Source organism: Triticum aestivum, chromosome 7D, assembly GCF_018294505.1.
Source record: "Triticum aestivum cultivar Chinese Spring chromosome 7D, IWGSC CS RefSeq v2.1, whole genome shotgun sequence".
Lineage (NCBI taxonomy): Eukaryota > Viridiplantae > Streptophyta > Magnoliopsida > Poales > Poaceae > Triticum > Triticum aestivum.
In genome coordinates, this window is record NC_057814.1 from 210224651 (window position 1) to 210296739 (window position 72089).

Sequence of the window (72089 nt, forward strand, 5' to 3'; positions counted from 1 at the left end):
TCAACAATGCTCTGTCCAGCTAGGCTACATGGCCGGCGGGTAGGGCCAAATCTCCCTAACTGCTCCTCCCTCTGGCGCCGCCCCTCATTCTCATGGTCTCCAGCAGCTGCTCCACTGTGGTCCGTCCAACGCACTACTCCAGCAATCGCCGCACAAGTACGAACGATGCCACACTGCGGCAGAAGGCACCTCATTCCCCTCCCCTCCTCCCAGGCCGTGGCCTTGAGGTGTTGTTGAAGGATGAGCTCATCCAACAAGGTGAGGATCTCCTCTATTTGTTTTTCCAAATTTTCATTCTGATCCGCTATATGATGAATTGATATGAGCTTCTTCTGTTGCTACTATATGATGCATTGCTATGAGCTGCTCCTGCTGCTGCTATATGATGAATTGCTATGAGCTGCTGCTGCTGTATTATGAATTGCTATGAGCTGTTGCTGCTTCTATATGATGAGTTGCTATAAGCTGCTCCTTCTGCAACTATATGATGAATTGCTATGAGCTGCTCCTGCTGCTGGTATATGATGAATTGCTATGAGCTGCTGCTGGTATATGATGTATTGCACACTGCTGCTGCTGCTGTATGATGAGTTGCTATGAGCTGCTGCTATTGCTATATGATGCTTTCAGGTGGTGCTGCTATATGATAATAACCAGCCACTTGGACCATCGAATTTCGATAAATAATTGTTCTTCATTTAAATTTGGGTCATGCGTTCTTCGTTTAAGTTAGGCAATGGGATCTCTATGGAAGACATTGACCAAAGTAGATTGTGCCAAGTAGATGGTATCTTTGCATTTGCATTTTGAACAAATAGTGATGGTCTATTTTCCTATCATATTAATTACTGCACTGGGTTCAATTTGTGATGTTTGCAAGTCAAATTAATGTTCATATGGGCAGCAAAATGACAAAATATAATGCAATCTAGACTTTTCACTGATCATAGCAAAGATAAGCTGAAAAGGAAGGCAATGAAAAGAACTGGTTGGCTTATTACCTGGAGCTTATATTCACAAGTGCTTATTTTGTTAGGATTGATGAGGACATGTACCTAGGGTAGGGTCACAGGCCTAACCTAAATACCGTCCCCAAGGACATCACTCTAAAGCTAGAAGCATTCGAGGGGTACCATCACCCACTCGACCAGAAACATTTCCACTCGGAGGAATCAAGATCACTCGACCGTAACAAGAAACACTCGACGGACAGAAGACCTAAAGTCACTCTACACAGCAACGGTCGAGCATTAACTCCTAGACTCAATAGCCATTTATAACACTTTATTATGGACGTTACAAGTAACGCCCCCCTCTTGATGTACCTTAAATCCCTTGTAACGTGGGCTGGCCGGGGTCCTGGCGCACTCTATATAAGCCACCCCCTCCATATGCACAAGGGTTCGCACTCCCTGTAACACACACGCATATAATCCAGTCGACTGCCTCCGGGCTTCGAGACGTAGGGCTGTTACTTCCTCCGAGAAGGGCCTGAACTCGTAAAACTCGTGCGTACAGCTTCTCCATAGCTAGGATCTTGCCTCTACATCCCTACCCCCAATTCTACTGTCAGACTTAGAACCACGACAGTTGGCGCCCACCGTGGGGCAGGTGTCTTAGCGACTTGTTGGAGAAGTTGCAATTTTTCCGATCCCCATCAGGATGGTTTCAGGCGAAGGATTGGCCGAGGGCCACGAGATCCGTCTCGGCACGCTCGTGTTCGTCGCCGATGACTCCGCTTGGCTCCAAGAAGCTCCGCTCGACGTCGAGGCGCTCCCCATCCGTGGGGCAACGCACTTTCGCGCGTGCGTCTGCGGCGTCCTCCTGCGGCAGCCGTCGACCCAGTATCGGTCGGCTCTAGTGGCGTCTTCACTCCCTGCTGCCCGCCGGCACAAGCGTTCCAGTCGGTCGAGGCTCCAGCGGTGGGTGAGGCACGTGGTGGCTCGCCAGTCGGCCACCCCCAAGTCGTGGCAATCGAGACCGACGAAACTCTCTACGGCCTGTTCGACTGGCTCCGTTGAGACCGCATCTGAGTGCGACAGCAGTGACCCCGCGGCGGAAGTCCTAATGGTCAACGGACCGCGCAGTCCTCCTGGCTTCCCCCGCGACGACGGTGGTGATGGCGGAGGCGATCCGTCGTGTGTCCACGAGGAGTACCGCCCCGAGCCCCTCTCTTCGCAGCAGAGGGAAGAGCTTCACCGCCGTAACATGGATGCTGTTCACACTCCTATCGTTGGAGAAACCCCCGAGGCCCGGGCCTTGGAGGAGGTGCGCCTGGCCAACTTGGCTGAGCGCACTCGACTAGAGAATCTCCAGCACGCACTCGACGAGCGTGCTCGGCAGCGAGTTCCTGAATCCAGTCGACGACAACTTTTTCCGACTCCAACCCAGGTATATCGAACTCCGATCCAGAATCTCACAGCTGCTGCCCGAATAGCAGAGTCGATTCAGCCTTCCCAGTCGGACGCTGGTAGGGGTTTGATGCAGATCCGGGCTTTGCTCCGGGCGGCGGGGGAGCAGAACACAGCAGTGTCACAGTCTCGGAATAGGATTCATAGTAGATCCATAATGGCAGACACAGTTCAGTCGGCTCACAGCGCAAGATCACCTCCAAGGCGTGAGGGACGTGGAGATCGACAGGATCAGTACAGAAACTGTGAGCAGTATGATCATCGTCGAGTACCCACGCCTCCCCCAGGGAGTGGGTCATACACGCCTCGGCAGCACGATGACAGGCACCCTCACAGTGGTGGGCGAAGGATTCCAGTCGACCCCTGGGAGCCGGGCTTTGACGTGAGATCCATTCTTGTGCAAGGTCTGGTTGACAGGAACAGAGCACACAGAGATGGCCACGATAGAGATTACCCGACCGGCAGCAGGGTGCATGTTTCAGGTCCCGAGTGTTTCAGCAGAGCCATCGGAGCAGCAGTGATTCCTCCCAACTTCAGGTTGGCGACTGGAGTCAGCAAGTTCACTGGTGAGTCCAAGCCTGACACTTGGCTTGAGGACTACCGAGTGGCTGTGCAGATTGGTGGTGGCAATGATGAAGTGGCCATGAAGCACCTTCCTCTAATGTTAGAGGGATCGACCAGAGCATGGTTGAATCAGTTAGCACCTGGCAGTATTTATAGCTGGGAAGAGCTTGCCCGAGTGTTTGTCAGGACATTTGAAGGTACATGCAAACGGCCAGCAGGGCTAACAGAGCTACAGTCTTTTGTGCAGAAGTCGAATGAAACTTTGAGAGATTATATCCAGAGATGGATCACGTTGCACCACACGGTGGAAAATGTGTCTGATCACCAAGTAGTTTGTGCCTTCAAGGAAGGCGTCAAGTATCGAGAATTGAATCTGAAGTTCGGTCAGACCAGAGATATGTCTCTGAGTCGAATGATGGAAATTGCCACCAAGTATGCTAATGGTGAAGAGGAGGATCGGCTACGGAGTGGCAAACACAAAACAGTCGTCCACGAAACCGGGGGAGGGAACACCAGTCGGAAGCAGAAGCGTAAAGCCGAGCCAGCTGCTCCCGGAGAAGCCTTAGCCGTGACTCAAGGAAAGTTCAAGTGGAAGCCGAAAGGGCCATGGAACCCCAAGAAAGTAAAAGATCAAGATGGAAATGATGTGTTGGATTTACCATGCCACATTCACACCAAAAAGGATGAGGAGGGTAATCTCATTTATCCGAAACATACCACTCGACAATGTCGGCTCCTAATCCAGCAGTTCCGAGAGAAACAGCCCAAAGAAAAGTAGAAAGAATCGGACAAAGTTGAGGATAAGGAAGAGGACGATGATGCTTAACCCCACGTCGTGAATTCCACTCTGATGATTTTTGCTGATGTTGAGAGCAAGAGTCGACTGAAAGTCATCAACAGAGAAGTGAACATGGTCGCTCCGGCGACGCCCAGTTATTTGAAGTGGTCCCAGACTGCCATTACATTCGACCAGTCTGATCACCCGACTCACATAGCCACCCCTGGGAGGCAAGCGTTGGTGGTCGACCTAGTCGTTGAAGGCACTCGGTTGACTAAGGTTCTGATGGATGGTGGCAGTGGCCTGAATATACTGTATGAGGAGACCTTGAAAGGAATGGGCATTCCAATGTCCAGACTCAATGAAAGCAATATGAGTTTCCATGGGGTTATTCCTGGCAAGAAGGCTGAGTCACTCGGCCAGATCGCCCTCGATGTGGTTTTCGGTGATTCAAAGAATTACCGCAAAGAAAAGTTGATGTTTGAAGTCATCGATTTCCAGAGTGCTTATCATGCTATTCTGGGCAGGCCAGCTTATGCACGTTTCATGGCTCGACCATGTTACATTTACCTCAAATTGAAGATGCCTGGTCCTAAAGGAGTGATCACTATCATTGGCAATCGGAAGAAGGCAGAAGAGTGCTTCCAGAAGGGCTCAAAGATCGCCGATGCGCAAATGGCAGTAGTGGAATTGCAGGAGTATCAAAAAAATTCAGATCCGAGTGATTTGTTGCGAGCTAAGAATCCTACCACAGATTCAGCATTTCAGTCGTCTGGTGAAACGAAACCGATTCATATTCACCCGACCGATCCCAATGCTGCTCCGACTCACATTTCGACAACACTCGACTCCAAATAGGAAGAAGCGCTCATCCAGTTCCTCCGTGAGATCTGGGACATCTTTGCATGGAAACCTTCTGACATGCCGGGTGTTCCCAGGGGGTTGGCTGAGCACCGTTTGCGAGTCGACCCAAAAGTGAAACCAGTCAAAGAACATCTTCGACGGTCCGCCGTACAGAAGAGAAAAGCAATCGGTGAAGAAGTGGCTCGGCTCCTAGCAGCTGAGTTTATCCGAGAGATTTACCACTCTGAGTGGCTAGCCAATGTTGTCATGGTCCCCAAGAAGGACGACTTACTTCGCATGTGCATTGACTTCAAGCGTATCAATCGGGCCTGCCCGAAAGATCACTTTCCTCTCCCCCGCATCGATCAAATAGTCGACTCGACTGCAGGGTGTGAGGGCTTGTCCTTTTTGGACGCTTATTCCGGGTATCATCAGATCCGACTGTATGGACCCGATGAGATAAAAACAGCTTTCATCACTCCATTTGGGTGCTTCTGTTATGTCACCATGCCATTCGGCCTGAAGAATGCTGGAGCCACATTCATGAGGATGATTCAGAAGTGTTTACTCGCTCAAATCAGTCAGAATGTGGAAGCATACATGGATGACATTGTGGTCAAGTCACATAAAGGTTCCGACCTGTTGGCTGACCTTGCTGAAACTTTTGCCCACCTCAGAAGGTATGATATCAAGCTTAATCCATCAAAGTGCACATTCGGAGTTCCGGGCAGAAAATTACTCGGTTTCCTCATTTCCGAACGGGGGATCGACGCCAACCCAGAGAAAGTTGGTGCCATTCTATGAATGAAACGCCCTGTGCGTGTGCACGATGTCCAGAAGCTTACACGTTGTTTGGCCGCCTTGAGTCGATTCATTTCTCGCCTCGGTGAAAAGGCATTGCCTCTTTACCGACTGATGAAGAAGTCTAATAAGTTCGAGTGGACTCCTGAAGCTGATGCAGCATTTGCAGAGCTCAAAGCCCTACTTTCCACCCAGCCGGTGCTTGCTGCCCCAATCAGCAAAGAGCCTTTACTGCTTTACATTGCAGCCACTGGACAAGTCGTCAGTACAGTACTTATGGTCGAGCGGGAAGAAGAAGGAAAAGCCTATAAAGTTCAGCGCCCAGTATATTATGTTTCTGAAGTTTTGACTCCATCAAAGCAAAGATATCCACATTATCAGAAGCTTGTTTATGGGATTTATATGAGCACGAAGAAGGTTGCACATTATTTCTCTGACCACTCCATTACAGTCATCAACGACGCTCCATTATCAGAGATTCTGAACAACAGAGATGCAACTGGTCGAGTGGCAAAGTGGGCGATTGAACTCCTTCCCTTGGATATTAAGTTTGAGGCAAAGAAAGCTATCAAGTCCCAAGCAATAGCAGATTTCCTCGCCGAGTGGATCGAACAGCAACTGCCGACTCAAGTCCACTCGGAGCACTGGACCATGTTCTTTGATGGTTCCAAGATGCTGAATGGTTCTAGTGCCGGGGTGGTACTGGTATCCCCCCGAGGAGACAAGCTCAGATATGTTCTCCAGATTCACTTTGATTCCTCCAATAACGAAGCGGAATATGAAGCACTCTTATATGGGTTACGTATGGCCATCTCACTCGGCGTCCATCGCCTCATGGTCTACGGCGACTCAGATTTGGTAGTCAATCAAGTGATGAAGGAGTGGGACGTCAGAAGTCCAGCTATGACTGGTTACTGCAATGCGGTGAGGAAGTTGGAAAAGAAGTTTGAGGGGTTAGAGCTCCATCATATACCCCGACTGAAAAATCAAGCAGCCGATGATTTGCCAAAGATAGGTTCCAAGAGGGAAGCCATTCCCAGCAACGTGTTTCTGGAACACATTCATACACCTTCAGTTCAAGAAGATCCTTTCACTGAAGAGCCCCCGCAGCCTAAGAGTGCCACAGATCCGACTGAAGTAGAAGTCCCAACCGTGGTCGACCTGATCATGGAGGTTTTGGTCATCACTCCCGACTGGACAGTGCCATACATTGCGTATATCCTTAGGAAGGAACTCCCAGAGGATGAAGAAGAGGCTCGACAGATCGTCCGTCGATCCAAAGCCTTTACTGCGATAAGATGACAGCTGTTCAGGGAAAGCGTAACTAGAGTCAGCCAGAAATGCATAACACCAGAAGAAGGTCGAGTGATCCTCAACGACATCCACTCGGGGACCTGTAGTCACCATGCGTCCTCTCGGACCATTGTGGCCAAAGCATACCGAGCTGGATTTTATTGGCCACGAGCAAATGAAATGGCGAAAGATATAGTTGACAAATGTGAAGGCTGCCAGTTTTACTCCAATATGTCCCACAAGCCTGCGTCAGCCCTGAAGACTATTCCACTCGTCTGGCCCTTTGCTGTTTGGGGATTGGATATGGTTGGACCCCTAAGGACTGGTAGGAGCGGCTTCACTCATGTGCTTGTAGCAGTCGACAAGTTTACCAAATGGATTGAAGCCAAGTCTATGAAGAATCTTGAAGCCAGTACTGCCGTCAGCTTCATCAGAGAATTGACATTCAGATATGGAGTACCGCACAGCATCATCACTGACAACGGGTCGAACTTCGATTCCGATGAGTTCAGAGCCTTCTATGCTTCCCAAGGCACATGAGTCGACTATGCTTCAGTCGCCCACCCCCAGTCGAATGGACAAGCAGAAAGAGCAAATGGCTTGATTCTCAAAGGACTGAAACCCCGACTGATGCGTGATCTCAAGCACGCAGCAGGCGCCTGGGTCGATGAACTTCCATCAGTTCTTTGGGGATTGAGGACAACTCCCAATCGGTCGACTGGCCGAACTCCATTCTTCTTGGTTTATGGAGCTGAAGCTGTTCTACCGAGTGACTTGCTTCACAATGCACCCCGAGTCGAGCTCTTCTCTAAAGATGAAGCAGAACAGGCCCGGCAGGACGCAGTCGATCTCCTAGAGGAGGAAAGAGAAATGGCCTTAATCCGGTCGACCATTTATCAGCAAGACTTGCGTCGATTCCACGCCAGAAATGTGAGGGGCCAAGCCTTTGAAGAGGGAGACTTGGTTCTTTGAGTGGATCAGCAGAAACCACACAAGCTCGCCCCTGCTTGCGAAGGTCCCTTCATTGTCACCAGAGTTCTCCACAATGGAGCATACCATCTTTACAATGTCGAGCACAAGAGAGACGAGCCACGGGCTTGGAACGCGGAGCTGCTCTGCCCCTTTTATACTTAAGTACTCATTCGGATGAGATGTAATAAGAAATACCTTTGTAGTTTGTTTATCAAAGACAAGAGCTTTACAGTCTTCCTAAATGGTTGTTGTTGCTTTTGTTTGCGTCTGAAATCCCCCAGTGGGTGACTTTGCCGCGAATCCGTTTCACCTAAAGTTTGAAAAATCCTACCGAGTGATGAGCAAGCCTCTCACTCGGGGGCTTAGCCGTGAATCCGTTTCGCCTAAGTTTGAAAAAACCTACCGAGTGATGAGCAAGCCTCTCACTCGGGGGCTTAGCCGCGAATCCGTTTTGCCTAAGTTTGAAAAATCCTACCGAGTGGTGAGCAACCCTCCAACTCGGGGGCTTAGCTGCAGTCCAGTACTCGCCTAAGTTTGAAAAATCCTATCGAGTGGTGAGCAACCCTCCCACTCGGGGGCTTAGCTGCAGTCCAGTACTCGCCTAAGTTTGAAAAATCCTACCGAGTGGTGAGCAACCCTCCCACTCGGGGGCTTACCTGCAGTCCAGTACTCGCCTAAGTTTGAAAAATCCTACCGAGTGGTGAGCAACCCTCTCACTCGGGGGCTTAGCTGCAGTCCAGTACTCGCCTAAGTTTGAAAAATCCTACCGAGTGGTGAGCAACCCTCCCACTCGGGGGCTTAGCTGCAGTCCAGTACTCGCCTAAGTTTGAAAAATCCTACCGAGTGGTGAGCAACCCTCCCATTCGGGGGCTTAGCTGCAGTCGAGTACTCGCCTAAGTTTGAAAAATCCTACCGAGTGGTGAGCAACCCTCTCACTCGGGGGCTTAGCTGCAGTCCAGTACTCGCCTAAGTTTGAAAAATCCTACTGAGTGGTGAGCAACCCTATCACTCGGGGGCTTAGCTGCAGTCCAGTACTCGCCTAAGTTTGAAAAATCCTACCGAGTGATGAGCAAGCCTCTCACTCGGGGGCTTAGCTGCAGTCCAGTACTCGCCTAAGTTTGAAAAATCCTACCGAGTGGTGAGCAACCCTCCCACTCGGGGGCTTAGCTGCAGTCCAGTACTCGCCTAAGTTTGAAAAATCCTACCGAGTGGTGAGCAACCCTCCCACTCGGGGGCTTAGCTGCAGTCCAGTGCTCGCCTAAGTTTGAAAAATCCTACCGATTGGTGAGCAACCCTCCCACTCGGGGGCTTAGCTGCAGTCCAGTACTCGCCTAAGTTTGAAAAATCCTACCGAGTGGTGAGCAACCCTCCCACTCGGGGGCTTAGCTGCAGTCTAGTACTCGCCTAAGTTCGAAGTCCATCCCCATTCGCAAGGACGACGAGGTGCAGGTCGGCTGCAACCTTCTCCTTCAGAGCTCCGCCACAAGTACAACGTGTGCTCCATCCCTATCCGCAAGGACGACGAGGTGCAGGTCGACTGCAACCTTCTCCTTCGGAGCTGCGCCATAAGTACAACGTGCGCTCCACCCTTATCCACAAGGATGATGAGGTGCGGGTCGACTGGAGCATCAACCTCAGAGCTGCATCTCAAGCACAAAGATTGTTCCGTGTGAAGAACAAATTCCACTCGAAGAAAAATACAAGCATATTCAGAGATAAATCAAGTTCAGATAAATCCTAAAGTTCAAGACCACGGATCAAAGTACTCGGGCATTCAGCCCAAAGGAGTTTAACGGTTACAAAATCACTTGGCATTCCGAGGCAAATTTAAGGCAGAGCATAAAAGTTTGTTCACTCCGCAGGAGGAGGGCTGGCAGGCTCGACGAATTCGTCCAGGTTGATCCCGTCAGCAATCCGAGTGGCGGCAGCAATGAAAGTCTCCATGAAGGACTGAAAGTCATGCCTCTTGGTGTTAGCAACTTTAATCGCCGCCAGCTTCTCTTCCCGAGCTTCTCGACAGTGGACGCGAACCAGAGATAGAGCCACATCAGTGCCGCACCGGGCAGAAGACTTCTTCCATTCTTGACTTCGACTAGGAGCTTCATTGAGCCGAGCCATCATAGACTCGAGGTCATTCTGAAGTGTTGCCATGGGCCAGAGAGCTGTGTCAATCCGCGACATCGCGACTTTCAGTCGGGCGAGATAATCGACAACACCAGTGATGCGGGATTCCAGTCGGAGCACGTTCATGGCAGCTTCATCCTTCACTGGAGAGTTGATGGGGTCCAAGCTTGGTTCAATTCGCCCGATCTCTTCCTCGAAGTCCCGGCAAAACTCTGCATACACAATTCAAGGGTAAGCCAATGATCATATGTCGAGTCGACAAGAACAAACCAGTCGGATCAAAGGAAACACCTTCAAGCATGACGAACAACTTCTTAGCAAGGCTTCCCAGATAATTCTCCAGATTGTTCCTCCTGCGGGCAATACCTTCCATCTTCTCGTTCAGATTTTCTTTGTCCTTCTTCAGGCGAGTCGCTTCCTTATTGGCTTCGTCAAGGGCAGTTTTCAGCCTGGAGTTTTCTTCCTCCAATTTGCCAACTGAAGCCAACTTCTGTTCAGCGAGCGCAGTTTTCTCATCAGCTTTATTCTGCGTGGCCACCAGATCTTTATCCTTTTTCGCCAGAGCTTGGTTCAGTTTCTCTGAAAGAAATAATATTGGATTCAGAAAAAGCAGAATGAAATCCGGTTCAGGGAAAACTCAGTCGACAGGTCTTCCTTACCAGCGGCGTCATCCTTGGCTTTCTGCAGTTCTGTCTTGGTCAACTCCGGATTGAGGTTGAGCTGAATCTGCAGCTTCTCCAGGTCAGAAAACGAGCTCCAAGATCACAAGGTTTCTGCAACCAAAGAACAGGTCAGTGGACTGGTGAAAAGATTGGTTATTTCGGAGAGGTAAAAGGATAAAGCCAACAAATTCTAAGACTATTGCTGAATCAAACATCCAACAGTAGTCTCGGGGACTACACCCAGTGGGTGCGCTTAGCGTGCCCCCACTAGTTCAGTTTACACTCGACATGGCCCGACCAGACCGAGTGAAGAAATTCAAATTCTGATGCTCAGACCATAGCCGACTGCCCGCAGTCAATTATGGTCTCAGGGACTACACCCAGTGGGTGCACTCAGCGTGCCCCCACTGGTCAAAAGATCTACATCCAGTGGGTGCACTCAGTGTGCCCCCACTGGTTCAAAGTTCCACCCGACATGGCCCGACCAGACCGAGTGAAGAAATTCGAATTCTGATGCTCACACCATAGTCGACTGCCCGCAGTCAATTATGGTCTCGGGGACTACACCCAGTGGGTGCACTCAGCATGCCCGCACTGGTCAAAAGATTCAACTGACAACAACATTATCAGCTCAAAGTGCGAATCTGTTCAGTGACAAATCAAAACACCCAGTGGGTGTACAGATGCAAGGCACAGACAGATGCAAAGATTCTTGGAAAGAAAGTTTTCAGGTACCATATCCTAACAGAACAAGCCAGAAGAGTCAGTCGACGATCTACTAACCTGGACGTTGCTCTGGAGAGCGGAGCTGGCATCATAAGCAGCTTGGCTGGCTTCCCGCACCATCTTCATCTTCTCCATCATAATGCCCGCCTGGCGTATAGCCTCTTTTGCGGCACCCACTTGGTCCTCTGGGACGTGATGTGTAGCAAAAAGTGAAGGTGGATCGGTGGGAGTCTGTGCAGCTAACGAGGAAGGCCGAGCACTCGACAGCGGTATGGCGAAGGAGACGGAAGTCTGATTGGCATTGCCGGCGTCCTGAATTACCTGTTCCACCACCGGTGTCGATTGAAGTGTCTTGCCAGCGGACGTTTTCCTGTTTCTTCTCCCCAAGGGCCTCTATGGCTCGTCCTCGTCGTCGTCGGGGAGGTCAATGACGTTGAGGGCTGTAAAAAGATCAGTCGCCAAAGTTTCATCACCCGATTGGATATAGCACAGTTCAATCGACAAATTGAAGACAAAATCACGAGGATTGTACCCGGATTGGAGGTCACCGCATCTTCCATTTCCTCATCCTCGTTCTTATAAGCAGAGGTCCCAGAGGTAGCGGCACTGCCAGTTTCAAGATTCATTCGGTCAAACCAAGGGAAAAATAAACAGCACAGAACGTTGAGTAAAAGCGAAAGAAGAACACTCACGTAGAAGCAACAGGAACGACAATTTTGATTCTCGGCAGCGCCTTCCGAGTATTCTGCACTACAACCTTGGACTGCTTTGGAGCTTTTTCAGTTGGTGCCAGAGAGGACGTCCGAGGACGCTTTGACGACTGCCCGGTCTGAACGGTCGCCTTGTCACGGGCGCTCGCCGGGTCGTGAGTAAGTTTGGATCGCCTTTCCCTGCGGGGAGGAGAGTCGACCTCTTCTTCGTCACTCGGGTCGTCACTCTCCTCGCCCTCCTCTCCGTTGGAATGCCACTCGCCGCTTTCACCTCCGCTTGCCTCCCCCTCCGGGTCCTGCTCTCTGTTGGGCATCGAATACATTTCAGTAAGGGCCTAGAAGAAAACAAGCAAGACAAAGTCAGTCGGTGAAGCATAAACAGTTGCATGTTAAATCAAGATGACACTCGGTAATTCAAAATCGGACCTTGTCTGGTTCGTAGGATTGGTCAAGTGGAGGGATTCTCCTGGCTCCTCTGGGGTTATCCTTGTTGCCAGTGATACTCCTCAACCACTTCTCCACCGTGTCCTCGTCGACTTCTTCTGGGTGCACCCGAGTGGAATCTTCAATGCCCGAATACATCCACATCGGATGGTCGCGGGCTTGAAGTGGCTGAATGCGTCGTCTGAGGAAGACTTCCAGCAGATCCATTCCAGTTACACCCTCATGGATGAGATAGACCACTCGCTCAACCAGCACTTTCACCTCCGCTTTCTCCCCTGGAGTCACTTTCAAGGCGGAGGGCTTCTCTACGCGAGCCATAGAAAAAGGAGGAAGTCCAGTAAACTAACCTGGAGTCGGCTGGTCTTTGCAGTAAAACCAAGTCGACTGCCATCCTCGTACTGACTCAGGAAGAGTTATGGCTGGGAAAGAGCTCTTACCCCTCATCTGAATCCCAAGACCCCCACACATTTGGTTCATCTGAGTCCTCTCGTCACTCGGGTTAGCCTTTTTAACCGACTGGGAGCGACACGTGAAAATGTGCTTGAAGAGACCCCAGTGTGGTCGACAACCCAAGAAGTTTTCGCACAGAGACACGAAAGTAGCAAGATATATGATGGTGTTGGGGGAAAAGTGATGAAGTTATGCTCCAAAGAAATTCAAGAAAGCCCAGAAAAAAGGATGCAGAGGCAGAGAAAATCCACGGTCGATGTGAGTGGCAAGGAGGACGCACTCACCCTCTCGCGGTCGAGGTTCGGTCTCATCCTCCGGGAGCCACGCAGATCCGTGAGGAATCAACCCCTCCTCCGCCAGATCATCGAGGTCATCCTGACTGATCATCGACCAGATCCAGTCGCCCTGGATCCAGCCGCACGGCAAACCGGACCGCGACGAGGATCCGCCCCGGCTGGACTTTTTCCCTTTCGCCTTCGCCGTCGCCTCTTCACGCGCTCCAGAGCCACCGTCTTTTCTTTCCCCATCGCCGTGAACGGAGCTCGAGCAGAGCAGCGGCGAAGGAGGAGGAGCAGGCGTAGTGGGGAAAACTGAGAAGAGAGAAGAAGAATGAGGACGCACTGTTCAAAAACCCCGGTCCGGCGCCTTATATGGGGTTGCTTCCGAGTGACTGACCTGTAGGCCCGGGCAATCTTATCAAATCCCGCAACAGTCGCGTGCGTGATACGTGGCAAAAAAGGTGGCACGGGAATCGAGGCGGCCTTCCCATATCCAGCCCAATTACTGCGGCCTCCTCCGCCCCGCGCGCTTCTCGAAATTCGAATCCCACGAGATCCGCGGGCAGCAGAACAACTTTGTCAGACGGAAGATCTCCACCACATTAGCACTCGGATCTCTTCCAGCAAAAGTTCACTCGACAAAACCAGGAATGGATCAAGGCGACTGAAAAAGAAGTTGGTGTCACCACCTCGGTTCGTTGATCCAAGACAAGACACACCCGAAGCGCGAAAAATGAGTCAGAAGTATTTTCAACTCCTTCTCCACTCAAACCCTGATCCATTCGGGGGCTAATTATGAGGACATGTAGCTAGGGTAGGGTCACAGGCCTGACCTAAATACCCTCCCCAAGGACATCACTCTAAAGCCAGAAGCATTCGAGGGGTACCATCACCCACTCGACCAGAAACATTTCCACTCAGAGGAATCAAGATCACTTGACCGTAACAAGAAACACTCGACGGACAGAAGACCTAAAGTCACTCTACACAGCAACGGTCGAGCATTAACTCCTAGACTTAATAGCCATTTATAACACTTTATTACGGACGTTACCAGTAATGTCCCCCTCTTGATGTACCTTAAATCCCTTGTAACGTGGGCTGGCCGGGGTCCTGGCGCGCTCTATATGAGCCACCCCCTCCACATGCACAAGGGTTCGCACCCCCTGTAACACACACGCATATAATCCAGTCGACTGCCTCCGGGCTCCGAGACGTAGGGCTGTTACTTCCTCCGAGAAGGGCCTGAACTCATAAAACTCGTGCGTACAACTTCTCCATAGCTAGGATCTTGCCTCTACATCCCTACCCCCCATTCTACTGTCAGACTTAGAACCACGACAAGGATAACTCGTAATAACTGTCCCTAAGAAACTTGGCCAATAGAACTGACATACAAATAACATGTCACGATGATTGCAATGGAGGAGTGACCTACCATAGCACACTGTATAGGCTCACCGCTGCCTCTCCTTCTTTCGCGATGTTCCATGAAATTGCCACATACATCTTGTACTTTTTCATTGCGTAACCCTATCTGCAAGTTGACACGGCTAATTTCAGACATCTCGACATGATAATACATTGCATATCCCTTGCACATATTTAAACCACCAATTAACGATTGTGTGTGCATCATAAACTAGCCATGACTCTGTGTGCTGGACTAGCAGGCACTCTAAGGGAGCCTAATGTAGTGCACTGGAATTCCTATATGCCACCTACGATTTTGTGTAATGTACTACCTCTGTTCCTAAATGTCATTGTAGAGATTCCAGTATGGACCAGATATAGATGTATATAGATGCATTTCTGAGTGTAGATTCACTCATTTTGCTCTGTATGTAGCCTATAGTGGAATCTCTAGAAAGACTTATATTTAGGAACGGAGGTAGTATCATGTATGACATCTACATATCTAATTTAGCAGCCAGTAGTAGAAATCATTGTCTGCACAAAGGGATTACTGGTCGAAAATCCTAGCAAAGCACGCTGGCAGGCACACAACAATACAAGAGAGAGACACACTTACAAGATCATAGCAATGCCTCAGTCCAGGATCTTGGTTGGCCAAGCTGTTAGATCCAGAAGAAACATCGTCCTTGTAGTTTTTGCCAGCTGCATAACATGTAACAGCAACCTGTTAGTATATTTGAAGTACATCGGGCCAGTGATGCTGGACGGGTTTAAAGGTGACAAGTACCTAGGCCGTGGCGGGTGCTTGGCATCTTGCTAGAAGGTGGGAATCAGGTTAGAAACGTCAAGGGTGATGACACTGTGCTGGCTGTCGGGGTCCGGTAAGGAGATCTAGAACCGTCGAGTAGGGTCTTTGTGGAGCGGCTCCGGTAGGGTGGACAACGGTGTGGGCAAAGCGGATTTGAGGCCATGGACGAGGGCGTCGGTGAAGCTGCTCCAGTGGTTGGGTTCAGGATGGTGTCGATGATGCAGATCTGCGGCCGTGGACGGGGCATCAGAAGCTGCTTCAGTAGGTTGGACGAGGGTGCGACGAAGCGGATCTGAGGCCGTGGACTTGTGAGTTGGCAAAGCGGCCCCGATAGGGTTGAGAATGGTATAAGCGAAGCTACTCCGGTAGGGTTGACGATGGTGTCGGTGAATCGGCTCCGATAGGGTTGAGGAAGGTGTCGGCGAAGAGGATCAGAGGCTGTCGACGGGGCGTCGGTGGGGCGGCTCCGGGGGGTGTGGACAAAGCGTCTCCGGTGGGGAGTACGAAAGAGCCGCTACAGATGCATTGCGATTGACGAGAGTACCGGCGAAGCAGATCCGGCGTCGTGGACAAGGCCGACACTGAATGGGCTGTGGTACAGTGGTGGACGAGTAGTCTACTTGTTTCTAGGGGAGGTGGGAGGGGAAGATGCGGCCGCAGAAGCAGATCCAGCGATGTGGACGCCGCTGGCAGTGAATGGGCTCTGGTACGCCAGTGGATGAGCAGTCTAGGGTTTCGAGAGGGGAGGGGTAGAAAGGCCTATGGGCTCTGGTACGCCGGTGGATGAGTTAGTCGTTTTTGCAGGAGGGGGAGAGGAAATGGGGGTGCTGTGTGGTGGGGGAACCGGAAGTTACCAAAGCAGCGATGACCTATTAGTAAATGAGGGCAGTATTGTAACTATTGTTCTCCGTGCACCAAGGACAAAACGGGAATTTCGCATGCTAAAGACTAGGTGGCGAAAATTTTAGAAGGAGGCGGGAGATTTTGCCGCCCGAAGGATCGTTCGTATCCAGTTTCAAATAATTTTGGACAGTGCTAGCGGGAAGGTCATGCGAGACTGTGTACACGGGGCACGCGTCAGCAGTTAATAACTGGTGTGAAGTCGACCCTAGAAAAAAGACAATAACTCGGGATGATGCACCGATAACTTGGACGTTCACACGGGCGCGGCCAATTGTATGGGTGTAGAGGCGCGTTCACAAAAGAAGGGATCAAACACTCAGCATATGTTTTTCTCGTGTAAATAGATAATTTAGTGCCATTGGTTATTTACTTTAAACATAATGCATTGACGTGTTATTGTAAGTGCAGAAAAAGAAATGGATATTGTAGTCCGCTACTTAAAAGTGTTACCTCATATGATTACATAGCCTCCATTTCATAAATTGCGTACCCATTGAATTCATATATGAATATTACATATATTACTTCATAATAGAACCTTAAACCATCCAAGACTAATGAATTTTAATGCATGACTAACAATGGTGCATGTACATGATAGCTACATTGGTTGTTTGAAGAAACATCACTGTAACTTTGGCATGCACAATTGAAAAGGATTATTTAGAAAAAAATGAGATATGTGAGTGTCCAATCTTTATAGCGTTGAGTCGATATTGTATCTTTGGCCAAAATACGAAGTAGATATTGATTTATGTTCAAGCGATGCACGTCCACGATCGCTAGATAGTGATACGTGAATGAATTGTGCAATCTCTCTCACACGCATACATATTTCATTTCTCCGTGGGCATCGGAATCACACACGCGCACTTCGTGTATCTCTCTCCCTCTGTCAAGGTTAGAATTCGTCTTTCTACCCCGTCCTACAAGTCTCTCACACAGAAACACACACGCTCTCTCTGTCGAACACGCCCACCCTTTTAATTCCGCCCACCGCCACTAATGTCTCAATGTATAATTATGTCTCTCACACATATGCCTAAGGTTAACTCGAGTTCCGGAACCATATGAATACCTACAATGGGATTCCAGCAGAGCACCTTTTGTTTTGAGATCTCTCTCTCTCTCTCTCTCACACACACACACACACACCCACCCACCCACACACACACACGAGCGCGCGCGCGCGTAGACATTGTTTCTCTCTTCATTTTTTTCTGGCACTTGCATGCACACCGTTTGTTTATCTCCGTGATGCTTTAAGTATGCCTCACACACATGCTATCTACCTATCCCTTAATATAGATACGTGTCACACAAAATCCTTCTCCCTATATCTAAGTGTCACTGCCCCCCACCCCACACCCACACACACACTTCCCGACACCGAAGGAGTAGGGTGACACCTCGATCTTGATACTAATCTATCTAATGGTTCATCGGTCAAACACACATACACACACTACCCGACACCGAAGGAGTAGGGTGGCACCTCGATCTTGATAGTAATCTATCTACTGGCTTCTCTCTCAAACACACACACACTCGCTAGTTGTGCCTCTGTGCCTACCGCGCGCACACTCTCTCGATACGTCTTTCTCTCCCTCCCCCTCCCCACCCCCCAACAATGACAGCAGAAGGGTGACAACTCGATCTTGATCTTAATCTATCAATTGGTTTCTCTCTCAAACACACACACACACGCGTGCGCGCTAGTTGTGTCTCTGTGCCTCGCTCGGACACACTCGATACATCTTTCACTCTGTAGCCCCCTAGATATGTAGACTTCTTGCGCGCGCACAGCTGTAGTGACGATGACGCTCAACCCAGTGTGCCTTGTTTTTACCGGCCTCATGTGATAGTTTTCACCCTGTTTTCTGTTAATTAACAAGGCAACCTTTTCTTTGTTACTACTAGTGAATCTGAAATCATTCGGGACAGACATAAAATATATCACTTCAACCCAATTATCGCAGTAACTATTTTAAAAGAAACTAGCTAGATGCCCGTGTGTTGCACGGAACATCAAGATGCATTTGTATGAGTAGTTTATCTTGTGAGAGAAAAGGATGAACGAGGGAAGGCCTTATTTGCAAATTTGGAGAGGGGTGTGGGTATCCTTTTGCAAAATTGCCATAGTTTCCTTCCTATCCGTTAGATATAAATCAGACGGACTATATTGCAGGATGAATCCGACGTATTAACAAGATTGAATACGGTAATGACAGGCGCCCCCACCCCCACCCCGGCGATCGCCACCACCTCCGGTGATCTCCTCCCCTAGCCATCAAATTTCCTTTCCTCTCCATTAGATCTCTCCGGCGCTCTGAGATCTACGTCCTAATACCCATCTCCATGGGTTCTGTTGATGGATCCACCCTTGGCTTGGACTTCTCCAAGGGTTTGGTTTTTGTGGATAAGGTTTTTCAATCTACGGGCTTTCCGGTGCACCCCATGGATGATACGGGCTTCTTCACCATGGTAATTTCTTTTGGCCGGCACGATTTTCGTTTGAATGAGGATTCAGTGGCAGCGGCGCTTGAGGCGGCCATCGGAGGTTCTGCCATTGAGTTTATGGTTTTTATGATCAAGGATAAGGTTTTTGGTTTTCAAGTTTCTTGCAAGGCAGTGGCTATGATCATTCTCAAGCTCCGTTCATTCTCTTGTGATCATTTTAAATGTTTCTTTCATCTTTGGGGTAATGGTGGCCCAAATTGGGGCCGTGAGTTTAAACTTTGGAAGTTGGAATGTGATGCTGAGTGGATCATTGTTAGTCCTTCCAAACGTCGAGCTGCCCTTGGCATGTTGGCTATGCACTCCAAACCCCTTAAGTCTTCGGTAAGATCATCTCATGCCCCTGCCAAGAAGCTTTCATTTTCAAAGTTCCAGAATTATCCATCTTGCCGTGGTTATCGTTATCTGGCCACACAAAATTGCATTCAAACTGTTGAAGATGCGGGGTACACGCTTTCTGTGCATGAGAGGGTGGTCATCCATCCCCCGCCGCCGGCTGAACTCCGGTGGACGTCGACCACCCCCTCCATTTCTTTTGGCACGGTTAGGGATCTTCTTCCAGCCGCGGATGGAGCGTCGTCTATCTTGGGCGGAAATACTGGCTCTTTGAATGTGGACGTGCCATCCCATGTTGGGCCGTCATCTGCACGTGCCACGGTCCAAGTCGAGCTAGTGTTATCTTCTGGGCCTTCTATTATTCCTTCCTCTCAGCAAGCAGAAGAAGATTTTGATAACTTGGTTTCGGGTATGGTGGACGAAATTTTAACGTGTCAGATATGCTTGCAAAAGGGCCATTTTGCTGCGGCATGCACGTCCAATCTGCATTGTACCTCTTGTCTGCGGGTGGGGCATGGTAAAAAAGATTGCAACAAGTTTGCACGGATCTTGGGTTTGGTTTGGAAACCGAAACCCGGTAACGTTGCAACTTCCGAGGATCGCTCAGCTCCTACCGAGAATATCTCTCTGACACAGCTTTTACCAAACTTGGACTCCTCTTGCACTTCCGCCTTAACTGCTTCGCCCTGTTCCATCAGTCTTGGTCCCAAAACACCTTCGTCTGCGCCGTTTGAGACACCTCCTCCGCCGGAGTCCTCGCCGTCTGCTTCTAGCCCGGGTTGTGCCTCTCCGATGGCCAACTTCCCCCTCGACCCCTTGCTGTATGTGCCGGCGGGCCATCACATTGTCGACGGCGGTGATGCTCGATTGCCTCGGACCTTTGTGACGCCACATATCCCAATTGTGCGCCGCCATGAGGAGTTCATGTTAGCTGAGGTAATGCCCATCCCTCCTCCCGATCAGATTGGTGTTGCTAGAGAGGAAGTTGTTCAACGGCTGCAAGCTCATGGGGTTTTGGTGAGGTCTACTCAACCTTGGATTAGATCGGTGGGTCTTTTTGAGCTTCGGGGTGCTGCAGTCAGATTCTCGCTCCTTCAGATGCCACCCCAACCTCTTGGTAATGATCGTTTTGTTCGTTTTATGAAGCACGATGAGGGCGAATCTTTTAGAGGTGTTCAGGGTTTCCGTCAGGGACTGCTCATGTTTTTGGGGATTCGCTTGATCTTCGCAATGAAGAAGGTATTCGGGCAGCGGTCAACACCTTTGGTAAATTTCATCATTGGATTAGTGAGGATCCATACCTTGTGCGCACTTTAGTCTTTGCGTCCTTTCCAGAAGATATTCTGGTGCCAAGAGATGTGGTGTTCATGGATTATGCAGCCTTGGGTGGTGCCAGGGTGTCTTGGACGGCGCCTCTGTATATTCTTGGGGCCAATTTTGCTGAACAGATGCCCCAAGATGAAGACTGGATGCCCATCAATGGCAATCCTCATCCCCTGCCTGGTGTGCCCTTCCCGGAGATGCCACCTTTTTTTCTACCTCCATTCCTAGCTTTGGGGTGGAACGATGTGCCGCCACCTCCACCTGAACCTGCACATAATGAGGTGCATGAGGACAATTGGGGAAACTGGGATGAGCCTGCTGCGGAACCTGCTGTTGAGGATCAAGAATCCATGGTGTTGGCCTCTGCTCAACCAAGCTCTGATGTGCAGCAACAGGTGTCCCCTGTTCTTATTGATGGGGCTCAACCTGTGAACCAAAATGATCTGATGGAGATTGCACCAGACCTGGAGGATGCTAGTAACTGGGCAATTGTGGTCTATCAACCTCCTGTCATTGACGTTCAAGCTTTGGATCAGCCTGCGATTAAGGTCCCCTTTGGTCCCCCTCTACCCCCTGAAATGATCTGGAGGCGATCATTTGAAAACCTGCTGAATGCACCAGTTGTGTTTGAGGTGCCAAAACCACTGCTGCCTAAACCCCTATCGTCGGTCACTTTGACAAAGAGAAACTGGGATTTTGCTTTTCAGCAAGATGATCTTCCTCTGTTGACGTGGAAGGAGCCGGAACCTGCTCGCCCTGTGGCTAGAGCTTTATTTGTGGATGATGCTGAGAGGGCTACGCCTGATGTTGCCCCTTCTCCCCCTGCGCGTGTACAAATGATGAGGCCTCGCAAAACTCTGGCGCCAACGCCTCTCGTTGAAACATCTGTTCGAAGATGTACCAGAAGTTCGGCCCAGCGTGATGGGTTTAAGCCCACTTTCCATGAGCTGGTTCTGCAGCCCAAGAAGAAGAAGCCCAAGGCCAAGCCCCTTTCTGCAGAGATGCCTGATGACCCTGCACTTGGAGATGTTCCTCCACCTACTCCCATAAGTCATCTGCAAGCTATTGGCAAGGTGCTGGAGATTGATGCAACACTGCTCACTGAGGATGCACTTATGGTGGACCCTGCTGCTGCCACAAATCAAGCCTTCAATGAATAGTGTGCTTTTCATATGCTGGGTTTTGCAAGCCCATAAATTTGCTTTCTGCGCTTGGTTTTCATTTTCTGATCCTTGGCTATGTAATAATGTTGGTTCAGACCTTTATGTGCTTTTTGGGCATATGACATTGTGTGTCATGTGGTTTGGGGACTTGTTTATGATCTTTATTTATGAATACTCAATGTAGAAGTTGGAATGTCCTGTGCTGGAATGTCAGGGGTTTAAACTCTGAGACTAGGCAAAGAGCTGTTAGACAAAAGATAGATGAAAGTCACTGTGCTATTGCTTGTCTGCAAGAAACTAAATGTGCTTCATTCGATTCCAGAACAATTAAAAGCTTTTGCCCCAAGAGATTTGACAGCTTTGCTTTCTCTCCTTCTTTGGGGGCCTCTGGTGGAATTCTAGTTGTTTGGAACTCATCTATTTTTGATGGGACTTTATTGCAAGTCCAACAATTTGCAGTGGTGATTGAGTTTGTTTCTAGGCAAAACAATGAGAGGTGGACACTTGTGGTGGTTTATGGTCCTTGTCAGGGGGAAGCTAGGGATAATTTTGTAACCTGGATGTATCACCTGAATATTCCTGTGGATGAAAATTGGCTGCTACTGGGGGATTTTAATTTCTTGCGTTCTTTGGATAACAGAAACCTACCTGGTGGTGATTTGAATGACATGTTCATCTTTAATGAGATTATTGGGCACTTAGGTCTTTTGGAATTGCCCATCAAAGGCAGATCCTACACTTGGTCCAATATGCAGGATACTCCACTGCTTGAGCAGCTAGACTGGTTCTTCACTTCTGTTGATTGGATATCTGACTATCCCATGACTGAGGTGCTACCTCTTGCTAGAACTGCATCTGACCATGTGCCTTGTGTGGTTACAATCAAAACTTCTATTCCCAAGTCTAATCTTTTTAGGTTTGAGAATTATTGGTTGGAGCTGGAGGGTTTTATGGATTGTGTTGATTCTTCATGGCAGAAACAATCCAGAAAGGGGCATATTACTGCTAGGATAGCTGACAAATTTAAGTCCCTGAGAATGTGTCTCAAGAGATGGCAGAAGAACATTTCCAAACTGAAAACTCTAGTATGTAAATGCAATAATGTTGTTCTGCTCTTGGATGAGCTTGAGGAATATAGACCACTTTACAGCATGAATCCAATTTCAGGAAAGTGGTTAAAAACCATGTAGAGAAATTGCTCCACCTTCAATGTCTTTATTGGAAGAAAAGATGTACTATCAGATACATAAAAGTGGGTGGTGAGAACACCAAGTTCTTTCATGCTATGGCTACTGAGAGGCATCGAAGGAATTCTATTGCTAGCTTAAAATTGCCTGATGGTACTTTGGTGACTGATCACTCACAAATGGAGGGTATTATATGGAATTGTTTTAAAAACAGAATGGGTTCTTCCAGGGGAATTAGCATGGGTTTTGATCTTTCTTCCCTCATTGAACCAGTTGAGGGTTTAGATATTCTCACTAAGCCTTTTGAGAAGGAGGAAATGGACAAGATTGTCAAACATATGCCAGTTGATAAAGCTCCAGGTCCAGATGGTTTTAATGGTCTCTTCTTCAAAAGGTGCTGGCACATAATTTCTCAGGATTTTTATGAACTGGCCCAGGCTTTCTTTGATGGTACTGCTCATCTGGAAAATATCAATGACTCATATATAACTCTGGTGCCTAAGAAGCCCTCACCTGAAGAGGTGGGTGACTTCAGACCTATCTCTTTAACAGGAATGGGTCTTAAGTTCCTATCTAAGATGGCAGCCAATAGGTTTCAAGAGGTGATTATGCAGTGTGTTCACAAGAACCAGTATGGTTTCATAAAAAGCAGAACAATTCAGGATTGTATTGGGTGGACTTTTGAGTATTTACACCAGTGCCACCAGTCCAAGAGACCTATTGTGATTCTAAAGTTGGATTTTGAGAAGGCTTTTGATTCCCTTGAGCATGAGGCCATAGTGCAAATATTGAGATATAAGGGCTTTAATGAGAAGTGGATTCTTTGGATGAAGCAACTTTTGTCCACAGGTACCTCATCTGTTCTGCTTAATGGAGTTCCTGGTAGGAAGTTCAGATGTAAAAAGGGTGTCAGACAGGGTGATCCAGTCTCTCCCCTCCTTTTTGTCCTAGCTGCTGATCTCCTGCAGACTGTAATCAATGACATGTTCAGAAGGGGCATTCTTCATCTACCTATACCTTGTCATGACCAGGACTACCCTGTGATTCAGTATGCTGATGACACTTTAATTATCTTGCCTGCTGACAAGGACCAACTTATAGCTCTGAAGGACATGCTCAAGGTCTTCTCTGTGTCCACTGGTCTTGATGTGAACTACCACAAATCATTTATTATTCCCATCAATGTGGACACTGCTGTCATGTCTGAATTAGCTGCTGCATTTGGATGCCAGATTGGGAAAATGCCTTTTACCTACCTTGGGTTACCAGTGGGAACTACAAGGCCTAAAATGGTGGATTTTATGCCATTGGTGGACTGCATGGAGAGGAGAATGACAGCTAGTTCCTCTTTTTTAAATCAGGGGGAAAGACTGCAGTTTCTAAACTCTGCCTTGTCTTCTATGCCCATTTTTTTCCTTTGCAGTTTGGCTATTCCTGCTGGAATACTAAAGCAATTGGAGAGAATCCAGAGACAATGCCTCTGGAGGAAGAATAGGGGTGAGCCTGCCCCTTCACTTGCTGCTTGGGACCTTATTTGCAGGCCAAAAAAAGGGAGGCCTTGGTATTCTTAATCTTGGTGTTCAGAATGTTGCACTTCTGCTCAAACATGCGAATAACTTTCTTAATAAAAAGGATCTCCCATGGGTGTCTTTAATTTGGGATACCTACTATCATGGTAGAGTACCCCAAGGAACTTCTGATTGTGGCTCTTTCTGGTGGAAGGATATATGCAAGGTCATGCAAAACTTTAGGGAGTGTGCTTGGGTTCAGATTAATGGAGGGGACACTGCCCTCATGTGGTCAGACAACTGGCAACTTGATGATCAGGTGTCTAGCCTTCAATTCAGATTTCCCAGGCTCTATTCCTATGTTAAGGACCCCTGGATCACTGTTCAAGAGTTCTTGGACTCTCAGAACATGTTCCAGCACTTCCACCTTCCTTTGTCCAGCCAGGCTTTTGATGACCTGACCACTCTCCAGTCTCTGTTGGGTGGCCACAATAGAACACCTGGGTCCAAGGATATTTGGTTTTGGAATGGCACTGCCAAGGGATACTCACCAAAGTTGTTTTACTCACATACTTTTGCATCAGAATCCTTCAACCCTTTGACAGCTTGGATCTGGAAGTCCTCCTGTACAATGAAAATCAAAGTATTCGCTTGGATGCTTATTATGGACAGGTTGAACACCAAGGACATGGTGGACAGGAGGCATTGGCATTTGGAGGATGGAGTAAATTGTGTCCTTTGTCCTTTGCAGACTAGGGAAACAAGAGATCATTTGTTCTTTAATTGCAATTTTAGTGTCAGAGTTTGGAACTATCTGCAAATTGATTGGTCATCTGGTGACTCCATGGCTGATTTGGTTATTAATGCTAGCAGGAGTTTTAGGAAGCCCTTCTTCACTGAAGTGGTGTTTATTGCTTGCTGGAATATCTAGATTCTCAGTAACGCTAAGGTCTTCAGGCATGAGAGAGCTGGATTCAATAAATGGAGAAGTGCATTCATCCATGATATTAGCTTAATGTAATATAGAGTGAAAGCTGCCTATAAGGATGATCTCCTTAGATGGATCTCATTTCTGCTACCTTGAGGCCAATATTATGTAATTTTAACTTGTTTCTTCTCCTTCTTCCCTTAGTTTAGTTTGATTACCTCTTGTAATCCCCCATAATACTTGTACTTGCTCTCTCTTTATCAATAAAGTTTTGATATGCTGTGGGGGTTTCCCCTACAGTTCCCAGTCAAAAAAAACTCTGTTTTCTACTCCCTCCGTTCCTAAATATTTGTCTTTTTAGAGATTTCAACAAGTGACTACATACAAAGCAAAATGAGTGAATCTACACTCTAAAATATGTCTACATACAGACCTGTATGTGCTAGTCCATTTGAAATATAAAAAGACAAATATTTAGGAACGGAGGGAGTATAAGAGTAGACATAGATATATATCTATAGCATGGTCCACAACGAAAATGTGCGATGACCTGAGTTCAAATTCTGTCTTTAACTTTAGATTTTTATATTATATATTATTTAATATATACTTCTTTCGCTACTGTACTGACAGTGGAACCCACAGAGTACTTAGAATACGAGATTAAGGATGGATTTATTTCTTTTTGACTTTCTGTACGAAGTTGTAGCCACCCTGCAAGTCACGTGTACACTGTACATGCAATTAACTTTTTATAGAGGGAGAATCATACACGCAATTAACTCAAATGGATTGGATGTGACTCTATTATTTCCAGCATAAGAGCATCTCCAACGGCAGCCGGCAAATTTCCTCCCGCTTCCTTCTGCGGAGGATGACATCAAATGCCAGCGGCATACATTTTCACAACTCTAACTAACCAGAGGAAATTCATGCAAGCACGGACTGATTTCATATAAGAATGAAGGATTTCACATAAAAAAGTCGAATCTTCATATAAACATGATGGATTTCATAACATTAACATGAACTAAGTGGTGCTAATCCGGCTCTCGTGGTATAGTTAATACTCCCTCCGTCCGGAAATACTTGTCCTAGAAATGGATGTATCTAGACTTATTTTAGTTATAGATACAACCAATTTATCCATTTTGAGAACAAATATTTCCGGGCGGAGGGAGTGCCTAATCTAAATGGCCGCCCGTGGATCCCTTTGTCTTCGTCATGTCCGGCAGACACTTGCGGGGTCGACGAAGGTCCTTGGAAGAGATGAAGCTGCAAAGAAACCACCTGAATACGCAGTCGTCGCCTCGGCGGTGGCCTTCATGGGACCCAAGTGGTGGCGGCCTCCTGTGTTCTACTTCTCCTTGATGATGGCCGCGGACACGGAGAAGCTGGCCACTGACTCGTCGCTCTCAACGCACCCGGCTTCTGTCTCTGCCTGCATGGCGCTGCCGCAGGCATGGGAGGCGTGCCCACAGACACAGGAGGCGCGACCACCGCAGACACTGGTGGCACAGTATGACGTGGTAGCGACGACGCTCGTGCCGCCGTGCCGGCATGGACCAACTCGCCACTCCTCATCGAGCTGAACTGGAGCGGCGAGTTGCTGAACCACGCGCCGGCTTGGGGCGGCAATTGGCTCCGTCGGGCTAAGCGAGGTTGGTGAAGATCAGAGTAGCCTCGCCCATATCTGGAGAGCTCGGCGGGCCACCCAGCCGGGTAGTATGCCGGAGAACGGCTCCTCGGAAGCCATCGGAAGAGTGGAGAAAATGGTGAAGGAGGAGATGGGGGAGCGGCGGAGGGGTGCAATTCTTACCCGTTGTCTGTCTGTCCTCGTTTAGATAGAGGGTGGACGGTAGGAGCATGGACGGCGTCTGGCCTCGTTTAAACTAAGGGCGGACGGGAGGAGCTCGGCCGGCATTACATTTAATTCCGGCCCGCTCATGAACGGACGTGTGGCCGGAGTAGGTTTCTCGGTTTGCATGCGGGTTTAATGGAGGCGTTTGATGGAGGCAAGGAGGCATGTTCAGCCGGGCGTGCTGTGGGCGGCGCGGTACTATTTGATTTGACAGCGGGCGACGCAGTTCCCAATACGGCTTTAATGCAGACGAGGGAGAGGGTAGCGGGTCCTGAAATGTTGAACGGCCAATGATGCATACTCCTTCAATTAGCATCGTGAATGCATGAGGGGAGTAATGGGAGGAGGACCGGGAAAAGAGGCAGCACGATGTGAATGCAATGCAGTTTGCACTCATATAAAGGCGCCCCTTGATACGTATCCAACGTATCTATAATTTATGAAGTATTCATGCTATTATATTATCCATCTTGGATGTTTAATGGGCTTTACTATGCACTTTTATATTATTTTTGGGACTAACCTATTAACCCAGAGCCCAGTGCCAGTTTCTGTTTTTCTCCTTGTTTCAGTGTTTCGCAGAAAAGGAATATCAAACGGAGTCCAAACGGAATGAAACCTTCGGGAGAGTTATTTTTGGAACGGAAGCAATCCAGAAGACTTGGAGTATACGTAAGGGAAGCAACGAGGAAGGCACGAGGCAGGGGGGCGTGCCCACTCCCTGGGCGCGCCCTCCACCCTCGTGGGCCCCTCGTGGCTCCCCTGACCGACTTCTTTCGCCTATATATATCCATATACCCTAAAAACTTCGGGGAACAGAATAGATCGGGAGTTCCGCCGCCGCAAGCCTCTGTAGCCACCAAAAACCAATCGGGACCCTGTTCCGGCACCCTGCCGGAGGGGGGATCCCTCACCGGTGGCCATCTTCATCATCCCGACGCTCTCCATGACGAGGAGGGAGTAGTTCACCCTCGGGGCTGAGGGTATGTACCAGTAGCTATGTGTTTGATCTCTCTCTCTCTCTCTCTCTCTCTCTCTCTCGTGTTCTTGATTTGGCACGATCTTGATGTATCACGAGCTTTGCTATTATAGTTGGATCTTATGATGTTTCCCCCCTCTGCTCTCTTCTAATGGATTGAGTTTTCCCTTTGAAGTTATCTTATTGGATTGAGTCTTTAAGGATTTGAGAACACTTGATGCATGTCTTGCATGTGCTTATCTGTGGTGACAATGGGATATCACGTGATCCACTTGATGTATGTTTTGGTGATCAACTTGCGGGTTCAGTGACCTTGTGAACTTATGCATAGGGGTTGGCACACGTTTTCGTCTTGACTCTCCGGTAGAAACTTTTGGGCACACTTTGAAGTTCTTTGTGTTGGTTGAATAGATGAATCTGAGATTGTGTGATGCATATCGTATAATCATACCCACGGATACTTGAGGTGACATTGGAGTATCTAGGTGACATTAGGGTTTTGGTTGATTTGTGTCTTAAGGTGTTATTCTAGTACGAACTCTATGATAGATCGAACGGAAAGAATAGCTTCGTGTTATTTTACTACGGACTCTTGAATAGATAGATCAGAAAGGATAACTTTGAGGTGGTTTCGTACCCTACCATAATCTCTTCGTTTGTTCTCCGCTATTAGTGACTTTGGAGTGACTCTTTGTTGCATGTTGAGGGTAGCTATATGATCCAATTATGTTATTATTGTTGAGAGAACTTGCACTAGTGAAAGTATGAACCCTAGGCCTTATTTCCTAGCATTGCAATACCGTTTACGCTCACTTTTATCATTAGTTACCTTGCTGTTTTTATATTTTCAGATTACAAAAACCTATATCTACCATCCATATTGCACTTGTATTACCATCTCTTCGCCGAACTAGTGCACCTATACAATTTACCATTGTATTGGGTGTGTTGGGGACACAAGAGACTCTTTGTTATTTGGTTGCAGGGTTGTTTGAGAGAGACCATCTTCACCTACACCTCCCACGGATTGATAAACCTTAGGTCATCCACTTGAGGGAATTTTCTACTGTCCTACAAACCTCTGCACTTGGAGGCCCAACAACGTCTACAAGGAGAAGGTTGCGTAGTAGACATCAAGCTCTTTTCTGGCGCCGTTGCCGGGGGGGTGAGTGCTTGAAGGTATATCTTTAGATCTTGCAATCGAATCTTTTAGTTTCTTGTTTTATCACTAGTTTAGTTTATAAAAGAAAACTACAAAAAAATGGAATTGAGGGTGCCTCATATGCTTCATCTTTTTAATATCTTTCGTGAAAATGATGGAAAGGAAAATTGTGCTCAAGTGTTAGAAGAAGAATGCATTAGAATGTTTGGCACTAAATCTTTGTATGATGAGCATGATTGCAATGTTGTTAGTATGAATTCTTTGAATACCCATGATGCTAATGATATGCAAAGACACAAGCTTGGGGATGCTATGTTTGATGAAGATGATATTTTTTGTCCCCCAAGTTTTGATGAGCAAATTTACTATGATGAAAGCATGCCTCCTATCTATGATGATTATTGTGATGATACATATGCTATAAAGAATAATTCTAACCATGAAACTTGTCATCTTGATCTTAATTTTCAATCACATGATAGTTATTTTGTTGAGTTTGCTCCCACTACTATTGATGAGAATAAATTTGCTTATGTGGAGAGTTGTAAAATTTCTATGCAAGTAGATCATGAAAAGAATGCTTTATGTGCTGTTTATATGGTTGAATTCATTCATGATGCTACTGAAAATTATTATAATAGAGGATCATATGCTTCTACATATTGCAATAATATCAAGTTTCCTCTCTATGTCCTTAAAATCTTGAAGTTATGCTTGTTTTACCTTCCTATGCAAGTTGATTCTTGTTCCCATAAGTTGTTTGCTCACAAAATCCCTATGCATAGGAAGTGGGTTAGACTTAAATGTGCTAGTCATATTCTTCATGATGCTCTCTTTATGTTTCAATTCTTATCTTTTATGTGAGCATCATTGAAATCATCATGCCTAGCTATGGGCGTTAAACGTTAGCGCTTGTTGGGAGGCAACCCAATTTTTATTTTTGTTCCTTGCTTTTTGCTCCTGTTTAGTAATAAATAAATCATCTAGACTCTGGTTAGATGTGGTTTTATGTTTTAATTAGTGTTTGTGCCAAGTAAGACCTATAGGATTTTCTTGGATGATAGTTATTTGATCTTGCTGAAAAAGACTGAAACTTTCTGCTCACGAAAACAATTGTTAAAAATCACCAGAAAGTGATAAAATACTGATTCCAATTGCAGTAGATCAATAATCAAATTATCTAGGCCGTACTATTTTGGCAGATTTTTCTGAGTTTCAGAAGTTTGCGTTTGATGCAGATTACTACAGACTGTTCTGTTTTTGACAGATTCTGTTTTCTATGTGTTGTTTGCTTATTTTGATGAATCTATGAGTAGTATCGGAGGGTATGAACCATAGATAAGTTGGAATACAGTATATATTACACCAATAAGAATTTATAATGAGTTCACAACAGTACCTAAGTGGTGATTTATTTTCTTATACTAACGGAGCTTACGACTTTTCTGTTAAGTTTTGTGTTGTGAAGTTTTCAAGTTTTGGGTAAAGATTCGATGGACTATGGAATAAGGAGTGGCAAGAGCCTAAGCTTGGGGATTCCCAAGGCACCCCAAGGTCATATTCAAGGACAACCAAGATCCTAAGCTTGGGGATGCCCCGGATGGCATCCCCTCTTTCGTCTTCGTTCATCGGTAACTTTACTTGGAGCTATATTTTTATTCACCACATGATATGTGTTTTGCTTGGAGCGTCATTTGATTTTGTTAGTATTTACTTGCTGTTATTTAGAATAATGTTTTGCATATCTATTTTCAATAAAAATGTCAAGGATAGCCTTTACCATGCTTATTTTACAAGTCTACATGTTGTTGTTGAAAAACAGAAAGTTTACCGCTGTTGCAAAAATTCCCTAGAAAATTCAGAACGTGATAAAATGTTGAAACCTTTTGCATAATAAGCTCTGTAAATTTACTATAGTGGGAATTTTCTTTCATAATTTTTGGAGCTAGGGAAGTATGGATCTTGCTGCATTCTTTACAGACTGTACTGTTATGGCAGATTGCTGTTATGTTTTCATTGTTTGCATATGTTTGCTTGTTTAATGATTCTATTTGAGGATATGAGTATTAAATATGCAGAGGCATTTAGTAGGCAATGTTGAATAATAATTTTAGTGATTTGCTACAGTAGAGTATGATAAGGTTTTTGCATTGGTTTATACGAACTTATCTCACGAGTTCTTGTTGAGTTTGGTGTGGATGAAGCTTTCGAGATTTAGGAAACCGTGATATGAGAGGAATTAAGGAGACACAAAAGCTCAAGCTTGGGGATTCCCAAGGCACCCCAAGATAATATTTCAAGAAGTCTCAAGCATCTAAGCTTGGGGATGCCCCGGTAGGCATCCCACCTTTCTTCTTCAACAATTATCGGTTAGTATTGGTTGAGCCTAGGTTTTTGCTTCTTCACATGATGAGTGCTATCCTATTTTGTTTTGCTCGCTGTTTGAATAATATCCCAAGATCTTAAATTCTTAAATGAGAGAGAGTCTTCACATAGCTACATAATTATTTAACTACTCATTGATCTTCACTTATATCTTTTTGGAGTAGTTTGTCATTTACTCGTGTGCTTCACTTATATCCTATGAGTAAATGGTTGAATGATTTGAATGTCATATATCCGAAATTATATATGTTTCATATGCCTTTCCCATGGGGAGTAATGCCTTCACATATAAGAAGTAGAGGTGGTAAGTTTATTGAAGGTTAGCAAACATTGTATTGGTCACTTGAACAATTCATGAAAGAATATTGAAGGAAGAGAGATTTCACATATAATACTATCTTGGACATCTTCTATGATTGTGAGCCCCATTAATTATTTTCAAACCTGAGCAAATTAGTTGAAGTTGGACAAGGAAGACAACATAATGAGTTATGCTTGGGTATATTTGTATAGAACTTATATTGTTATGGATCCTCTAACATGTGGTGCTTGCTATTTAGAATCCTTTGCTAGCCAAAATGTCTGTACTAAGCGGGAATACTGCTTGTGCATCCAAATTCCTTGAACCAAGTTTCTTCCATGAGTGTCCACCATATCTACCGATATGCGGTATTTACCTGTCGTTCCAAGTAAATTTGCATGTGCCAAACTCTAAACCTTCAAATAATAATCTGTTTTGTATGCCCGAATCGCTCATGTAGCGACTAGGGGCTGTCAGTATCTTCCATGTTAGGTGGGTTATTCTCACGATGAGTGGACTCCGCTCATCATTCACGAGAAAATGGCTGGTAACTGGGATGCCCTGTCCTATAATCAAAAGATCAAAAACAAAATCACAAATAATTTAAACAAACTCCGCCAGGAATGTTGATAGTTGGACGGCACCCATTGTTTCGGACAAGCCGTGGAGTGTGAATGTTGGTGGAGGGGGAGTAAAAACTTTACCTTTCTGCATGGGAACCGCCTATAATGTATGTAGTATGGAAGATATTGGGAACTCTTGGTCGTTATGTTGACAATGAAAGCATACGTCTCAAAATTATTTTCATCTCTGTTTTAGCTTCGAGCTCTGGCACCTCTGCAAATCCCTGCTTCCCTCTGCGAAGGGCCTATCTTTTACTTTTATGCAAGAGTCAGTAGTATTCCTTCTCATTCCAACGTACTTTTTAGTTGGCAAGCATCATGTGGTGGAGAAAGATCTAAGCATATATGCCCATTCAAATATATTTGAGCATGAATTATTATTGTTGACATTACCCTTGAGGTAAAAGGTTGGGAGGCGAAACATTAAGCCCCTATATTTCTCTATGTGCGATGACTATTTGTTCTAAAAATATGCTTTGAGTGGTAGCAATCACGGAAGACTAAATGATAGTTGAGTATGTGAAGTTTGCGGAATCAAAGCTCTGACATAGACTCTTCCTGAAAATAAGATGAATTGTAATTGTTTGATGACTAATAACACGGTTTGTTAGTTTTCAAGAAAGTTTATGATCTATACTTTAACATGTGAATAGTTTGTTACTTGATCATGCAAAGTTTTATGATATGAGCTACTGTTATGACATATAATGATGGTAGAAAAGGTGATTGAAATTATCATTGATCAAACTTGTGCACCTGCTAGCATTCACACTTCATAAATTATTTCTTTTATCATTTACCTACTTGAGGACGAGTAGGAATTAAGCTTGGGGATGCTGATACGTCTCCAACGTATCTATAATTTATGAAGTATTCATGCTATTATATTATCCATCTTGGATGTTTAATGGGCTTTACTATGCACTTTTATATTATTTTTGGGACTAACCTATTAACCCAGAGCCCAGTGCCAGTTTCTTTTTTTCTCCTTGTTTCAGTGTTTCGCAGAAAAGGAATATCAAACGGAGTCCAAACGGAATGAAACCTTCGGGAGAGTTATTTTTGGAACGGAAGCAATCCAGAAGACTTGGAGTATACGTAAGGGAAACAACGAGGAAGGCACGAGGCAGGGGGCGCGCCCTCCACCCTCGTGGGCCCCTCATGGCTCCCCTGACCGACTAGTGCACTTGTATTTCCATCTCTTCGCCGAACTAGTGCACCTATACAATTTACCATTGTATTGGGTGTGTGGGGGACACAATAGACTCTTTGTTATTTGGTTACAGGGTTGTTTGAGAGAGACCATCTTCATCCTACACCTCCCACTGATTGATAAACCTTAGGTCATCCACTTGAGGGAAATTGGCTACTGTCCTACAAACCTCTGCACTTGGAGGCCCAACAACGTCTACAAGGAGAACGTGGCGTAGTAGACATCACCCCTCCATTCCAATACATCTACCACATCGTACGCACCTAAGCACCTACACTAAGCGCAAAAGTGCTCACTCCAGACCCATGGCAGCGATGCACGCGAGCGGCCAGCGGCTGTGCCAGATGATCCACGACGCCGGCCTGCGGCATGGCGGCGAGGATCGTCTCCAGACGGTGTTGGCGACCGGCTGGTGGATGGCCATCGTCGATGCCAGCTACGACTCTCAGTTGGACCAGATGATCGTTGCCACCATCAACAAGTTCACCATCGTCAAGAAGCTCGCAGACGACATCGCCGTACTCCTCCAGCCCGCACACTCGGGCTCCTCATTGCGTTCCACCCTAATCGGCCTCCATGGCCGGGACCGCTTTCAAGCACTGGTGGCCCTACGACTGCCCGCTGACGCAATGAAGAATGTCCACCTGGAGGTCGCGCTCGCCTGCAAGAATTCGTAGACCTACACATCCACGTGTACGAGAAAGTCGTGTACATAGGTATCTACAAGGCCAGTGAGGACGCTACAATGTTGGCCTTCCTCAACCGGCTGGAAGCCTTGGATGCCTTTGCTGAGAAGCACCTTGACCTCGCCACAAAAGCCTCCGCTACTTAGCCACCGGTCGGTGGCCCGGCGCACTGAGTTGAGGAGGAGGAGGTCATACGTTGATGGATGCATCTTTCTTCTTGCCTCTTGTAACCACCACTGCGATCGCATCATTGTGGCCTTAATTCTTATTTTGCTATTGCATTCTCGTTCCAGTCAATACAGACATGTGCTATCCCTTTGCTTAATTATATGCATCACTGTAACTAGTACTCCATCCGTCAATTTATAAGTTGTGATTACCTTTTCCATCAACTTCGTGCAACGCACGGGCATCTTGCTAGAAACACTAGAACATGTCGGACCGCATGTGACCAAAGCGACGATGCGCCAACCTAGCTACTACCCTGCTTATCTGGTGGAAAAAGCCCCGCCCTAGTGTTTCCAATCGTTATTTCTAACTATCGATCGTGCCAAGGAGCAGAACCAAATGTTACAATTTATACATGTTTCTCTACACCTACTCCTATAAAAGACTCAGTTGGTGATGGTGGTGTGTCTGCCATCCGTCGTTTCTGACCATTAGATCTGAATCTAGCAGCTGTGAGGTAAGTTGTGGCATTTTAAAACAATCTCTGCTCCAATTTGCAGAAAACCCCTTATTATCTTGAAAGCAACCACATCCCTCCCTCACCTCATCAAAACAGCCTGAGAAATATATTTTGAGTGAAAAGTAACATATTTTTAGTGGTATATATCTATATCTATACCAATATAAAAAGACCCAAATGGGCAGATCCAATTAATCTCGGCCATCAAATCATGTCAATCCAACGACCTAGACTGCTTCAATGTCGAGCGCTCAACACGTTTAGCGTGCAGTTAATTTCATGCCCAATATAGTGCTAATCACATAATAACACACAAATAATATCCTACTTAATATCCGCATGCACTTAATGTAATTCCAAATTAACGTGCATTGGATGTACACATTGACTAGTGTATATCAAAACAAGAGTGTTTTCTTTCAAGTTTGTGAACAAGTACTACAATTCTACTACTTTGGATCCGTCGCAACACATGGGCACATTGCTAGTAAAAGGAAAAGGCCTGCCGCATTTGTGTCGCACCCCCACACGCCCGGGAATCGGGAGTACTCCACGGCCTGTCCGACACGCCACATAGCTAGGGAAGGCGTGTTTCCTAGCATTTTCACTTTCATGTGGGACCACAGTTGAGCAAACTGACTATTGGCAAACCACACCCTGCACGCCGCGTTGGAAAACGGAAACGAGGAGGGGAAGATCTAGCTGTAGCACGCAAGCCAAGAAATTTGGTGTCAGATGGGGCTCGTTGATAGAGTAGGAGCACTCCGTACTACTACTCCTACTAGTACATAGTTTGTACTACAACTAGTACTACCACTATACAACTAGGTACGTGCACGACACAGCATCAGAGGAACAAAAAATGGGAAGATCTTGTTTTGGGTGATTTATCTTTTTTTTCCAGTCAACTTAGTATGAATAATATGATGTGGGGGCACCCATGAAGCTTATGTAGCTTGGTTGCGTGGCTAGGAAAGGCTAGAGAAAAATAAATAGATAATGTGTTTAGAGTGCACTCTACTAAATAGATATACTTTGGATCCATTGCAACGCACGGGCCGGCATGTTCGTAGTAGTAAGAAACAACTTCTGGGTTTGGCATGAGTTCGTACTGCGGGAGCACCACAAGGCCTGCCGCAGGAGTTACATTTCCTTCTCGGGGCCCACGGGACCGAGCTTCAGTGGCTTAGTGCACCGGCCAATGAGTGGTGTGGCCATGGCGAGGGTGCCATAGCTGGGCGTCGTGGCGTTACGAGGTGTAGATGGCCACACCGGCAGGTACTACCTATAGTACAGAAGTACTCCAGCTGAGGATTGATGCCCGGGATGAAATGTGTCACAGCCGCTGGATGAAAATTTGATGGTCCGGGAGTACGGATCGGAGCACAGGAGCAGAGCAGGCAAACCGCGTCCAATCAGGTGTGGCTGTGGTCGAAACTTGATGGTCGCCACAGTTCAGCCAGCCCACATGTCATGCACACAAAGGCAGAGGAGCGGTGGGGCCGAGAGGAATGAGGCGCGCGTCGGGGGACGTCATGCCGTGGGTTGGAGCGGCGTCATGGGAATCACGTGTGGCAGTGGTAGAAACGTCATGGTCGTCGTGGTTCAACTTCCATGGACAAGCTGTCATGTCTGCTGACACATGCACTGCATACCGCTCACTGCAAGCCGGAGTAGTAGAGAAAACTTGTTCCAAAGATACCATTTTTTCAGTAAAATTCTCGAGATATCATTAGTTTTTACACATGGGATTACTCCTGCAAGGGTCAATCACAACGGGTGTTTTGTGAAAAAATGCATCATGATGTTCCCTGCAATGCACGGGCATCTTGCTAGTTATAGAAGAAGCCCACACGGGCATCTTGCCTCAGGGTGTGCCACCGACCCAAACTCAATTTTTTTTCAGACGCTTAGGTGCACCGGATGCCGTGCCACGCTACAAAATGTAAAAAAAACAGCTCCAATTTTTTTTAAACCTGTTATCTTCAAACTAGCCACACCCGTCCCTCAACTCATCAAAACAGCCCGAGGAATATATTTTGAGTGAAGCATGATTTATTTTTACTGATATATGTATATCAAAACTAGAGTGTTTATATGTCAAGCCCGTGAACAAGTATTATTCTACTACTTTGGATCCATTGCAATGCACGGGTCGGCACACTGGTAGTTGTAGTCTCTATCTCTACTCTTGTAAAAAACAGAGTTGTTGATGATGGTGTGCCTGCCATCCTGCAATATAGGCCGTCCAATTTATATCTGACGAATAGGAAGGAAACTATGGCAATTTTGCAAAAAGATACCCACACCCCTCTCCACATTTCCAAATAAGGCCGTCCCTCGTTCATCCTTTTCGCCCACAAGATAAACTACTCATACAAATGCATCTTGATGTTCCGTGGAACGCACGAGGATGTTTCCTTGGGGGTCTCTCCAGCGCGGCGTGGCCGTAGTTGCAAGTTGACACCCCTTGAGATGCCAACGTTGAGGGGCACTCAGATTTTGTCCGATGAGCATAAGTGATGAGTTTGATCATGTAGTAAATGCATTCTAAAGACTACTTCCGTGTCCATTTCCTAATTCCCCCGCTGCCCACTGTTTCACAGGTTAGGCTTGGTGGCAGTCGAGATTGGCTTGCATATGTACGGGAGGGTACCAACATCAATTTGCACAACATTTACAACGGTGACACCGTTCCCGTAGAACCTTTGTCCAACATTGGGATCAGCCATGCAACGGGCCACCGCCTGAATTGGTACGATGGAACGACGGTGAGATTGAAGAAGATAGCAATCCTGGAAGCCCCGATAAGGTCATCCGCCAACCAAAATTACATTCTCATCGCGGTGTTTGACATCGCGACTGCTTTCACGAACCCTGCACATGGTGGTCAAAGGTGGACCATGCTGTCCGCATCGATTTGTTGCCGTACGAGTATGCTCCTTTCTAGTCGCATCTTCGCGGTGACAAACCAGGGGACTTGTTTTGTATGGGACACATCCTACGGTATACTCCCTCTCTTCCAGTTTATTTGTTTTGAATTTTTTTTGTTTGATAAGTTTCAAATTCAAATTTAGAGCTCCCCATCACATGTTCAGATTACAATGTCCATTAAATCGCTGCGTGCATGTACTACTAAGAAACAAATCTCGAGTTTGGCACGAGTTCGTGCAGTGGTAGCACCACAAGGCCTGGCGCGGGAGTTACATTTCCCTCTCGGGGCCCTCGGTACTGAGCTTCAGCGCCTTACTACACCTGCCTTTGAGTCAATAACATGTGGACCTGATAGGTGGCTAGTCCACATGTAATGCTCATGAAGGGAGAGGAGCAGTGGGGCTGAGAGGGGTGAGCCGCAGGTCGGGGGACCTGTGGTGTCATGGGTTCGAGCGGCGTCGTGGGAATCACGTGTGGCTATGGTAGAAACTTGATGCTCGTCGCATTTCAGGTGGCCCACATGTCATGCACACAAAGGTAGAGGGGCGGTGTGGCTGAGAGGGGTGAGGCGCACGTCAGGGGACATGGTGCCATGGGTTGGAGCGGCGTCGTGGGAATCGCGAGTGGCAGTGGATGAAACGTGATGGTCGCCGTAGTTGAACTTCCATGGACAAGCTGTCATTTCTAGTGCATCTTTCTTCTTGCCTCTTGTAACCACCACTGCAATCGCATCATCGTGGCCTTAATCCTTATTGTGCTATTGCATTCTCGTTCCAGTCAATACAGACATGTGCGATCCCTTTGCTTAATTATGTGCATCACTATAACTAGTACTCCATCCATCAATTTCTAAGTTGTGCTTACCTTTTCCATCAACTTCCTGCAATGCATGGGCATCTTTCTAGAAACACTAGAACATGTCGGACCGCATGTGACCAAAGTGACGATGCGCCAACCTAGCTACTACCCTGCTTATCTGGCGGAAAAAGCCCCTCCCTAGCGTTTTCAATCGTTATTTCTATCTATCGATCGTGCCAAGGAGCAGAACCAAATGTTACAATTTATACATGTTTCTCTACTCCTACTCCTATAAAAGACTCAGTTGGCGACATTGGTGTGTCTGCCATCCGTCGTTTCTGACCACTAGATCTGCATCTAGCGGCTGTGAGGTAAGCTGGGGCATTTTGCAACAATAGCCCACTTCTCTGCTCCAATTTGCAGAAAACCCCTTATTATCTTGCAGGCAACCAGATCCCTCCCTCACCTCTTCAAAACAGCCTGAGAAATATATTTTGAGTGAAAAGTAATATATTTTTAGTGGTATATATCTATATCTATACCAATGTAAAAAGACCCAAATGGGCAGATCCAATTAATCTCGGCCATCAAATCATGTCAATCCAACGACCTAGACTACTTCAATGTCGAGCGCTCAACACGTTTGGCGTGCAGTTAATTTCATGCCAAATATAGTGCTAATCACATAATAACACACCAATAATATCCTACTTAATATCCGCATGCACTTAATGCAATTCCAAATTAACGTGCATTGCACATGCACATTGACTAGTGTATATCAAAACAGGAGTGTTTTCTTTCAAGTTTGTGAAACAGGTACTACTATTCTACTACTTTGGATCCGTCGCAACGCACCGGCACATTGCTAGTAAAAGGAAAAGGCCTGCCGCGTTCGCGTCGCACCCCCACACGCCCGGGAATAAGGAGTACTCCACGGCATGTCCGGCACGCCACATAGCTAGGGAAGGCGTGTTTTCTAGCATTTTTCACTTTCATGTGGGACCGCAGTTGAGCAAACCGACCAGTGGCAAACCGCACCCTGCCCGCCGCATTGGAAAACAGAAATGAGGAGGGGAAGATCTAGCTGTAGCACGGAAGCCAAGAAATTTGGTGTCAAATGGGGCTCGTTGATAGAGTAGGAGCACTCCGTACTACTACTCCTACTAGTACGAAGTTTTTAATACAACTAGTACTACCACTACACAACTAGGTACGTGCACGACATAGCATCAGGATCAAAAAACAGGAAGACCTTGTTTTGGGGGAGTTATCTTTTTCTCAGTCAACATAGTATGAATAATATGATGTGGGGGCACCCATGAAGCTTATGTGGCTTGGTTGCCTGGCTAGGAAAGGCTAGAGAAAAATAAATAGATAATGTGTTTAGAGTGCACTCCACTAAATATATATACTTTGGATCCATTGCAATGCACGGGCTGGCACATTGGTAGTAGTAAGAAACAAATTCCGGGTTTGGCACGAGTTCATACTGCGGGAGAACAACAAGGCCTGACGCGGGAGTTACATTTCCCTCTCGGGTCCCACGGGACCGAGCTTCAGTGGCTTAGTGCACCGGCTGATGAATCAATGACATGTGGACCTTAAATGTGGCTAGCCCACATGTCATTCTCATGGTGGTGGTGTGGTTCGCGACTCACTCGTTCGAGATGAACCGGCCGATGGAGGCGTGGCCGTGGCGAGGGTGCCACAGCTGGGCGTCGAGGTGTTATGAGGCGTAGATGGCCACACCAGCGGGTACTACCTGTAGTCCAGAAGTACTCCAGCTGAGGGTTGATGCCCAGGACGAAATGTGTCACAACCGCTGGATGAAAATTCAATGGTGCGGGAGTACGGATCGGAGCACAGGAGCGGAGCAAGCAAACCGCGTCCAATTAGGTGCGGCTGTGGTAAAAACTTGATGGTCACCGCAGTTTAGCCGGCCCGCATGTCATGCACACAAAGGCAGAGGAGCGGTGGGGCCGAGAGGGATGAGGCGCGCGTCGGGGGACGTCATGCCGTGGGTTGGAGTGGCGTCATGGGAATCACGTGTGGCAGTGGTAGAAACGTGATGGTCGTCGTGGTTCAACTTCCGTGGACAAGCTGTTATGTCTGCTGACACATGCATTGCATACCGCTCACTGCAAGGAGCAGTAATAGAGAAAACTTGTTCCAAAGATACCATTTTTCCAATAAAATTCTCGAGATATCATTAGTTTTTACACATGGGATTACTCCTGCAAGGGTCAATCACAACATGTGTTTTGTAAAAAAATGAATCTCGATGTTCCCTGCAATGCACGGGCATCTTGGTAGTTATAGAAGAAGCCCACACGGGCATCTTGCCGCAGGGTGTGCCACCGACCCAAACTCAATTTTTTTCAGACGCTTAGGTGCACCGGATGCCGTGCCACGCTACAAAATGTAAAAAAAATAGATCCAATTTTTTGTAAACCTGTTATCTTCAAACCAGCCACACCCGTCCCTCACCTCATCAAAACTACCCGAGGAATATATTTTGAGTGAAGCATGATTTATTTTTACTGATATATGTATATCAAAACTAGAGTGTTTATATTTCAAGCCCGTGAACAAGTATTATTCTACTACTTTGGATCCATTGCAATGCACGGGCCGGCACATTGGTAGTAGTAGTCTCTATCTCTACTCTTATGAAAAACAGAGTTGTTGATGAGGGTGTGCCTGCCATCCTGTAATATAGGCCGTCTGATTTATATCTGACGGATAGGAAGGAAACTATGGCAATTTTGCAAAAAGATACCCACACCCCTCTCCACATTTCCAAATAAGGCCTTCCCTCGCTCATCCTTTTCTCCCACAAGATAAACTACTCATACAAATGCATCTTGATGTTCCGTGGAACTCATGGGCATCTTGCTAGTCTACTACTCTTATAAAAAACAGAGGTGGTGATGATGGTGTGCCTGCCATCCTGCAATATAGGCCGTCCGATTTATATCTGACAGATAGGAAGAGAACTATGACAATTTTGCACACCCCTCTCCACATTTCAAATAAGGCCTTCCCTTGTTCATCCTTTTCTCTCACAAGATAAACTACTCATACAAATGCATCTTGATGTTACGTGCAACGCATGGGGAGTTTCCTTGGGGGTCTCTCCAGCGCGGCGTGGCCGTAGTTGCAAGTTGACACCCCTTGAGATGCCGACGTTGAGGGGCACTCGGATTTTGTCCGATGAGCATAAGTGATGAGTTTGATCACGTAGTAAATGCATTCTAAAGACTACTTCCGTGTCCATTTCCTAATTCCCCCGCTGCCCACTGTTTCACAGGTTAGGCTTGGTGCCAGTGGAGATTGGCTTGCATATGTACGGGAGGGTACCAACATCAATTTGCACAACATTTACAATGGTGACACCATTCCCGTAGAACCTTTGTCCAACATTGGGATCAGCCATGCAATGGGCCACCACCTGAATTGGTACGATAGAACCACAGTGAGATTGAAGAAGATAGCAATCCTGGAAGCCCCGATAATGTCGTCCGCCAACCAAAATTACACTTTCATCGCGGTGCTCGACATCGTGATTGCTTTCACGAACCCTGCACATGATGGTCAAAGGTGGACCATGCTGTCTCCAGCCGATTTGTTGCCGTACGAGTACAAAGACGTTGTGCTCCTTTCAAACCGCATCTTCGCTGTGACAAACCAGGGAACTTGTTTCGTATGGGACACATCCTACGGTATACTCCCTCTCTTCAAGTTTATTTTGTTTTGATTTTTTTTATAAGTTTCAAATTCAAATTTAGAGCTCCCCATCACATGTTGAGATTACAATGTCCATTAAATCGTTGCGTGCATGTACTAGTAAGAAACAAATCTCGAGTTTGGCACGAGTTCGTGCGGCGGTAGCACCACAAGGCCTGGCGCAGGGGTTACATTTCCCTCTCGAGGCCCTCGGGACTGAGCTTCAGCGCCTTACTACACCTGCGTTTGAGTCAATAACATGTGGACCTAATAGGTGGTTGGTACACATGTAATGCTCCCGAAGGGAGAGGGGTGAGCCGCAGGTCGGGGGACGTGTGGTGTCATGGGTCCGAGCGGCGTCGTGGGAATCGCATGTGGCTGTGGTAGAAACTTGATGCTCACCGCATTTCAGGTGGCCCACATGTCATGCACACAAAGGCAGAGGGGCGGTGTGGCCGAGAGGGGTGAGGCGCACGTCGGGGGAGTGGTGCCATGGGTTGGAGCGGCGTCGTGGGAATCGCGAGTGGCAGTGGATGAAACGTGATGGTCGCCGTAGTTGGACTTCCATGGACAAGCTGTCATGTCTATGGACACATGCATTGCATACTGATCACTAGAAGGAGTAGTAGAGAAAGCTAGGCGGATAACATTTCCTTATAGTCAAGCGGACCTACGCTGCTACTTGTTCCAAAGACATGCACACCATCGAAATAGTTCATCTATATCAATATACACAGAGAGGAAATATTTTTTTTACAAGAGAGAAAATAGTTCATCCATCCATAATGCCCCGCTGCTGGTGCAACTTCTTCTTTTTCTTCTTCTTCTTCTTCTTCTTCTCATTTTCTGTGGGAGACGGCTTCACAACATGCTCTTTGGAACCTTGCAGCTATTTTGAAACTCACACGGGCATCGAGGGCATCATATTTTATCCACTCGTACGTCTAGGGATAATTCTCCCATCCAGACAACCTTAATGCCGGCGTCTCGTCACCCTTCTGAAGATTTGTACCGAGCACAAAATTTGCTACGTCGAATAGGGATGGTGTCTGTTTATCACAATTTTCTACAGGAATTTTGATTCTGGTTTGTGGGTCAGCGATGATTTTCGAATCAAGGTTGTACGGTGCCAGCTTCTGTTTGTCCCCTTCGATGGCTGCACCACAGAATTATATATCCTCCTGAGACAAGAAATAGTGGAGCTCACCTGGTATGGAGGGCGTGTGTATGATGTGGTACACCAAAACATCATCTTCGAGGCACAGCTGAAGGACGGCGGCGCATTGGATCTTCCTAGTGGCACGCTCCGTGTACTCTGCGTCGAGACCGATGACCTTCATCTCTACCTTTTGGAGGAAGTTGGATACATTGTTGATCCACTTCCGAACAACCCTTGGGTGGTCGGTGACGGTGGCAACTATGCTCAACGAGCCGTCGATGAGGACATGTTGGACGCTAAAAACCTGCATCTGGATCTCTTTCGCCATTTGGAACCGTTGGACCGGAGGGCTATGGTTTGGTGAATTAGGATTAGATGGCTAGTCTAACTGAAGAAGATGATTATTTAAAGGGGCCTCAGAATTACTCTAGGAGTATGTGAAGAGGTTAAAACAATGTGAATGCAGTGGGGTTTGGATGCAAATGAAGATGAAGGAGAAGTGAAGAAGCTGAGGAAAATCGGTTCCCGATGGAGAAGTAAATGGGAGAAGTGGCCTGCAGGCAGTTGATTAGACGGCTAGGTAGACTAAAAGAAAAGGCTATGCGGGTAGACTCTGGAGTGGTACCTGTCCGTGTACGTGCCCATCCTTCTAGCGCTACATGTGCCACTGGCTAGTTGAGGTCACTCTTTCGAATCACCGTGGCGACACATTTTATGATTCCTTTTTATTTCTGCGCCCCTCCTGACAGGTGGGACCTATGCAAACAGATATAAAAAATGTGCCGTAGCTAGTTTGGATGGACATTGGCATGTGTGTGGGAGACACAACATTCCCTGGTTAAGGAATATGCGGTTATGTTCAAAAAAGAAAAAAAAACCTTCTTCGCGCTTCCGCGTGCACGAGAATTTGGTTTTGCTCGCAATATCGATGATACCTGGCGAATGAAGTGAACCCAGAGGCATGCTAGCACGGGAGACCTATTTCCGCTATACAGTACTACTCCGTATGTTCCTACTAGTAGTAGTACAACTTTGGTACACTTGATGGTCAAAATATTATTCATCCGGTCCTCACAGTGAAGTGACAAGACCCTGCGCCCGAGGTGACACCAGTCCATGTGGCGTGTTCGGGTTACCAAAGTCAGCCTCACCTTGTGCACTATGCAGTCACTGGCACCGCCGCTGTATAGCATGCCTCGCCTCGTCTCCCTCTCCCCTAGCACCACTCCATCTCCATCTCCGTCTTGCCGGAGATCCTGAGGTTACTCTTCATCATCTCACTGTGCCCCCGCGTACCCTCGCGTCGCTCGCCTCCCCCAGTACCAGTATTCCCTTGCTAGCCGCTCCATCACCGAGAGCCTTCTCCCCCATAAATCAAGCCCCCCAAAACCCCACCTTCCAAACTCCACCATGGCCAAACGCGAACCGCGCAGCATCCATATGAGCTGCGATTGGAGCAATCTCCCAGTGACATCCTCGACCTCTGTTGTTCGTGTATGGATATGTTGAGCGCCCTGCGGCTGGTTGCATGCTCGAGGGACATGCACACGGCCATCATCAGAGCAAGCCATAAGCTTTTCAAGACACCCTGCTTGCTGCTATCTGGTCTTGCAAGATTTGCTCACCATGATACGGCGGCGTACATGATGCCCCTCGACTTCAATCTGACCTCCATTAGCTGAAACGTTTTTGCAGGTATGTAGTGGGTCGCCATACATCATTTCCCTCGACTTCGATCCGATCACCATCGCCCGAAACTTCTTGGCAGGTATGTACTGGGTTGGCATGAACTCCCACTGGATGGCTACCGTCAGACAAGACCGGAAAAAGTTGGTGCTCGTGAACTTCCACACCTCCCATGAGATTATACTTCCTATGTTGGATTATATAGGGTTTTACCATCGCGGTCCAATTCATCTGGATTACGAAGTCAGTTGGACGCACCTTGTTTTGCAGAAGATTGTAATCTGCCAAGTGGCCACAGGAGATGCGAATTACACAGACTTCAAGCTAATTGCCTTGTTCGACCGCGGACTCGCCTATCTTTCCGCTGGTGCCTTCTTTAGCTGGAGACAGCTCACCTCGCAGTGGATCGTCAAAGCTGATACACACTTCTGTGATGCTATTAAACACAATGACATCATCTACGCGGACGACAAAGCAGATGGCACCATGTATTGCTGTGACGGCGCGTGTAAGTTGTTTCCATCTGATGTTAATGATAACGCCATGACACAGTTTGAACTTTTTGTGATGATTGGCATATCCCTGTTTGAGCAGAATTTGAGTAGAACTATGGCAATGTATTAGAGACGTCGTAAATCAGCTATATTAGGAATGAGTTAATTCATGCGATTGTGACCATGTCATTACTGCCAATTTGTACCCCTGAATAATCAAACGGTTAGGAATATATGGATATTCTACTTATTTTATAGTAATCTATATACTACTAAATATGAGTGTGTATCAATGGCCATGTTAGTTTCCTCATTTTCATGATGTAGAAACACGCATCACACTGTTAGTTTCATCTAACCATACATTAGGGAAGTAAATGTGCATATGGAGAACTCTATATTTGGAAGTAGAGAAATCCTGTAATGCTTACCATGTGTACATACCTATATTCGCCTTCAGCAATCACTACAAAAAAAGACACATCCGTGACATTTTGGGCCGAAGGAATTTTTTTCCTGTCATACTTATGACACTTCTATAACGATAATTATGACAAAACCCGGTATCATCACAGATGTGGTGGACTCCTACTTCTATGACAAAAATTCATGACAGAAAATGGGCTTTTCGTCCTGGGCGGGCCGGAGACACAGCTGCATGACATTCTTTGGGGTGTCCATGACGGAAGAAACTGTGGTACAAGCGAGGGCGAGGAAAATATCAGGGTGTTTCCGGTTACGGTGGGTGGTCGGGGCCGAGCGATGCGCGTTTCTCTCATAAACGCACGCGCTTGGGTGCGAGGCGTTGGGCTCTAACTGAACGCGAGCGAGGCGTTGGGCTCTAACTGAACCCGAGCGATTGCACTACAAGCTACGCGTTACTGAACCCGAGCGATCGATCGATGGCTGTTAACTGAACCCGATCGAGCGATTCCTTCGCTACTGCTGCTAATTGAAGCCGATCGATGCTGCCTCTGGATGAACAGTGAGCATTGCTGGGGAGGGGTTTGGATGAACAGTTCCCAGTGGGGGTGGATTAACAGGACCCCGTGGTTTTGCCTCTGGATGAATAGGATCCCAATCGATCGAGCCGGTTGGGGCTGGATGAACAGGACCTCGTGGAGGGCTAGATGAACAGGACCACCCCGTGGAGGGCTGGATGAACAGTAGCCCGTGGAGGGGTGGTTGAACAGGAGCCCGTGGAGAGGGTTGGTTGAACAGTAGCCGGTGGAGTAGCACGCGGTGGAGGCTGGATGAACAGGAGTCCGTGGATGAACAGTCGCAGGTGGAGGCTGGAGGAGGTCGATGGTGGATGAACAGTAGCTCGTGGAGGCTGGAGGGGGTTGACGGTGGAGATGAACAGTATCCCGTGGAGTTTCGTTTTGCGGTACGCCACACCCCTCCCGATGAATAGGACCCCCTTTTTGACCGTAGCGCTCCAACACAAGTCTGTTTCCTCCGTTTTGCGGTACGCCAGACCCCTCACGATGAACAGGATCCTGTTTCGAACATGGCCGGTCGAACACAAGGCCGTTTCCTCCATTCTGCGGTACGCCATGCCTCGTTTCCATCGGCTGTTCCGTCCAAGCCCTCTCGATGAACACGACGACGCATTCCGTACCGACCCAGCCGGTTGGCTCCCCATGAACACGGCGAAGACGCTGTTTCTCCGTTCCGACCCAGCCATGTACACGAGCCCTGGCCGTACGTATGCGCGAGTAGGCGTTCGAGACCCCACCCGTATGTATGTACGTGGCCGTATTTCCTTTCTTGCACACTGGCCACTGTACGTACGTGTACATGCTACGTGTGCACCTCTACTAAGACACGTGCATGCCTCTACATCGACCAGTATGTACGTACACGTTCGCGACCAGAGTGACAATGCTACATACGCTTCGACCAGGTGGGTCCTGACTGTCAGGCACTTCCTTGCGTGCGAAGATGTAGCTGGTGGGTCACAGCAGTCATGGGGCGAATCATTTTTTTATTTGCCCGGACGCGCTTCCTTGCGTGCGAAGATGTAGCTAGTGGGTCCCAACAGTCAGGGGGAAACGTTTTTTCGCGAAATACGGTGGCCCGTCCGGTGGTTCCCTGCTGTCAGGTGGAGGAATAATTATTTTGCGCGTAATAAGGAGGCACTTCCTTGTGGCCGTGGTGGACCCAGCTGTCAGCCTCTCCATGTACAGTACTCTTCCGATGGAAGTCGGTAGTTGACCACATTGACCACGCCGTGCTGAGAGCACCACGGCGGTGGACGACGGCGAGGCCTAGGAAGGGGACGACGCGGAGCCGAGGAAGACGTGGCAGTGGAAGCCCACGTGGAGAGGAGTACGAGAGTTCACTGGTTCGGCTGCGGTGTGAGGTTGCCGTCGCCGTAGAATAACAGGGGGTGTGGGTGAGTAGAGGGATGGCCTGGCCAGTGGTGGGAGTAGTAGGGGGCGGTGAGGCCTCCGCGGCATCATAGCCGGCCATGGGAGGCAGGAGCACGCGGCACGACCGGCGCTGCTTTGGGCGGCTGGAGCAAGAAGACCATAGGTTGAAGAAGCACTACGGCCGTTGGATGGACATTGTACGGTCACTGCAGCTAGAATCGTTTATATTGACTAAGTTGACAAAGCCCTTGGTACGCGTCAACTTAGTAGGCCCACAGGTCAGCCTCTGAAACAGTGCGCCCTAGATGTCAGGGGGAGGAATCATTTTTTGGGCGGCTGAAGCAAGAATATCCGAGATTGAAGAAGAAGCACGATATCCGTTGGATGGATATCCAACGGCCACAGCTGCCAGAACTGTGTGTTGTTGACAAAGCCTTGCATACGCGTCAACTTAGTTTTTTTAGGGGACGCGTCAACTTAGAAGGCCCACAAGTGTGTGGCAGAGAACATATAGCCCATTTGCGATTTGTAAGAATGTACAACCCATTTTTTTAATTCTAATGGAATTTACTACAACCCATTTATAGTTTGTTAAAAGTACAACCCATTTTCTAGCTAGGACAACGATTAATAATTTCAACCAACCGCTCAAAACAGAATTCAAAAAAAATTCCCACGTTTTTATGGGATCCGAAATATTTTTATCCAAAATTTCTAGTCAGATTAAATATAATTTCGAAATAAAGTTGTATTACGTTAAAATCCAATGAAATATTGCGCGCGCAACAAGTAATGAAATTAAAATTTTCAAATTCCAAAAATAATATATTTTTTAAACTAATTACGCGTTTGGTGCATTTTTCATAGTTACTGTCCCGTTATTATAATTACATCTCATTTATTATTTCTTAAAGTCAATTTTCTTGTTAATCCTAATGCATACCTCCTAGGAAAGTTTGCAGCCCAGCAGGGCGGAGAATAACAAGTTGACCCGGATATTATGTACAACTGTCGGCCCAGTTGCATTGCTGATGTTGAAAAAAGGCTTGTGTAGTACAGTACAACCTAACATGGCTACTCGGCCCACATTCAGCGACGCCAGAAAGGCGCAAACAAGGCTTCTGTACAACTTTTTGAAGTCACTGAGCTCAATTAATGACTTAAGAAAAAAGTTAGATTACAGTGGCACCTAATTAAAAGCTATCACGAGCAAAGAAATAATTCAACAGGCCCCACTTGTGCGTGTGTGTGTGTGAGAGAGAGAGATCCATCGGTCGATGCTGGTAAATACATCTCTTAGCCATATGCATTGCTGATGCTCAGTAAAAACTTATATAGTTGACACAATCATATAGAACATCATAGCACACTGAACTTGCATACAAAAATTTCACGCAGGCGGCACAATCAGGATGGAAGCAGTGGATCGCTACGGGTAGGGCTATGTTGAAACCAACAAACACGTACATAATGGTTCATCGTCTTTATCAATGACGGGGAAATATCTTGAATGTTGTGCAAAGAAAACAGACAGACAACACAATAAGTTCTGCTAGCACATTAAGTTGACGTACAACCCTTTCTAAAAAAAGTTCAGGTACAAAATTAGAACAAGTCAGAATCAAATGTACTGGCACATCAGTGCTTCACACGCATAGCTCGGATTTAACTAGTATCTGACAAGATTCAGTTGTTACCTCAAATTAGAGCACATCCAGGCAGCCAGCCCTGCCGCTTCTCCCAAAGAAGCAGTGGCCTCCGCCGCGCGATGGAGTAGGCCCTGTGCCATCCATCATTCCGAGCAACACGGGGAAAGTCTGACGTTGACACCTGTAATGGACGTCATCGACTGACCCTGGCACCAGCGGCGGCGGCAGGACTTCGATTGATGGATTGACCACTTCTTCGACATGCACGAACACTAGATACATGTACATCCCTAACGTGGTCCGCGGCGGCCTTGGTGGTGACGAATAGTACAACCCCGGTTCCTGCACCGGTATCTCAACACCAATCACCTTCGGTATGGTGGACGACTTCTTCATCCATGCCATAACCGTCAGAGCCCAGCTATCTGGAGGAACAAACATACTTACGAGCTCACCTCTAAGGTCGTTGATAAGCTCATTCATGGACTCGCTGTTCCAAGCACGTCGAGGCATGCCGTGGAAGGTAAGCTTTGTTAAAAACTCAATCTCAGAGGGCACCGAGCCCCATCCTGGGTGCCACCGATCAAAGCTCACCAGCGTGCCATCGCAGAACAAACTCCGGGAAGATTCGAATACACGACTGCAGTCAAAAGTTGTCTGGAACCTGACGAAGAAATCAGCCGGTGGCGGACAGACTTCGACGAGCAAGTCACTTATTTGGATGCTGTGCGCAATGCCAAGAGCTTTGACAAGGTCATCCGGCGAGACGGGAGGCCGGTCGTCGTTGATGATTACCATCAGCACTTTGCCGGCAAACTAGTCGTCAAGCGCCGCCATGCCACTGTTGACCTCCCGAAGGCAGGACGGACCTCAGGATCTCCGGCTCAGAGATCCGCGTTGACCGGCGACATGATAGTGCGCTTGAGTATAGGAGTACAGGAGGGGGATTTGGGGGAACTGGAGTAGGAATCGAGATTCCAGAGGTGGGGGAGGGGCGGGAGATTGGGGATGAAAAGGTAGCATGAATTTCGAACACGCGCCAATATGCTCTAGGCGCGCAAGCGCACGAAAACACCGGTGGCGCCCACATGTCAGCCTAAGGGTCCTTATTCTTTATTTTTTGGAGAGCCCGACCTTTTTTTAGAGGATCTTTTGAGAGCCCGGCCTGAGAGTCATAATTGACCTGTTTGGCATTGCGTTACTACTCGGCCCATATTCAACGACACCTCACTGGCCCAAACAAGTGTACATCATCGAAAAGACACTGAGCTCAAATTATATAACTTGAAAAAAGGAGATACACTCTGAACACTGGAGAATGGTGATGCCCTCATTTAGCCCACCAGTAGTTCGAGACAATAAACAGTTCGAAACAACGATATATACAACATTCAAACACTGATTAGCGACTACTACTGACATAAACAGCAAGACATGATAGTTCATAAGAAGTATTGCTACACCACCAAAACGCACCCATCTGCAGCGCTCGGACTCTCGTGATCCAGACGAGAATGACATTCTAAACAGAGGCAACTATTACATAGTAAGAGTGGCATAGACGAGGATGACCAAATGACAAGGAATATGCATAACAAAAGAAAGAACTACCCATCCAGAACAAGCAGCAAAGACAACAAAGTCATTCGAAGAGATGATCCAACACCATCATAATTTGCAGCCTCGCTTCAGCGACCAATGATCCGGAGACACCAGTACTCCACCCTTTCGATGCAACAGCCCAATTACCTATCAACCTGAAGTCTTGAACCACATCACTGCCTGTCGTAATTGAGACATCCAAGGATCAAAGTTAATCCGGATGCCTTTGTCATTCTCACCTTCTTTTGGCTGCAGGCTGTATCATTGACAATCAGGGGAGTTTGCTCCCGAACTCCTAGGGCTCGCCGTGTAGACACAGTTTTCCATAGCAAACAGAGCCTCTCTGCCATCAAGGTCCTTGCCAACGGTGATCTCCTAGTTAATCGGATAACTAAGTCCGAGAAAAAGAGAGTGTGAACCAAGGCTGTTTACCCGCCTCCAACTAAAAAATACCGAAGGCCCCAACAAGCTGGTATCCTGCTCATAGACGTAATAGCCACTGTCCGGATACTCACGTATTTCACGGTGCTTGTATACAGTGGGGCTTTTGCAATATAACTTTTCTGGCTCATGTGTCCGAATGATCATCGGTCTTTTGCCGTCGTCTGATCGAGCGAGGAACCAGTTGTGCTTCCCTGTTTTTGGCAAAGGTGGTGTGATTACAAAGGGCAGTAACTATAGGGACACTGCATCATATCAAAAAGGACAGACATTGTTAATGTAAGGTCAGCATTGTTCAGAGTATGAGTAGGATAATGCAAGAAACAACATTGATATGTCCCTGTTGGAACTGGGAGGAAAATACAGGGAAATGTATACTGGGTTCGAAAATATAGAAGTGCCATGCATGGTTATACTCATGTTATCTCGCAATCGATTCTTCACAGGAAACTACCGTGTCATGCATGTTATGTAATCATGTTCTGTCCTCACAAACAAATTCTTCAAGGTAACTAACAGACCATGCATTGTTATATACTCGTGTTCTGTGGGCAAATTTTTTGTGAGGATATTATTCTAGCCATTGATTGCTGAAGGGCGAATATAGGTATGTACACATGGTAAGCATTACAGGATTTCACTACATCCAAATATAGAGTTCTCCATATGCACATTTACTTCCCTAATGTATGGTTAGATGAAACCAACAGTGTGGTGCATGTTTCTACATCATGAAAATGAGGAAACTAACATGGCCATTGATACAAACTCATATTTAGTACCAGTATATAGACTACTATAAAATAAGGAGAATATCCATATATTCCTAACCGTTTGATTATTCAGGGGTACAAATTGGCTCTAATGACATGGTCACAATCGCATGAATTAACTCATTCCAAATATAGCTGATTTACGATGTCTCTAATACATTGCCATAGTTCTACTCAAATTCTGCTCAAACAGGGATATGCCAATCATCACAAAAAGTTCAAACGGTGTCATGGCGTCATCATTAACATGAGATGGAAACAACTTACACGCACCATCCCAGCAATACGTGGTGCCATCTGCTTTGTCGATCGCGTAGATGATGCCATTGTGTTCAATAGCATCACAGAAGTGTGTATCAGCTTTGACGATGATCCACTTCGAGCTGAGTTGTCTCCAGCTAAAGAAGGCACCGGCGTAAAGATAGGCGAGTCCGCGGTCGAACAAGGCAATTAGCTTGAAGTCTGCGTAATTCGCATGTCGTGTGGGCACTTGGCAGATTACAATCTTCTGCGAAACAAGGTCCTTCCAACTGACATGGTAATCTAGATGACTAGGACCATGATGGTAAAACTCTATATAATCCAATGGAGGAAGGATAATCTCATGGGAGGTCTGGAAATTCACGAGCACCAACTTTTTACCGTCTTCTCTGAAGGCAGCCATCCTGTGGGAGTTCATGCCGACCCAGTACATACCTGCCAAGAAGTTTCAGGCGATGGTGATCGGATCGAAGTCGAGGGAAATGATGTACGGCGACCCACTACATACCTGCAAAGAAGTTTCGGCTAATGGAGATCGGATTGAAGTCGAGGGGCATCATGTACGCCTCCGTATCATGGTAAGCCAATATCGCAAGACCAGATAGCAGCAAGCAGGGTGTCTTGAAAAGCTTAGGCCTCACTTCGATGATGGCCGTGTGCATGCCCCTCGAGCATGCAGCCAGCTGTAGGGCGCTCAACATATCCATACACAAACAACAGAGGTCGAGGACGTCACTGGGGAGATTGCTCCAATCGCAGCTCATATGGATGCTGCACGATTCGCGTTCGGCTCTGGTGGAGTTTGGAAGGTGGGGTTTTGGGGGGCTTGATTACGGGGGAGAAGGCTATCGGTGCTGGAGCGGCTAGCGAGGGAATAGTGGTACTAGGGGAGGCGAGCGAGGCGAAGGTACGCGGGGGCACAGTGAGATGATGAAGAGTGACCTCGGGATCTCCGGCGAGACGGAAATGGAGATGGAGTGGTGCTAGGGGAGAGGGAGACGAGGCGAGGCATGCTATACAACGGCGGTGACAGTGACTGCACAGTGCACAAGGTGAGGCTAACTTTGGTAACCCGGACACGCCGCCTGGACTGGTGTCACCTCGGGCGCAGGGTCTTGTCACTTCATTGTGAGGACCGGATGAATAATAGTATTTTGACCATCAAGTGTACCACAGTTGTACTACTACTACTAGTAGGAGTAGTAGGAACATGAGTAGTACTCCCGTGCTAGCATGCCTCTGGGTTCACTTCATCCTCCAGCTATCATCCATATTGCGAGCAGAACCAAATTCTCGTGCATGCGGAAGCGCGAAGAAGGACTTTTCTTTTTTGAGGATAACCGCATATTCCTTCACCGTAGTAGGAACATGAGTAGTACTCCCTCCGGTCCTCTTTTGTCTGCACATAACGTTTTTCAGTATTTCTCTAATTAGTCTGCGTATATAACCTTTTTCATGCGCCCATTTCCCTCCATGCCCCGCAATCACAGCATTAGCGTACGCATGAGCAGCTGCAGCCAGACTCCAGCCAATAAACTGCAGCATGCAAGTGGGCCATTCTGTGCGCGTGGGAGAGAGAAAAGGCAACCGAAGAGCCCGTCCAATCCATTGCATGCAGCAGTCAAACCACCGCAGCTCTCCTCATGCATGCGCATAACTTCTCCCATTTACTTCTCCATCGGGAACCGATTTTCCTTGGCTTTTTCACTACTCCTTGATCTTCATTTGCATCCAAACCACACTGCATTCACATTGTTTTAACCTCTTCACATCCTCCTGGAGTAATTCCAAAGCACCTATAAATAATCATCTTCTTCAGTTAGACTAGCCATCTAATCCTAATTCTCCAAACCATAGCCTTCCGGTCCAGTGGTTCCAAAGGGCGAAAGAGATCGAGATGCAGGTTTTTAGCGTCCAACATGTCCTCGTCGAAGGCTCGTTGAGCATAGTTGCCATAGTCACCGACCACCCAAGAGTTGTTCGGAAGTGGATCAACAATGTATCCAACTCCCTCCAAAAGGTGGAGATGAATGTCATCGGTCTTGACGCAGAGTACATGGAGCGTGCCACTGGGAAGATCCAACGCGCCGCTGTCCTTCAGCTATGCCTCGAAGATGATGTTTTGGTGTACCACATCATACACGCGCCCTCCATACCAGGTGAGGTTCATGATTTCTTGTCTCGGGAGGACATATACTTCTGCGGGGCAGCCATCGCAGGGGACAAATAGAAGTTGGAGCCGTACATCTTTGATTTGAAAAGCATCGCTGACCTACAAACCAAAATAAAAATTCCTATAGAAGATTGTGATAAACTGACACCATCCCTATTCGACGTAGCAAATTTTGTGCTAGGAACAAATCTTCAGAAGGGTGACGAGACGCTGGCATTAAGGTCGTCTGGATGGGAGAATTATCCCTTGACGTACGAGCGGATAAAATATGCTGCCCTCGATGCCCGTGTGAGTTTCGAGATAGCTGCAAGGTCCAGAGAGCTTGTTGCAAGCCGTCTTCCACAGAAAATGAGAACAACAACAAGAAGAAGATGTTGCACTAGCAGCAGGGCATTATGGATGGATGAACTATTTCCTCTCTTGTAAAAAAATATCCCCTCTCTATGTATATTGATATAGATGGACTATTCCGATGGTGTGCATGTCTTTGGAACAATTAGTAGCGCGGGTCCGCTTGACTATAAGGAACTATTTATCCGCCTAGCTTTCTCTACTACTCCTTCCAGTGGTCAGTATGCAACGCATGTGTCCGTAGACATGACAGCTTGTCCATGGAAGTTCAACTACGGCGACCATCACGTTTCATCCACTGCCACTCACGATTCCAATGACGCCGCTCCAACCCACGACACCACGTCCCCCGATGTGCGCCTCACCCCTCTCGGTCGCACCGCCCCTCTGCCTTTGTGTGCATGACATGTGGGCCACATTAAATGCGGCGAGCATCAAGTTTCTACCACAGCCACACGCGATTCCCACGACGCCGCACGAACCCATGACACCTGATAACCCACAAGTATAGGGGATCAATTGTAGCCTCTTTCGATAACTAAGAGTGTCGATCCCAACGAGGAGCTAAAGTAGACCAAATATTCCCTCAAGTTCTATCGACCACCGATACAACTCTACGCACGCTTAACGTTCGCTTTACCTAGAACAAGTATGAAACTAGAAGTACTTTGTAGGTCTTTTTGGATAGGTTTGCACGATAATAAAGAGCGTGTAAATAAAAACTAGGGGCTTTTTAGGTAAAGAAGCAATAAATTTAGTATAGCGAGTGTGGAAAAGTGGTGGTAGGAGTTGCGAAATTGTCCCTAAGCAATTGACTACTTTACTAGACCGATAGCAAGTTTTATGTGGGAGAGGCCACTGCTAGCATGTCATCCCTGACTTGGAATTCTATGCACTTATGATTGGAACTATTAGCAAGAATCTGCAACACTAACGTTCATTAAGGTAAAACCCAACCATAGCATTAAGATATATTGGTCCCCGTTCAATCCCATATGCATCAATTTCTATGCTAGGTTGAAGCTTCTGTCACTCTTGCCCTCCAATACATAGTCCTTTCAACATACAACTAACCCTATGGTGTGATCCACGCACGTGCTCATATGATGGGCACCAAAGGACAGCAACATAACCACAAGCAAATTAAATCAATCATAGTAATTCACCAATCACCGATAGGACAACAAAAATCTACTCAGACATCATAGGATGGCAACACATCATTGGATAATAATATGAAGCATAAAGCACCATGTTCAAGTAGAGGGTACAACGGGTTGCGGGAGAGTGGACCGCTGTAGATAGATGGGGGAAGGTGATGGAGATGTTGGTGAAGATGGCGGAGGTGTTGGTGTAGATTGCGGTGATGACGATGATGGCCCCGGCGGCGTTCCGGCGTCATCGGAAGAGATGGGAGAGGGCCCCCCTTCTTCTTCTTCTTCCTTGACCTTCTCCCTAGATGGGAGAAGGGCTTACCCTCTGGTCCTTGGATTCCATGGCATGGGAGGGGCGAGAGCCCCTCCGAGATTGGATCTGTCTCTCTGTCTCTCTCTGTTTCTGCCCACTGGATTCTGCCCTTTCACCGTTTCTTTTATAACTGGAGATCCATAACTCCGATTGGGCTGAATTTTGGACACGGTCTCTATCCTCAAATTAGCTTTCTTGCAGTGAAAGAAGGGCTCCAATGGCCTTACGGGGTGGCCACGAGGGTCCAGGGCGTGCCCCCTGCCTCGTGGCCCCCTCGGGCATCGTATCGCGTTGATTCTTCTTCCCAAAAATCATAAATATTCCAAAAAAAATCTCCGTCAGTTTTTATCCCGTTTGGACTCCGTTTGATATGGATTTTCTTCGAAACAAAAAACATGCAACAAACAGGAACTGGCACTGGATCAATATGTTAGTCCCAAAAATAGTATAAAAATTTGCCAAAAGTATATGAAAGTTGTAGAATATTGGCATGGAACAATCAAAAATTATAGATACGACGGAGACGTATCAGCATCCCGAAGCTTAATTCCTGCTCGTCCTCGAGTAGGTAAATGATAAAAAAGATAATTTTTGATGTGGAATGCTACCTAGCATAATCTTGATCACATAATCTAATCATGGCATGAATATTAAGACACGAGTGATTCAAAGCAATAGTCTATCATTTGACATTAAGACAATAATACTTCAAGCATACTACCCAAGCAATTATGTCCTCTCAAAATAACATATCCAAAGAAAGCTCATCCCTACAAAATCATATAGTTTGACCATGCTTCATTTTCGTCACACAAAATGCTCCCATCATGCACAACCCCGATGACAAGCCGAGCAATTGGTTCATACTTTTAACGCGCTTCAGCCTTTTCAACCCTCACGCAATACATGAGTGCAAGCCATGGATATAGCACTATGGGTGAAATAGAATATGATGATGGAGGTTGTGTGAGAAGACAAAAAAGGAGAAAGTCTCACATCGACGCGGCTAATCAACGAGCTATGGAGATGCCCATCAATTGATGTCAATGTGAGGAGTAGGGATTGCCATGCAATGGATGCACTAGAGCTATAAGTATATGAAATCTCAAACTGGAAACTAAGTGGGTGTGCATCCAACTTGCTTGCTCATGAATACCTCGGGCATTTGAGGAAGCCCATCATCGGAATATACAAGTCAAGTTCTATAATGAAAATTCCCACTAGTATATGAAAGTGATAACTCAAGAGACTCTCTATATGAAGAACATGGTGCTACTCTGAAGCACAAGTGTGGTAAAAGGATAGTAACATTGCCCCTTCTCTCTTTTTCTCTCATTTTTATTTGTTTTCTCTCTTTTTTCCTCTCTTTTTTCCTTTTTTTGGTGTGCTTCTTTGGCCTCTTTTTTTATTTGGGCTTCTTTGGCCTCTTTTATTTTGATAACCTCACATGGGACAATGTTCTAATAATGATGATCATCACACTTTTATTTACTTACAACTCAATATTACAACTCGATACTAGAACAAAGATATGACTCTATATGAATGCCTCCGGCGGTGTACCGGGATGTGCAATGATCTAGCGTAGCAATGACATAAAAAACGGACAAGCCATGAAAACATCATGCTAGCTATCTTACGATCATGCAAAGCAATATGACAATAAATGCTTAAGTCATGTATATGATGATGATGGAAGTAGCATGGCAATATATCTCAGAATGGCTATGGAAATGCCATGATAGGTAGGTATGGTGGCTGTTTTGAGGAAGATATAAGGAGGCTTATGTGTGATAGAGCGTATCGTATCACGGGGTTTGGATGCACCGGCGAAGTTTGCACCAACTCTCGAGGTGAGAAAGGGCAATGCGCGGTACCGAAGAGGCTAGCAATGATGGAAGGGTGAGAGTGAGTATAATCCATGGACTCACATTAGTCATAAAGAACTCATATACTTATTGCAAAAGTTTATTAGCCCTCGAAGCAAAGTACTACTACGCATGACCCTAGGGGGATAGATTGGTAGGACAAGACCATCACTCGTCCCCGACCGCCACTCATAAGGAAAGCAATCAAAGAACACCCCATGCTTCAAATTTGTCACACAACGTTTACCATAGTGCATGCTACGGGACTTGCAAACCTCAACACAAGTATTTCTCCATTTCACAATTACTCAACTAGCACGACTATATTATCACTACCTTTATATCGCAAAACTATTGCAAGGAATCAAACATATCATATTCAGTGATCTACAAGTTTTATGTAGGATTTTATGACTAACCATGTGAATGACTAGTTCATGTCATCTCCCTAAATAGGTATAAGTGAAGCAAGAGAGTTTAATTATTTCTACAAAGATATGCCCACGCTCTAACAAATATAAGTGACGCAAAAGAGCATTCTACAAATGGCGGTTTTCTATGTGAAGAGAAACAGGCAATCCAAACTTCAATTGATATAAGTGAAGCACATGAAGCATTCTATAAAGCCATACTCAAAAGATTTAAGTGAAGTGCAAAGAGCATTCTATAAATCAACCATGGACTATCTCATACCAGCATGGTGCATCAAAGAAAAGTGAAAACTAAATGCAAAAGACGCTCCAAGATTTGCACATATCGTGTGAACGAAACGAATCCGAAAACATACCGATACTTGTTGAAGAAAGATGGGATGCCTTCCGGGGCATCCCCAAGCTTAGACGCTTGAGTCTCCTTGAATATTTAGTTGGGGTTCCTTGGGCATCCCCAAGCTTGAGCTCTTGCCTCTCCTCCTTCTCCTCACATTGAGACCTCCTCGATCTTCGAACACTTCATCCACACAAAACTTCAACAGAAAACTCGGTAAGATCCGTTAGTATAATAAAGAAAATCACTACTCTAAGTACTGTTGCAAAACAATTCATATTTTTTTGCATTGTAGCTACTGTAATATAACTTTTCCATGGCTTAATCCACTGATAGGAATAGATAGTTTCATCAAAACAAGCAAACTATGCATCAAAAACAGAATCTGTCTAAAACAGAACAGTCTGTAATAATCTGAGCATTCACCATACCTCTGGTACTCCAAAAATTCTTCAAAAATTAGGAAAAATAAACAATTTGTATATTAAAACAGTTCAGAAAGTTTCAGAACCATTTGACGTTCCAGTAAAAAACATAAAATCGCACACTACAGCCAAAGTTTATGTCCTGCACCGCACAAACCAACAAGCATTGTAAACATCCTAAAAGGCATACCTTGGCACATTATTTTTATTATACAATGGAATTGTACAAGGGGATAATTATTTTTGTTTAAAAGTTTCTGTAATCAATATTCACAAAGTTTCCGTGAGCATGAACAAAGTTCGAGGAGCTCCCCCACTTTAACAATGCTTGTCTCTCTCACTTTCACTTTCCTTTTTGAAAAAGTTTTAGGTTCCCCTCTTTATTTTTTTTGTTTTTAAAGTATATAAAAGCACTCAACAGAAATAAATGACTCTCTAAAACTTCCGGGTTGTCTCCCTGGCAGCGCTTTCTTTAAAGCCATTAAGCTAGGCATATAGTGCTCAAGTCCACCCGGATCCCAAGGTATATAAAAGCCAATTTTAATTAACAATGATTTGTAATTTAGTAGTGAGCATAAAGTAACATATATCATGTAATGACGAAGTCTAACTCTCTTCCTATGCATCGGCATGTCATAGAAGAACAATTCATGCACACATAGTAAAGGCCAATGCATAGTATAAACAGTTTCTTCCAATTTTATCATATTGGAAACATAGAGAGGTGGAGATATAGTTCCTCTCTCATAATAATTGCAAGTAGGACCAGCAAGCACATGCATATTATATCTATAAAAATCATCATGTGTAATAGTAAAACGCAACCCATCGATATAATCCTTAATAAGGGTAAACTTCTCCGATATAGTGTAGTTGGGAGAATTCAAAAAGATAATAGGACTATCATGCGTGGGTGCAATAGCAACAATTTCATGTTTAACATTAGGAACTATAGCAAGTTCATCTCCATAAGCATAATTCATATTGGCATCTTGGCCACAAGCATAGCAAGCATCATCAAAAAGGGATATTTCAAAAGAATCAACGGGATCATAACAATCATCATAGCATTCATCCTTCGGTAAGCATGAAGGGAAATTAAACAATGTATGAGTTGAAGCGTTACTCTCATTAGAAGGTGGGCACGGGTAGCTAATCCGCTCTTCCTCCTTTTGTTCTTCGCTCTCCTCCTCATCTAGTTCATCCAATGAGCTCACAGTTTCATCAATTTCTTCTTCCATAGACTCCTGCAAAATATTCGTCTCTTCTTGGACAGCGGAGGAGTCCTCAATATATGGTTTAACATAGGCATTAGAAGCATAATTATCATAACAATATTTAAGTATGGCAAAAATTTCAGATTTGTAAAGAGTAGCATCATACTTTCCAGTAAAAAGAAGCAATTTCATAAGCACCCTTAAAAGCAACAAATTCTTCAATTTGTTGAACATCATAGTAATTATAAACACCCTTAGCATACGAAGATACGATTCCATTGTCTCTAAACTCACATTGGTTGGGAAGGTGTTTCTTAGGGTTTTCAGAACAACAAGTAACATCATATATTTCACATAAATTCCAAGCATAGGACTGCAAACGATGAATTTGATCCAGTAAAAGTTCCCCTTTTTGAGATAAGCGGTGTCGCACATAACAAGCATGCTCATTTAAAGATTTGCCCTCAACTAAGCTAGCTGGGGTTTCAGCACGAGCATAAAGGGATCGAAGATGATCCAAGTAAAAAGCTTTAGGAGTGTGGTAGATTTTGAGTGGTTCTTACACCATTGGGGTAGTAGGTACAACTAATTTTTTTGGTATTTTCTGTTCCTACAAATAACTAAAGATAGAAAGCAAGAGCACAAAATAAAAACTATTTAGTGATAAAGCAAACAGGCACACACGAGAATATTCACCCCACGCTATAACTCCCCGGCAACGATGCCAGAAAAAGGTCTTGATAACCCACAAGTATAGGGGATCAATTGTAGCCTCTTTCGATAAGTAAGAGTGTCGAACCCAACGAGGATCTAAAGGTAAAACAACTCTACGCACGCTTAACGTTCGCTTTACCTAGAACAAGTATGAAACTAGAAGTACTTTGTAGGTGTTTTTGGATAGGTTTGCAAGATAATAAAGAGCGTGTAAATAAAAACTAGGGGCTGTTTAGGTAAAGAAGCAATAAAGTTAGTATAGCAAGTGTGGAAAAGTGGTGGTAGGAGTTGAGAAATTGTCCCTAAGCAATTGAGTACTTTACTAGACCGATATCAAGTTTTATGTGGGAGAGGCCACTACTAGCATGTCATCCCTGACTTGGAATTCTATGCACTTATGATTGGAACTATTAGAAAGCATCCACAACTACTAACGTTCATTAAGGTAAAACCCAACCATAGCATTAAGATATATTGGTCCCCCTTCAATCCCGTATGCATCAATTTCTATGCTAGGTTGAAGCTTCTGTCACTCTTGCCCTCCAATACATAGTCCTTTCAACATACAACTAACCCTATGGTGTGATCCACGCGCGCGCTCATACGATGGGCACCAAAGGACAGCAACATATCCACAAGCAAATTAAATCAATCATAGCAATTCACCAATCACCGATAGGACAACAAAAATCTACTCAGACATCATAGGATGGCAACACATCATTGGATAATAATATGAAGCATAAAGCACCATGTTCAAGTAGAGGGTACAACGGGTTGCGGGAGAGTGGACCGCTGTAGATAGATGGGGGAAGGTGATGGAGATGTTGGTGAAGATGGCGGAGGTGTTGGTGTAGATTGTGGTGATGATGATGATGGCCCCGGCGGCGTTCCGGCGTCACCGGGAGAGAGGGGGAGAGGGCCCCCCTTCTTCTTCTTCTTCCTTGACCTTCTCCCTAGATGGGAGAAGGGTTTCCCCTCTGGTCCTTGGCTTCCATGCCATGGGATGGGCGAGAGCCCCTCCGAGATTGGATCTGTCTCTCTGTCTCTCTCTGTTTCTGCCCTCTGGATTCTGCCCTTTCACCGTTTCTTTTATAACCGGAGATCCGTAACTCCGATTGGGCTGAGTTGTACACGATCTCTATCCAGAAATTAGACTTCTTGCGGCGAAAGAACGGCTCGAACCGCCTTACGGGGTGGCCACCAGGGTCCTGGGCGTGCCTGATCCCCTGGGGCGCGCCCCCTGCCTCGTGGCCCCCTCGGGCATCGTATCGCGTTGATTCTTCTTCCCAAAAATCATAAATATCCAAAAAAAATCTCCGTCAGTTTTTATCCCGTTTGGACTCCGTTTGATATGGATTTCTGCGAAACAAAAAACATGCAACAAATAGGAACTGGCACTGGGCACTGGATCAATATGTTAGTCCCAAAAATAGTATAAAAAGTTGCCAAAAGTATATGAAAGTTGTAGAATATTGGCATGGAACAATCAAAAATTATAGATACGACGGAGACGTATCAACACCACACGTCCCCCGACCTGCGGCTCACCCCTCTCGGCCCCACTGCCCCTCTGCCTTCGGGAGCATTACATGTGGACCGGCCACCTGTCGGGTCCACATGTTCTTGACTCAAAGGCAGGTGCAGTAAGGCGCTGAAGCTCAGTCCCGAGGGCCCTGAGAGGGAAATGTAACTCCTGCTCCAGGCTGGTGCTACCGCTGCACGAACTCGTGCCAAACTCGATATTTGTTTCTTTACTATACATGCACGCAACGATTTAATGGACATTGTAATCTCAACATGTGATGGGGAGCTCTAAATTTGAATATGAAACTTATAAAATGAAAAGATTCAAAACAAATAAACTAGGAGAGAGGGAGTATATCATAGGATGTGTCCCATACAAAACAAGTCCCCTGGTTTGTCACCGCGAAGATGCAGTTAGAAAGGAGCACATCATCTTCGTACTCGTACGGCAACAAATCGGCCGCAGACAGCATGGTCCACCTTTGACCGCCATGTGCAAGGTTCGTGCTATCTTATTCAATCTCACCGTGGTTCCATCGTACCAATTCATGCGGTGGCCCGTTGCATGGCTGATCCCAATGTTGGACAAAGGTTCTACGGGAATGGTGTCACCGTTGTAAATGTTGTGCAAATTGATGTTGGTACCCTCTTGTACATATGCAAGCCAATCTCCACTCGCACCGACCCTAACCTGTGAAACAGTGGGCAGGGGGAGAATTAGGAAATGGACACGGAAGTAGTCTTTAGAATGCATTTACTACGTGATCAAACTCATCTTACCTACTCATCGGAGGAAATCCGAGTGCCCCTCAACGTCGGCATCTCAAGGGGCGTCAACTTGCAACTACGGCCACGCCGCGCTGGATAGACCCCCAAGGAAATATCCTCGTGCGTTCCACGGAACATCAAGATGCATTTGTATGATTAGTTTATCTTGTGAGAGAAAAGGATGAACGAGGGAAGGCCTCTGGAGATAGAGATAGACACTACTACTACCAATGTGATGGCCCGTGCGTTGCAATGGATCCGAAGTAGTAGAATAATACTTGTTCACGTGCTTGAAATATAAACACTCTAGTTTTGATATACATGTCTCAGCAGACATGACAACTTGTCCATGGAAGTTGAACCACGGCGACCATCACGTTTCTTGTTTCTACCACTGCCACACCCACACGCGATTCCCACGACGCAACTCCAACCCTACCTGTAAGAACGACGTCCCCTGATGTGGACATGGATCCTCTGACGTGGCTATCATTGCCTTACCCTGCCTTTCCTTCGCTGACTGGTGGGACCCACACTTGGGGTCCCACATGTCAGTGATAGAATGGTAGGATTGTTCACGTCAGGGGATCCTCATCCCCCCGACGTGCGCCTCATCCCTCTCGGCCCCACCGCTCCTCTGCCTTTGTGTGCATGACCTGCGAGCCAGCTGAACTGCGGCGACCATCAACTTTCTACCACAGCCACACCCGATTGGACGCGGTTTGCCTACTCCACATCGAAATTTCATCCAGCGGCTGTGACAAATTTCGTCCCGGGCATCAATCCTCAGCTGGAGTACTTCTGTACTACAGGTAGTACCCGCCGGTGTGGCCATCTACGTCTCGTAACGCCCCGACGCCCAGCTGTGGCACCCTCGCCACGGCCAGCCACCACCAGCCGGTTCATCTCGAACGAGTGAGTCGCGAACCACACCACCACCATGAGAATGAAATGTGGGCCAGCCGCATTTAAGGTCCGCATGTCATTGACTCATAGGCCGGGCACTAAGCCACTGAAGTTCGTTCCCGTGGGCCCCGAGAGGGAAATGTAACTCCTGCGGCAGGCCTTGTGGTTCTCCCACAGTACGAGCTCGTGCCAAACCCGGAATTTGTTTCTTACTACTACCAACTACTAGTAAGGTACACGTGCATTGCACGCATGAGATTCTGGTGGTTTGTGCATTATGCTTCTACACGTGGAGTCTTCTAGATTCTACATGTGGCAAAATCTAGTGGAATGTACTAGATGATATCCAACGGCCAGTAGTGCTCGGATTTGCCATCTTTGTACCATCAGATTGGCTTCATCCAACGACCAACTTTCAAAGTTATTATTCACACACTATATAGGGGTATAGATGTTTGGTTTGCAGCCTAGGTTGCCACGCCTAAGCTTAGGCGTGCCACAAGTGTGTTTGGTTGCGTTCTCGCCTCAGCATAGTTGTTCCCTCTTCATGCATGCTCAACTCAACACCCCTCTTCATGTATGCTCTCTTCATGCATGCTTCTAGTGTATTTGTGCTAAGCTAGTGTGGACTCATGCACCCTCCATACACTCTACCAAACACTGAAAAGTGGGCCGAGAAGGGAACTCTTGGGATCATGCACCCTTCATACACCCTACCAAACACACCAGGCATGTGTTTGGTTCATTGCTACACTTGTGGCTTGCCACACTTTTCTAGCTACATGGTCCACATGTCATAGACTCAACTTCTTGCCAAATCTTGCCACACTTGTGGTGGCCATTTTGTTAGCCACATTTTTTGGGGCAGACACACTTTGCCTAAGCTTAGTTGTGGCAAAGTTAGTCATGAATGAAGTTCAACCATGGAGTCTTCTAGATTCTACATGTGGCAGAATCTGGTGGAATGTAGATGATATCCAACGGCCAGTAGTGCTCGGATTTTCCATCTTTGTACCGTCGGATTTGCTTCATCCAACAACCAACTTTCAAAGTTATTCACATACTATATAGGGGGTATAGATATAGATGTGTCGGCCCGTTGCAATGGATCCAAAGTATATCTGTTTAGTGGAGTGCACTCTAAACACATTATCTATTTATTTTTCTCTAACCTTTCCTAGCCATGCAACCAAGCCACATAAGCTTCATGGGTGCCTCCCACATCATATTATTCATACTACTTTGACTGAAAAAAAGATAAATCACCCAAAACAAGATCTTCCCGTTTTTTGTTCCTACGATGTTGTGCCATGAACGCACCTACTACTAGTTGTATAGTCGTAGTACTAGTTGTATAGTACAAACTTGGTACTAGTAGGAGTAGAGTAGTACGGAATGCTCCTACTCTATCAACGAGCCCCATCTGACACCAAATTTCTTGGCTTCCATGCTACAACTAGATCTTCCCCTCGTTTCTGTTTTCCAACCCGGCAATGGCGGGCTGCGGTTTGCCAATAGTCGGTTTGCTCAACGGAGGTCCCACATGAAAGTGAAAATGCTAGGCAACACGCCTTCCCTAAGCTATGTGTCGTCCCGGATGGGCCGTGGAGTACTCCCGATTCCTGGGCGTGTGTGGGGGGAGTGCGACGAGAACGCGGCAGGCCTTTTCCTTTTACTAGCAATGTGCCCGTGCGTTGCGACAGATCCAAAGTAGTAGAATAGTAGTACTTGTTCACAAACTTGAAAGAAATCACTCTTGCTTTGATATACTCCTAATATATTAGTCCCTCCGTTACTAAATATTTTTCTTTTTAGAGATTTCAAATGGACTATCACATCCGGATTATATAGACATATTTTGAAGTGTAGATTCACTCATTTTGCTCCGTATGTAGTCACTTATTGAAATCTCTAGAAAGACAAATACTTAGGAACGGAGGGAGTACTTTTCACTCAAAATATATTTCTCAGGCTGTTTTGATGAGGTGAGGGAGGGATGTGGTTGCTTTCAAGATAATAAGGGGTTTTCTGCAAAGTGGAGCAGAGAAGTGGGCTATTGTTGCAAAAATGCCACAACTTACCTCACGACCGTTAGATGCAGATCTAATGGTCAGAAATGACAGATGGCAGACACACCACCATCACCAACTGAGTCTTTTATAGGAGTAGGAGTAGAGAAACATGTATAAATTGTAACATTTTGGTTCTGCTCCTTGGCACGATCGATAGATAGAAATAACGATTGGAAACGCTAGGGCGGGGCTATTTCCACCAGATAAGCAGGGTACGTAGTAGTTAGATTGGCGCATCGTCGGTTTGGTCACACGCGGTCCGACATGTTCTAGTGTTTCTAGCAAGATGCCCGCGTGTTGCACGAAGTTGATGGAAAAGGTAAGCACAACTTATAAATTGATGGATGAAGTACTAGTTACAGTGATGCATATAATTAAGCAAAGGGATCACACATGTCGGTATTGACTGGAACGAGAATGCAACATCACAATAAGAATTAAGGCCACGATGATGATGCGATCGCAGTGGTGGTTACAGAAGGCAAGAAGAAAGATGCATCCATCAATGTACGACCTCCTCCTCCTCCTCAACTTAGTGCGCCGGGCCACCGACCGGCGGCTAAGGAGTGGCGGCTTTTGTGGTGAGGTCGAGGTGCTTCTCAGCAAAGGTATCCAAGGCTTCCAGCTGGTTGAGGAAGGCCAACGTCGTAGCGTCCTCACTGGCCTTGTAGATACCTATGTACATGATTTGCTCGTACACGTGGATGTGTAGGTCGACGAATTCTTGCAGGGCGAGGCGCCTCGCAGCGAGCATGACCTCCAGGTGGACATTCTTCGTGGCGTCGGCGGGCAGTCGTAGGGCCACCAGTGCTTGAAAGAGGGTCCGGCCATGGAGGCCGATTAGGGTGGCAGGCAATGAGCAGGCCGGGCACGCGGGCTAGAGGAGTACGGCGATGTCGTCCGCGAGCTTCTTGAGGACGGTGAACTTGTTGGTGGTGGCAACGATCATCTGGTCCAACTGAGAGTCGTAGTTGGCGTCGACGGCGGCCATCCACCAGCCGGTCTCCAACACCATCTAGAGATGATCCTCGGCGCCATGCCACAGGCCGACGTCGTGGACCATCTGGCACAGCCGCTGGCCGCTCGCGCGCATCGCCACCATGGGTCTGGAGTGAGCTCTTTTGCGCTTAGTGTAGGTGCTTAGGCAAATGCTTAGGTGCGTACGATGTGGTAGATGCATTGGAATGGAGGGGCGCCTTTATATGAGGGCAAACTGCGTTGCATTCACATCGTGCAGCCTCTTTTCCCGGTCCTCCTCCCATTACTTCCCTCATGCATTAATTGAAGGAGGATGCATTGGCCGTTCAACATTTCGGGAACCGCTACTCCCTCCCTCGCCCGCTATCAAATCGAATAGTACTGCGCCGCCCGGCTAAACACGCCTCCTCGCCTCCATCAAACCCCTCCGTTAAACCCGCATGCAAACCGAGAAACCTACTCCGTCCACACGTCCATTCATGAGCGGGCTGGAATTAAACGCAACACCGACCGAGCTCCTCCCATCCGTGCTCAGTTTAAACGAGGCCAGACGCCGGCCGAGCTCCTACCATCCGCCCTCTCTTTACACGAGGCCAGACAGACAGCGGGCAAGAATCGCACCCCTCCGCCGCTCCCCCATCTCCTCCTTCACCATTTTCCCCACTCTTCTGATGGCTTCTGAGGAGCCGTTCTCTGGCATATTACCCGGCTAGGTGGCCTGCCGAGCCCTCCAGATACGGGCGAGGCCGCTCGGTGCTTCACCAACCTCGCTTGGCCCGACGGAGCCAGTTGCCACCCGAAGCAGGCGCGTGGTTCAGCAACTCGCCGCTCTAGTTCAGCTCGATGAGGAGTGGCGAGTTGCTCCACGCCGGCACGGCGGCGAGCACACTGGTACGGGTGTCGTCGCTGCCCCGTCGTACCGCGCCACTAGTGTCTGCGGTGCCGCGCCTCCCGTGCCTGCGGCAGCGCCATGCAGGCAGAGACAGAAGCCGGGTGCATGGAGAGCGACGAGTCGGTGGCCAGCTTCTCCGTGTCCGCCGCCATCATCAAGGAGAAGTAGAACACGGGAGGCCGCCGCCACTTGGTTCCCACAAAGGCCACCGCCGAGGCGACGACTGCGCATTCAGGTGGTTTCTTTGCTTCTTCGTCTCTTCCGAGGACCTTCGTCGACCCCGCAAGTGTCTGCCGGACATGACGAAGACAAAGGGATCGGCGGGCGGCCATTTAGATTATGTACTCCCTCTCCAGCTGGCGGGAAATATTTGTTCTAAGAATGGATAAATTGTATGTATCTATAACTAAAATAAGTCTAGATACATCCATTTCTAGGACAAGTATTTCCGGACGGAGGGAGTATTAATTATACCAAGAGAGCCGGATTGGCACCGCTTAGTTCATGTAAATGTAATGAAATCTATCATGTTTATACGAAGATCCGGCTTTTTTATACGAAATCCTTCATGCTTATATGAAATCAGTCCGTGTTTGCACGAATTTCATCTGGTTGGTTAGAGTTGTGAAAATGTATGCCGCTGGCGTTTGATGTTGTCCTCCGCGGAAGGAAGTGGGAGGAAATTTGCCGGCTGCATTGAAGATGCTCTTATGCTGGAAATAATAGAGTGACATCCAATCCATTTGAGTTAATTGCGTGTATGATTGTCCCTCTATAAAAAGTTAATTGCATGTACAGTGTACACGTGACATGCAGGGTGGCTACAGCTTCGTACAGAAAGTTAAAAAGAAACAAGTCCGTCCTTAGTCTTGTATTCTAAGTACTCTGTGGGTTCCACTGTCAGTACAGTAGCGAAAGAAGTATATATTAAATAAGTAATATATAATATAAAAATCTAAAGTTAAAGACAGAATTCGAACTCATGTCATCGCGTTGCGAGCATCTGGCGCTAACCAGTCCAGCACATTTTTGTTGTAGACCATGCTGGAGATATATCTCTATGTCTACTCTTATACTCCATCCGTTCCTAAATATTTGTCTTTTTAATATTTCAAATGGACTACCACATACGGATGTGTACGTAGACATATTTTAGAGTGTAGATTCACTCATTTTGCTCCATATGTAGTCACTTGTTAAAATCTCTAAAAAGGCAAATATTTAGGAACGGAGGGAGTAGAAAACAGAGTTGGTGATGATGGTGTGCGTGCCATCCTGCAATATAGGCCGTCGGATTTATATCTAACGGATAGGAAGTAAACTATGGAAATTTTACAAAAATATACCCACACCCCTCTCCATGTTCGCAAATACAGCCTTCCCTCGTTCATCCTTTTCACTCACAAGATAAACTACTCATACAATGCATCTTGATGTTCCGTGCAACGCACGGGCATCTAGCTAGTTTCTTTTAAAATAGTTACTGCGATAATTGGGTTGAAGTGATATATTTTATGTCTGTCCCGAATGATTTCAGATTCACTAGTAGTAACAAAGAAAAGGTTGCCTTGTTAATTAACAGAAAACTGGGTGAAAACTATCACATGAGGCCGGTAAAAACGAGGCACACTGGGTTCAGCGTCATCGTCACTACAGCTGTGCGCGCGCGAGAAGTCTACATATCGAGGGGGCTAGTGAGTGAGGCACAGAGACACAATGTTCGAGAGAGAAACCAATTCGCAGATTACGATCAGATCGAGTTGTCACCCTTCTGCTGTCATTGTTTGGGTGGGGGGAGAGAAAGACGTATCGAGAGTGTGCGCGGTAGGCATAGAGGCACAACTAGCGAGTGTGTGTGTATGTGTGTGTGTTTGAAAGAGGAGTAGATAGATTACTATCAAGATCGAGGTGCCGCCCTACTCCTTCGGTGTCGGGTAGTGTGTGTGCGTGTGTGTGTGTTTGAGAGAGAAGCAAGTCGATAGATTAGTATCAAGATCGAGGTGTCACCCTACTCCTTCGGTGTTGGGAAGTGTGTGTGTGGGTGTGTGGGTGTGGGTGTGTGTGTCGGGGGGGGGGGGCAGTGACACTTACATATCCCTACTCTTATAAAAAACAGAGTTGGTGATGATGGTGTTCCTGCCATCCTGCAATATAGGCCATCCGATTTATATCCGACGGATAGGAAGGAAACTGTGGCAGTTTTGCAAAAAGATACCCACACCCCTCTCCGCATTTGCAAATAAGGTATTCCCTCGTTCATCCTTTTCTCCCACAAGATAAACTACTCATACAAATGCATCTTGATGTTCCGTGCAACGCATGGGCATCTTGCTAGTAGGGAGAAGGAGTTTGTGTGAAACATATCTAGCTATATTAAGGGATAGGTAGATAGCATTTGTGCGAGGCATACTTAAAGCATCACGAAGATAAACAAAACGGTGTGCATGCAAGTGCCGGAAAAATGAAGCGAGAAACAATGTGTGCACGCGCGCGCTCGTGCGCGCGTGTGTGTGTGTGTGTGTGTGTGAGAGAGAGAGAGAGAGAGAGAGAGAGAGCGAAATCTCAAAACAAAAGGTGCTCTGCTAGAATCCCATTGTATGTATTCATATGGTTCTGGAACTCGAGTTAACCTTGGGCATATGTGTGAGAGACATTATTATACTTTAAACATTAGTGGCTGTGGGTGCGTGGAATTAAAGGGGTAGGCGTGTTCGACAGAGAGAGCGTGTGTGTTTCTGTGTGAGAGACTTGTAGGACAGGGTAGAAAGACGAATTCTAACCTTGACGGAGGGAGAGAAATACACGAAGTGCACGTGTGTGATTCCGATGCCCACTGGGAAATGAGATTTGTACGCGTGTGAGAGAGATTTCACAATTCATTCACGTATCACTATCTAGCGATCGTGGACGTGCATCGCTTGAACATAAATCAATATCTACTTCGTATCGTGGCCAAAGGTACAATATCAATTCAACGCTATAAAGATTGGATACTCACATATCACATTTTTTCTATTCAAAT